Source organism: Sander lucioperca, chromosome 8 (genome assembly GCF_008315115.2).
Source record: "Sander lucioperca isolate FBNREF2018 chromosome 8, SLUC_FBN_1.2, whole genome shotgun sequence".
NCBI classification, from domain to species: domain Eukaryota; kingdom Metazoa; phylum Chordata; class Actinopteri; order Perciformes; family Percidae; genus Sander; species Sander lucioperca.
In genome coordinates, this window is record NC_050180.1 from 40,505,034 (window position 1) to 40,574,276 (window position 69,243).

Genomic DNA, 69,243 nt, shown 5'->3' on the forward strand with positions numbered 1-69,243 from the left:
GTTCCAAATAATTTGTTTAGTACCATGCAATGAAAAAGACCTTTTCACAAAGTTTTTCACAAGTTCAGTGGGTGCATTTTCCAAAAGAATGCTTTAATTCTGAAAAATAAAGTTGTTCCCGCATGAAACTCACTCAATGTCTTTTAATATTATTTCTTAGATATGTAGGCTACATACCAAGAAAATTCATGAATATTAACTGAGATACCCCATTATGTTGTGAGCAGTAGGCCTACGTGTGCTGTTGGCAAAATTGTGTCTAATCTGTCTGTATCTATGTCTGACCTGGGCTGGCACATGTTCAAGTTAAAAAGGATGTGCGTGCACGAGCACTACGGTCACGCGCAAAGTGTCCCGGTTTTAGTTCCGGGAAATCTGGTCACCCTATCCTGGTGGTATTAAAAAATATTAAATGAATACATCAGATAATTTCCTTATCCATTGCTGGGATTACCTTTTGCCATACCTGGAATAGGGAGAAGGCAAAGGAAACAAGGATTGCTTAATAAACTGGATGAACTCGGGACCATGATAGCTTTTCAATGGAACATTAAGAACTGCACTGTTCTGGTTTTTATGGAGATCCGGCCATTGTTCTTCGCCAGGCCCAGACAACCGGGGGAAAAGCAAGGGCGGTGTTGCAATGTCTGCATCTCTAGAAGATGACCTGAACACCCTTAATGCACTCTTTCAGATCAACTCCCTGGCAAAGGGAGTACAAAAGGCCCAAAACCCCTGCCCACTAGTAATAACCAGGGCAACTGGCAAATGTCTTTACAGACATATTCAATATATCAATGCTCCAGTTTGTAGTCCCCACATGTTAGAAGATAGGCAGCATCCCTGTACCCCAAAAGACCAGAGCCTTGTGCCTCAATGACTACCGCACAGAAGCACTCACCTTTATGAAGTACTTTGTGCGGTAATTTAAAATATTTATCACCTTCTCTATGTCTGAATCATTGGGCCCACTTCAATTCGCTTACAGTACAGTCCAAATAGATCTACGGATGCAACCACCATTCTGACCCTTCATACTGCCCTTTCCAGTGAAAATGTTGGACCAGTGAAAATGTTGTTCATAGACTAGAATTTTGCATTCAACACCATTTTACCTCCATGCTCATTGTCAAGCTCAGAGACCTGGAAATTAACACAGCAAAACACTACTCTGCACTTCAGCAGGACGCAGCTGCCATCAATTGAGGACCCCTACCCCCAACGGTGTAGGAAGAAGGCCGTAAACATTATCAGATAAAATGTAAAGAGACCAAACACCCATGTAAAGAAGGTTTAACACCTTTGGGTTCAGGCCTCCAGAGTATGAAGAAGTTGTTTACATGATAACAACTCTTGGTATAACATTTTAATGAGATCCATGGCGGGTCAAGAAATCTGATAAAAACAGTCCACTGAGCCGAACAGTTCACTTTCTGAATTCTGAAGGTCAACACACACTAAGTGCAGGTAACTGTAAATTAAACAATCTAACATGTTGTATTCAATCGTTGTTTAGTTCATGTATGCATGTTACCTAATCTGCCTGGTTTATACACTAACATTGATTTATTTTTAAATTATATTTAATGGATAGTGAATTAAATATAACATATATAACTCTTGGTGGGCATGTTGAAATGGACAAATACAGATATCTTTATTTTTTGGTGATGTTCACAGTATATATTCTAATAATCTGCAGTAATTCTACTATTGTGTACCTTATCTGGGTTCACCAAATCCTTCATGAGCCTATGTACATTTTCATTGCTGCTTTGTTACTGAACTCTCTTCTTATCAGCACTGCTATCTACCCAAAGCTTTTGATTGACTTTTTATCTGAAAAACAGCTCGTATCTTATTCAGCCTGTCTCTTTCAGTGTTTCCTATATTACTCTTTAAATAGTTCAGAATTCTTACTGTTGGCAGCCATGTCTTATGACAGATATGTGTCTATATGTAAACCTCTGCAATATCACACTATCATGAAGAAAACAACTGTCCGTATCTTTCTGGGTTTAGCTTGGTTTGTGCCTGCTTGTCAGGTTGCAGTTCCAGTATCACTTAGTGCAAATACTAAACTCTGTAACTTTACTTTGAAAGGAATCTTTTGCAACAACTCAATTTACAAACTTCACTGTGTAAGCTCAAGAGCACTCACTGTGTACAGTGTGATTGTCTTTTTCAATGTTTCAATTCTCCCTGTGCTTTTCATAATCTTTACATACACAAAGATATTTATAGTAACGTACCAAAGTCATAGAGAAGTCAGAATGAAAGCTGCACAGACCTGTTTACCTCATCTGTTGGTTCTAATCAGCTTTTCTTTGTTGTTTACATATGATGTCATTATAGTTAAACTGGAATTGGAGCTTCCAAAAACTATACATTTTATAATGACTTTACAAGTGATTTTGTATCATCCTCTCTTTAATCCAATCATATACGGACTAAAAATGAAAGAAATTTATAATCACATCAGGAGGTTGTTCTGTCAAAGAGAACTGCACCAACATATCAACAAATGATCTGTTGTCTTCTGTAATAATAATGTAGAGATGAGGTTTCTTTGATTATTAGAAGATGTTTAATCCAGAAGAAATAAAAAAATGTCATAGTTGCTATACAATAAATGGTCATCAGCTTTACCATTGTAATGACATATCATTTTCTGCAGTAATTAAAAAGTCAAACACACTATTTTATTTTTTATGATCAGGTTTAATAAAAAAAAAAAAAACATTAAAAGTTTGTTTTAAATACATGTTGGCAATGGTAGAATCCTATTTCTAGGTACGCCATTTGTTTTAGCTTTACTTTGTCTTTTTGCATTGAGGAAGTGTGTTATTGTGCCTTGAAGATCACTTTTCAACCCCCCCTGGCCAACAGTAAACCATCGATCTGACAGAATCATTGATCATGATAACAAGTACTCTTGACATGCCAATCGCTTTCATGCAAAAGTCCCGGCAGCAAACTACATCGGACATGTAACATTTCCTTAACACGTATGAATTAAATGTTATGACATTAAAGTAAAGGCCTGCAGCACTATGTCATTAATATTGTACTCAGACACTGTTCAAGAGGTTTTCTAGTCAGCTGTTATATTCATGTTTACCTCTTTCCTTTAACAATGACTATTTAACACTTATAAAAGACGTATCATTCAGACACTATATGTGTTATTTACATAGAAATTAGTTTTGGGCCCGGAAGAAAAAGAATGAAATGATTCAAACATCAATTTAGTGGATGTCCACACAGTGTTGCATGAAGAATGAGAAAACTGTTAGAACTTGGAAGTTGAATTAGTGTTCCAGTTCAGAAAAGTGTCAGTGCCCCTTGATCATTATTGAAACTCTCAATATTGAGTTGATGTGTTTTTCTTTGGGCCCTCTGCAGTCTACTCAGTAGTTAGATTGAAGAGGTTTAAACTGAGATGTGTTAGTCAATAGTATGTTCAGCTGATATTCCAGCAGTGCTAACTCTATACTAACCTTTGTTTTTTTCATTGTGAATAGGAGCTTGCTAAAAGTTAATTCCATCTTGTTATAGGTTGCATTTTCTTTTTTTTCTTTTCTTTTTACATATAACTATGTATGTATTTATTTTATTGTTATTGATGATGTACTGTATGTGGTGGAATATGCTGCTCTTTGTGTCATTTAATTGCCCCCTGGGGATGAATAAAGTGATTTGATTTGAATTGAATTGAATTATTGTGCACTTATTGTGACACTGACACAGTAACCTGTTCCTCTTAAATCTGCACACATTGTAATGCTTAGCTTTCAGTTCTTTTTACCAATGACTGCTGATTTCTTTTCTTCTTATTAAACTCTCTCAGAGGGATCTTTGTCTTTTTCTGATCAATCCAATACACATAGGGCTGTCACAACTGGCCAAAAAGGGCATTCAAATGTTCCTTATAAACAACACAGATGGTGCATAATATGTTCTATAAGTCTTTGGGGATTAGACACTGTCAGTGACTGCCCAGGCACTCCTATCTATGGATATGTGAGCAATCAGTTCATCCAGGTGTCAATCATCAGTCCTTATTAGCCAATCCCCAGATGGCATCACAAAAAGAAATCTATTAGATCGTGATACCATCACGATATTGTGAAGATTTACGTGATGGTGTCACTTTTTTAAACTAATATATTTAAATGGGAAGCATCTTTCGTGATCACAGCACAAATCTTTTTGCCAGTCTGGCTGCAGCAGAGAAGCTGGATACAGCTTTGCTATTATTGGTATTTTTAGCCCAATAACAGCTGTTTTAATCAACATTAATTGACCAGATCTTATCATGGTTTATATGTATTTCTTTTAATGTTATTTTGGCCAGGGAAGCTGGATTGCTTTGTTGTTTATTGATATTTTTAGAACTATAACACTACATCTATCAACATTGTATGCATTTCTTTATTTTAATAATATTATTTCGGTCTTATTACATGTGAAATATTACAGTAAATAAGATAGAACAGTAGGCTACGATATGAGCCGAGCTGGGCGCATTCAAAGCCGATATCCCACAATGCAATGCGGGCATTCATTTCAGAGAATCAGACAGCGATCAGTGGGTCTTTAACGCCAGTATCGCTTCAATGTACATATTTAATCAGGGGTTTTGTTACCAGCAACAACATGTTGCTCAGCTTTGTTCCAGTAAGTTATGCACCGTAATAACGTTTAAAAAAATCAGCTGAATACTCCAGAAGTGACGTAGTAATTACTGCTCGGTGGATAGGAAAGATACAAATACATAATATTCGTAATATTGATGTTTTTGTCTAATGTTGTATTTGAGGATGTGAACAATAAAGCTAACAATAATAATAAAATACAGTTTCATGTATTTGTCTCATGTACTGTTTGCTGAGTCAGCTGGCCGGTGGCGGCAATCTGAAATGAAATGAAGCCCATTCACGGCAGACAGCAGAAACACAAGAGTCGAACAAGTCCTCCCACCCAGCCCGGAAGAACTACAAGTAAACTAGCTTTGTAACAGCTTCTGGGCCACGTCTATAGGGGGAGTTTTAGTTTTTAAATATATTGGTATATTTCTCATAAAAAAATAATAAAATTAGGCCCTATGTTAGGGTTAGGGTTACATTCCTTCTGCAGTCCATTGCTACTGGATAATAGGTTGGGTGTAATTGGTTACCAAATTGGAAGAAAGGGGGATAACTGATACAAATTTATGAGAAAGGAAATGTGGGAACATAGGTCCTAATTTTGGGAAAAAATCTTAGAAATGTGGGAACTGTGGGAACATAGGGCCTTTTTTTGAAAAGAATCTTAGAAATGTGGGAACATAGGGCTGTGGGAACATAGGACCTAATTATCAGCGAAAAAAAAAATTCTTCTTGTGAACACAGCGTATCCAAAAACATCCGCATTCCGCAGCGCTGGGAATTGTTGGCTGGTTGGTTTGTGTACAGTAATCATAGCAACGAACATAGCTGACCGTAAACAGGCAAGAGGCCGTAAACTGTCACAAACTGCAGTTTAAACCCAGATTGAGACATATTCTGAATGCGCTGTATACATGTCCAAAGAACGCCTCTAAAACCTGAATAATACACGGGACTAATATAATCACAGGACCTCGGTGTTCGGCGACATTTTTACCATTTGTGAGGAAATTGTTTCTTCAAAAATTGCAGACATGGGCCGATTCGCACGGGATTAAGATCACAGACAACCTCTGTAATTATTACAAATGACCAGAGGTCACCAGGTAATATATAATAATGCGAATAGGCCTATAGTCAGAATAATAGTCGAATATTAGTGTGCATGTAAACATACTCAATGACAAACAGATAATGGAGTTGATTAAGACAGCCTTTCTTAAACTTTTTTGTGCCAAGGCCCAGTAATGGGGCCCACTTATGTATTTTTTTTCCGGGGGAAAGAAAGACTATTTGTTCATTATATGAAACATTTAATCAGTTATTTACAGTGACATTTAAAGAATTCTGTCTCTGTGATGTCTCATGTGTATTTGTCTGTCTGTGTATTGTCTCTGTCACCATCCTCATTTGTCTGTCTCTTTATTGTTGTCATCCTGAGTTGTCTGTCCCTCCGTTTTCATTTTCATCGACTGGTCTGTCTGTCCTGTCATCATGGAACTCCTCTTTCACTGCAGTAAATGACAGAAACTAATCAGCTTCACTTCACACATATTGACATTCCCTCAAATCATCTTGCCCTCATTTGACCTCTGTGTGTGTGGGTGTGTGTGGGTGTGTGTGTGTTAGAGGTGTTGAAATGAATCAAATAATCGATGCAGTGGCCAACCATAATCGATTAATAATCGTTAATTTTCCGGCCGCGGCATAAACATTCAAATGAAAAATAACATTCTCAGAATCCTAACCCGTTTCATCTAGACCTGTGATAGACTCTTGTCTCAACCGGGTCTCATTTACCTGACGTCATTCGTCGTGATTCGCGTACGTGCCAGAACAAAATCCCTGAGCGGAGACAGGAGGAGGAGAGTGGAGAGAATCGCAAATCGAGAAGAGGAAAGAAAACACTGACAAACATCGAGAGACACTAGAATAGTTAGCTTGGAGAAGATCTAAGTGGAGTAACGAAGCTGAAGAGGTGTAGCTACACTACGGCACTTTTCTTGTCTAACAACAGTGGTTTAGAACAAATGTGCTAGTGGAGCTAACGGCGGAGAGTTGCTGATTCGGAGGACACTGATTTTGGACCGGAGAGGACGACGGCGTGTTTCCCTGCTGAAGAGGACTTTGTCGTAGCTGGTGACTGGTTTTCGTTTTCGTGTTTGAGCTGTGTTTCTTGGACTAACAGCTAACTCTAAGTTGGATTTCATGTGTGTTTGTTTAACTGAAGATAGCGTCCTGTCGGCAGCATCACACACAAGCTACCATCAGGCCTGCAACTTTTTTTTCCCACTCTTGGGGTGTGTGTGTGTGTGTGTGTGTGTGTGTGTGTGTGTGTGTGTGTGTGTGTAAAAGAGTGCAGGGGGAGAGAGTATGCTTGTGTATTTGTGTAGTAGAGATGGTGTAATAGACCGAAGACTTTGTTTCCGTGCTGTGTAACAGCCTTTTCACGGTTGTGGCTAGAAGGGACACAGCTACGGCTGGAAGTTACGCAAAATGATGCAACATCTCGCAAAATCTAATCTAATCTAATAATATAATTTTAATACTTTTACCCAGGAAACCTGTGTTGGTTCATCAGAAGTTTTTTTTCAACACAAACTACAATCCTTTTCCTAACCTTAAACTAGTCGTTTTAGTGCGTCGTCGCCGTAGCTGTATCCCTTCTAGCCTTGGCCCCTTTCCACATCTGAAAGTCCGAACCAATGTCCAAGTTTTTGTTACAATGTATAGATTCTGATCCACTTTTAGTTTCATATTGCAGTAATGCGACAGCACTAAAGACCTTTACCTTAATCTAGGCTCCATCTCGTTGTCATCACATAGGGCCTAACTGAGTCACATCTCCCGGTACTTGACATTGATTTGTTTTGTAGGCGGTCTTCCCAGTCCTCTCGTATCCTGTCTCTGGTGTCTAAGTTTTTCTGAGTTTTTTATCCAACTGACTGCAGCTCTCTGCTTTTACACTGAGATGTTGTTACTTTTACTTCAGTAAATAATCATATTCTGATGGATAATGTAAAAATATCAGCAAGAAGTTAGTGAACATATGGCCCACACACACACACACACACACACACACACACACACACACACACACACACTAAACTCTATGGGGTTTATTTCCTAAGTCTGTTACAAATAGAAGAAACATGCAGAAACCACTAGATGGCAGAACAATCAGTTGTTAGAGAATGTAGTTTCTCTGTAAACACACCTCTATCAGAAGAGCTGTAGTGCCGTGTTGAAGTATGAAGTATTGACTGATAATATCTTTATCAATGGATGTATGTAATATTTTATGGGGTGGGGGTTATGTATTATTTGTTAAGTGTTCATTTCTTATCATGTGTCTAAATTGGTATGCTGTGATTGTCTGTTCTGCCAACAACTATATTGTATGGCAATAAATAAATTGAATTAAAGTCCATGTAAGCACACCAAAAAATGTTTTATCGAGTAAACAAAAATCTGCACTTGATAAATAATCACGTCTGTGTTTTGGCAAAATGGAGAATCATCAGAGAGAGCAACCTGATAATAAGGAATTACAATAGTTCAGCTACAACAATAACATGTATGCATGGACTAGTTTATCAGAATACAGCATGGGAAATCTGCTTAGAAAGATAGGAAATATTGGATATAAGATAGAACAACACAATGTTATTCAGCTAAACAAAACCTCACATTCATAATTAGTTTCACTTGATTCCATTTTAAACAAAATGAATATCCAAATACAATACATATTTTCTATAGGCTCAGTCGGCCACTAAAAACATTTGAGTGCTGGTTCCGTGGTCTCAGAATAAGTCATGGAAACATTTATTAAAAACATGTGAGAAGGACTGGGAAGATTGGTAGAACAGGCAGCCGAGTGACAGAATCACAGTTGTCAGATTGACAGCACTCTCGCCAAATGGATTTGGGGGGGTGAGCCAATAATATTTAATCCCTATCCCCGCCCCTGGCCATCAGAGGAGCACGTGAATGCACCGTTAGCCTTGGCGGAGGTCTTTGCTCTCCGTGTGGCGTTCTCATTATGACAGAGTCACATGACTTGAGCAAAACAAAGTCTAACAACATGTGTGAGGTCAGGCCTCCAGAGTTTGGTCAAGTTGTTTACGTGTTAGCAGCTTTTTCCTTTGGAGAGGTTAATGAGATCCGGTGGATTTTGTTGTTGTTGAAACTTCCACATAACTTTAAATCTTTTGACACAGCTGCAGTATTTAAAAGTTCAAATGGCTCACTAGAGTCCAGTTCAGTTTCATATGATCCCTGTGGGCAACTGGAGGCATTCAGATACACAATAAACTAAGTTAAAAACAAAGTTGATATAATATAATAGACAATAACTATTTGTTTCAGAAGAAAACAATCATTAAGCCAAACATGTATTGTTATTAAGCAGCACATCGTATGCTTTATTTCTCATAATGTGTGTGTTATTACATACAGAATATGACTGCTGACAAAAGGAAACAGAGAAGATGATTTATAGAAATAACATTCAAGCTTGGTCACAAAATATAATTCAATATGAGTCCTTAAGATGTATTTTAGTCTCATGATTTGGATCATGCATATAAAACATTAATATATTTAATGTGGTAAGGGGGGAGAGTGATCTATTTTCTTTACCTATATTCTGATTTGTTTAAAATAAATGTGAACAAACACAATATCTCTACAGTTAAAATGGCGGTACTATATTCTAGAAGCCCATTATGTGAATAACAGAATTAAAGCTTCTTTAGTTTCTCTCTGTGCTTGTTGTGTGTAAAATAATGAAGCAGGAATCATTTTCTGTATCTTTTAAAAAAGCTAAAAATTACTCGTCTGATTTGAGGCAGATTCAGGCCGTAAACTAGAGGGTTATTAATGGGGGGGATGATCAAAAACTCCAGGGATAAAACAACAATAACAAATGGATTCATTTCATCAATGTTATATCGACTTAGTAAAAGCTCACAGAACACTGAGATGCAATAGTTTACAAATGTCACGATGTGAGGCAGGCAGGTCTGTAACGCCTTTCCTCTGAATTCAGACGAGCTTCTCCTGCAAACAAGCAGAATACGTAGATAGGTGTACAGGACAAAGAACAGGGGGATGATGATGGTTGTTATCACAAGAGACAGACCTGCTATGTTGTTCAGAGTTGTGTCCACACAGGAGAGCTGAACCACAGGCCAGTTGGAACAGAAAAGCCTGTTCAGTTTGCTGCCACACAACGGTAATCTAACAGTAAGATACAACATGAAACCCACAGCAAATGCAGGGACGAGCATGGCAAAAATCACAAGATGTATTACCATCTTAAATGTCATTTTACTGTAATAGTGTAAAGGCTGGCTAATAGCAACAAATCTATCGTAGGCCATGATGCCGAGGAGAGTCAGCTCATATCCTGCATAGGTGTAAATAACATATATCTGAATGAAACAAAATGGACGTGAGATCAAATGAGTGTTAGACAGAATGTCCATCAGAAACCTGGGGAAGAAGCCAGCTGAGCCGTACAGAGAGTTAAAAGACAGACAGCAGATAAAAATATACATGGGCTGATGCAGAGACTTCTCCAGACAGACTGTCAGAATAATGACAATGTTAGCAGAGACAATAGTCATGTAGAGCAACAGACACAGACTGAAGAACAGATATCTGAGGGGCCCAAAGTCTGCAAACAGAGTGAACTGAAAATACAAAGGATTCAGGCTGTTGTTGCTCTTCATGTCTGACCAACAGCAGAGCTGGAAGAAGAGAAGTGAATGATGGAGGGAAAGGAGGGTTAAACAGATCAATGTACAGTAAATTAGATTAAAATGTTCTCAGCAAAATGTCCTATTTTAACAGTGGACACAACACTTACAATAAGCCTGCATTCATGTAAGTTGCATAAACTGCACATTTCTAACAATTGTGGCTGATAATATTCTGCATAAATAACACATTTCAGATAGTTCAGAAAGACATGTTCAAAAAATAGACATGGAAGGAAAAAGGTCAGTGTCACATGAACTAAATGCACAAGCAACCTCACATTTTTCATTGAACAATATTACAGTTCAATGAATGAGAAAGAGAAGTATCCAGATTAACAAGGCTCATACATGACAGACATTCAAAAGGTTCTTTTCCACAAGTGAAATATTTGCAATTACATTCAACCTTTCTGAAAAGCTTTTAGCGTAGTGAAGTTGTCCACTTTTGTGTCTTATAACAGCTGATATAATCAGCTGAAACATTATACTGTATATAGTGTTCATATGTGTCCTGTGGTCTGTCCAGCAGTCAAAAAGATATTCAGAAAACAGTCTTTGCATCAGTGTATGTAATCTTAGGTTTTAGAATAATACACAGCACCCTCCCCTGACCTACAGCAGACTGAGGCAGCAGCTGAACTTTTATCCTGTTTTTCTGTCACACTGAGAGCAGCAACCTGTACACACAGGGTCCAAAGGGAGCTACGCTGTGTCACACACTGACTACGCTTGTTACTGGAAGATTCCACTAGAGGGCTCACCAGAGAACTCAGACCAGATTTGGGAACCACTTTTCTAGGTTATGATATAAAAGGCACAATATTTATTGACCTTCAATCGGCGTAAAAAAACAGCACATAGTATACTTTCTAACATGTGCTTTAAGATTTATTTTTGAGAAATAGACAAAAGAATATTCTATTAACATTGTAGAAACCCATAATGTGATTTTTAAACATATATTTTAACCTGTTATTGAGCCATGTACTGTATATGCAATGTTAACCGTCTGCGCCAGAGTTGTCGTATACGATAAAAAAACGGCATCTTATTGATCATATTGTATCCAGCCTGGAAGTTCTGAGTTTTTCGGGGTCTTTGAACAATAAATCCAAACTGTTACACCCACGATTGATAGACTTTATGTACATAATTTATGACTTTTTTGCTTGTTTGTCGGCGCTGATCGCCTCTAGCTATGATGCTAACCGTCCATTTTGTTTCCCATGATGCTCTGGGAGACGCTTGTTGATGTCTTGTCCATCAATGGAAGGCTGGTCCATCAACACATTAGGCCCATATAAGGCCGGGAATATGTCATCCGAGAGACCAAGCAAAGATTGTTTATTGTGAAGAGAGATCACACGAGGATATAGAACCGAATAGTTAGATGTGACCAAAGATCGTCTATAACCTTTCTAAACCGTTCTACAGAGAAGAAAATCATCACTGTTTTGAGTTTTGGCATAGGTTTGGGCCTTATTTGAATAAATGTAAATAGTTTGTCCTTTATATGAGTTATAATGTTCATTATGTTTATTATTCTCTCCAAATACATAGGAGATCTGTTTTAGATAACACATGCTGTTTGTGTCTCTGTCCGTGATGTCGACGTGCTTGCCCTGATTCGGTCTGGTTTCCCCATGTGCAGATGCAGCTCCATATACACAACCTAGTGAGACTGTCACATGGAGGACCGTCACACTTGCTCTTGGGGGAATTACTGGAATTGTTGAGTCTTTGTAAATTATACTATATTATATAGTGTGGTCTAGACCTACTCTATCTGTAAAGTGTCTTGAGATAACTCTTGTTATGATTTGATACTATAAATAAAGTTGAATTGAATTTACTTCTAACTTACTAACTAGGACATCGTGATGCCGAACAGGAATGTCACAGATTTTCTGATTTCTTTTAAATCTCAAAACCAAGATAAGGATAATAACCCAAAGTTTCATGTCATGACAATTCACTGTCAGTTTATATTTCCAATTTTATTTTTCAGTTTTAACTTTCTGTCACTGTTCTGGTGTGGGATGGTGGGGTTTGAGGGGAGAGAGAAGGAGAGAGTGATTCATTTCTTTAGACCGAAGCTGCTGCGAAGCACAGACTGTAAAGATAATGGACGGAGCTTCTGGGTCTAACAAACGTGAAGCCAATGCTGAAGCTTCTTAAAGCTGCATTCTCTAATTTCCAGCAGGGGGCGACTTTGCTGGCTCCAAAAAGAAGTCTGTTACTATAGAAGTCTAGATTATGTTTTCCACTGGAATCTCAGAGGACATCCACGCTTGCTTCTTGTAAAATTAGGAATTTTCGTTTTGATCAATGTCTGTTGATTACAGATTATCAGTGTTTACAAGATATAAAAAATGTAAACAATCAAACATCTACCCACCCAACAGCTCTAAATCAAAGCTGGTCCCTTTATATATTTACCTGACAGGAGAAAAGACAAATCAGTTACAACACATTAAAATATAATATTGTGTCTCATACATTCTGTGCTTCTATTTTTCCTACAAATTCAAAGTCAAGAAAGGATGCCAAATAGAATGAAACTTCAAAAAAGACTTTTGGAGAGAGTATCTTATGTTGTCTAGTTTAAGATATTGCATCAATTATTTGAAATTGCTAATGCGCACAATAAATCAAGCTTTAAAGTTACATTGTGTAAGAATTCCTCCCATCTAGCATTGAGATCATATATCGCAATCAACTCTGTCTCGCCACGTAGTATTGCAGCTACGGTAGCCTTCACGCTTCAAAAAGCGAAGGTGTACAAAAGGCCGTCAATCAGCCGTGGTTGTTGTTCATGCGTTCTCTTAATACATCCATGAGTTCATGTCGGAGAGTGGCGTGGACGTGCGCTTCACACCACGAGCGGGCACGCGCGCCACCCGACGGAAAGGAGAGAGAAAGAAACGGAGACTGCAGCGGTCCGGAGGATAATTAACTAGTTGGGATTTGGTGTGTGCCTCCAAAGCAGCTCCAATGTTCACTCTTTTTTCTGATGACGCCGGTCTCTTGCTGGATTTTGAATACGTGTGGTCTTCCATGTTTCCTTCTTTAAACTTGCCGGGGCCGGGAAGCGACGATACCCATAGAAAGCTGAAGTCCCGCCCCTTCCGGTGGACCTCATGTAGAGTTTAGATCGGCCCAAAAAATCAAGCCCGAACCTACCTAGAACAATACAACAAGGACGAAGCCTGTAAACTGCTGTTAGTTTATTCAGAATGGAACGGATCGCAAGTGGATCCGAATGAAGAAACGTAAAAAAAAGAAACAATGATGAACAACATATTGTTGTCACTGCCCACGACTTGTTTAAACTGCTTCCATACCTCCGACTTTCCTCCACACTTGCTCAAAGGTAATTCTCCTGTTTTTCTTTTTTTCTTTACATCTTCAAGCTCCATGTTGCACTTAAGATACACAATACAGCCCAGCAGGCCCGGTGTGATGCTCCACCATAAGGCCCAGCAGGCCCGGTGTGATGCTCCACCATACGGCCCAGCAGGCCCGGTGTGATGCTCCACCATACGGCCCAGCAGGCCCGGTGTGATGCTCCACCATACGGCCCAGCAGGCCCGGTGTGATGCATGCGAGAGGAGGAGACTCCGCGCATGAAGTGCTGCATTTTGTAACTGCAGCCTAAATTTTGTACACATTTGTTACTTTTATATAGCTTATATATACTGTGATGTCACGAGAGGCTGTGTCCTGGAGGGACGTTACATTCCTTTGAAGTGGCTGCAATCACAAGCAGCTATGGCTCCATCTGCTGGTGCAGTCGGGAACTCCTCCACTCAAGACACTACATTCCCACACACAGCTGAGACTGATCAGATCCTGATGAGCTGAAGAGCTTTTTAAGACCTAGAGACACACTCGTGTGGGTGTGGGAGTTTTGGAGAGACAAACTACAAGCTGTGCTTGCTGCAGAGGAATACGAAAGGTGGGGAATCATTACCAGATGTCGGAAGGACTTACAGGCTGGATTGGCCACGGGCTGCAGCTCGGATTGAAGTAAGGCTGAAGAGATTGTTTTTACCTGAGGGAATCAAGATTATGATTTAACAACCAGAAGAGACATTATTTGAAGTTTTGACCCTTGAAGATTAACCGGGTCCCACTTGTGAAGTTGGAGTGTTTTTTTTTTGTTAATTCCCTGGAACTGTAATAAAATCCTTATTTTGTTTGAACATTGTGTCCTCGCACTGCTTGAGCTGTCCCCTGGAGAGCGGTGTAGCCTCTCATGACGTCACAATACATATTTATAATATTTCTGATTATGGCATAGCTTTCTCCCCACCCAATTAGGCTAAATAGGTAATGGATTAAAAAAAAAAAAAAAAAAAAAAAAAAATGCTTGATCAAGGGTCCGGCCCGATGATAGTGGCAGAAAATAACGGCCCGAGCCCGACACGACCTCGGGTCGGGCTTGGGCTGAGAATCTAAACTCTAACCTCATGGGACCCTAACTCGGAAAAAATCTGAACGGTAGTGAACGGGGAGAGGCTAATTATTTTTTGATCCCATTTGAATTGAGCCATGGATTACAAATATGATGTTCATCAATTTAAAAGATCATTTTTCAACCGAAGAAAGTCTCAGTTAGCTGTAGGCTTGTCCTAGTGCCACTTAGTTTTGTGTGAAACCGCTCAGTGAACTACATCTCTCGTCTCACACAATTTACGTCACCTAACTTGATGCTCATCTTGCTCGCTAGCTAGCTAGCTTAGCTCTGTTCCACAACACATGTAACGTTATCTTACCTGATGTGTTTTATCCAGTGAAGTGTTTTCAGCAGAGAAGCAAAAGAACAAGCAAGATCCTCTGCTCATTAGAGTAACGTTACACCCTGGTACGATACACACAGACATCGTAGCTTCAGCGAGACGTCATCCGTGAGACATTGTAGTGTGTAGTCTTTCTAATTACGTATTTTCACAGTGTTATACTTCAACCGTTTAACAAACGGAGACTTTCTTTGGTTGAAAAATAATGTTTTAAATTGACGAACAACATATTTGTAATCCATGGCTGAATTCAAACGGGATCAAAAAATAATAATGAATTAAGGTGCCATGGACTGGAAGTAGAAGAGCGTGACTTCGGCTCTCTATTAGCAGCAGCTGAGTCGAAAACACGAAAGGCGGAGCAGTATGTTCTGTATGTCCCTTACCGCCTAATGTATTTCAAGATGGCGCATCATTATGGAGCGTCTACCCCAGTTCATGCAAGCACAAATGTAAAATTCCAAGCTAATAGGAATACTTGAAATTGATGGTGGTGGTGGTCAATATTCATGAAAAAGGACAAGTTTGTGAAGGACAATACAGATTTTGATAATGAACAACTACAAACGTTACACACTGGGACTTTAAAAAACAAGAAAAGCAACATCTAAGGGCCCTAAGCCTGTAACCATATTTTGTTTACTACTTTTGTACTTTTTATGTATAGGAATATTTATATGTATACAAAGATGTTATATAAGATTTAACTTTTCTACATTCAGTGCGTATGTATTTAGTGTAATATTTATAACAGGATATGAAGAGGAATATGTTATATTTGCAAGAAGGAAAAATGCTAGTTATACTGCTCTTATTTTTTATTATTTTTGTTTTGTGTGGACCCCAGGAAGAGTAGCTGATGTTCTGCATCAGCTAATGGGGATCCTAATAAAATCAAATCACATCAAAATTCACTGAGGATACAAAGGGGCTAGGAGGTCTTTCCATCTGAAGAGAACGAGTCGCCTGGCCATCAGAGTGCAAAAGGTCAGCATGTTACACTTAATATTACTTAGGTTGGTTTCACACCTGCCTCGTTTGGTCCGTTTAAAACCAACCCTGGAGCATTTGGTCTGATAGTCCGGTTGGTTTGGGGCGAGGTGAAACCTCATCCCAACTCTGGAGCGGATCAAACAAAGAACTCTGGTTTGTTTGAAAACAGGGGTCTTGGTTCTCTTCTAAGTGAACTAGAGTTTGGTTCACTTCAGGTGAGAACGTGATCCGACTCAAATACAGAAAGTGAACCAACAACAGAGCATTTACTAGCCTGCAGCTTCAACCTTGCACACAATTTACAGACTTCTATATGATTTAAAGGAACACGCCGACTTATTGGGACTTTAGCTTATTCCCTGTAACCCCCAGAGTTAGATAAGTCCATACATACCCTTCTCGTGTCCGTGCGTGTTGTAACTCTGTCTGACGGCTCCACCGGTAGCTTAGCCTAGCACGGATCCCGAAGGTAATCGGTTCCATCTAGCCTACTGCTCCGAATAAGTGACAAAATAACGCCAACATGTTCGTATTTACATGTTGTGATTTGTATCACAGCGTGTAGAAATAACAAGGTCACATGAGACACAGCCATCTTCTAACCGTATATAAACTGGGAACTATATTCTCAGAAAGGCGAAGCACTGCTACTCTCTGCTCCTCACCACGGTGCTTCTCAGGTGCTGCAAGCATATCACTCCGCCCAAGTAGCAGAAGTAGCACTGCTTCACAGATCCTCGCAAAAATCACATTATAAAATCATTTTAATGTTTTAAGATTTAATATTAGTCAAAGAAAATGAGAATAATGATACAAACATGATCATTCCCTCCAATATCGTGAATCATATCGCAATATCAGTCAAAGTAATCACAATTAGATATTTTCCTCATATCGTGTAGCCCTAATCAGAACAAGAAAACCCAAGACGTTATGACTGTGGTGGTGTTCCATTATTTTCTGAGACTGTTGGCGAGTTACAGATATTCTGTCCAATGAACAAGCGTGACGTGTGTTTACAGTGTTTGGTGCTTTTGACAAACTTCAGTGTGAACGCAAACCGAACAAAATGAAAAATGCAACCGAAATGCACCGAGTCCACCCAACTATAGGTGTGAAAGCGTCCTTAGATGCATATCCTGTGATATAACACCAAACAGAGCAGTGAGAGGGGATGGATCAATTGGCTCCTTTAGTATTTCAGAAAGAGTAATGAAAACTGACTGCCGGGGGGGGGGGCGACCTGTAGCTCACCCAGTAGGAGCGTGCTCACCATGTAGGCTGAGTCCTTGGTTTGAGTTTGACCTGTGGCCCTCTGCTGCATCCTCAGTCTCTCTCCCACCTTTCCTGTCTATCCACTGTCACTACAAATAAAGGGAAAAAGCCCCAAAAATAATCTTAAAAAAAATGACTGCCGAAAATGATGTATTCTTGGACATGTCCAAAACATGTGTAATAGGTTTGCAGGGCTTTGTTTACATCTGTCACATGTGGGATCTAACTCAAAATCTAGAAAGCCTGTAAATGTAGGTCTTTAATCTCGGAAATTCTGGGGGTTTTCTCCAAATTTTAACCCCCTCCACCTTTTTTTATAATTTCTTTTTAATTTAATATGGTCTTAATAAACCTTCGTAATGTTATAGGAGGTCAAAGAGGTTAAAGTATGGTAACAAAGTCCTCAGAAAGTAAATCTTCAAAGTAAAGTTGGGATTGTTTTTTAGTGTGTGTGTATGTGTGTGTGTGTGTGTGTGTGGTATGATGCAATCTATTTTGATAACACCAATATGGCGTCCACAGAAGCCTGCTGCTGATGTAAGGAGACTGTAATGAGTGTCATTAGCGTGGATGAACAACATGTCAGGCCTCGGGGGGGCGGCCTGACTTCAGCCAGATAATTATCACCCAGTGGTCACAGTGTGACGGCCTCAGGGGACAACTGAGAAACAAGTTATCACAAACACACATACTTTTTCTCCTACGAATGAAAAGTTTGATTTATGAGTTATTAAAGTGACATTACTGAGTCATTTTGCTGACTTTAATAATAAACTGTTAAACTACGCCACACAAAAGTAGAGGTGGAAGAAGTACTCAGAACTTTTACTTTAATAGAAAGTACCACAGTGTAGAAATACTCTGTTACAAGGAAAAGTCCTGCATTCAAAATAGGGCTGCTCGATTATGGAAAGAATTATTTTGGTCAATATTGAAATCATTATTATAACCACGGTTACTCGTTGACTTTTGGAAAAGATGTTGCATTTATTGAAACAGTGAAACAAATCAACAGTGAAAACACCTTGAACTGTGAAATATCCCTAAAATAATTTTCCGGTTTGAACTTTTTAACATAAAAGAGTATATGGGTGTCACAATAAAGGCCTAATGCCACAAAAAAAGAAGCGATTTAGCCTTCTGGAGGTCATTCAGACAAAATAAGAGTTTAGTGCAAAACGCAATGTATAAAATAATAGTTTTTCTAGATATCATTGTTTTAGTGATCGTTCGTAGCTGGAATCAAAATCATAATCAAAATTTGATTAATTGCACAGCCCTAATTTAAAATGTTACTCAAGTAAAAGTACAAAAGAATCAGCATCAAAATGCACTTAATGTACGAAAAGTACTTTCTGCAGAATAATAGATATTATATTTTCATATTCTAATTATTGCTGCATTAGTGTGTTGATGACTTCAATGTTGCAGCTGGTAAAGGTAGAGCTGTTTTTAATGACTTTATATACTGCTGGGTAGTTTAATATATGAAAATACATCATATTAACTTTTTTTTTTTAAGTTTATTTTTTCGGCATTTCCACCTTTAATCCCCAGGACAGCTTAGACATGAAAGGGGAGAGAGAGAGGAAAGACGTGCAGGAAACCTGCCGCAGGTCAGATTTGAACCCTGGGCCTCTGTGTCGAGGAATTAACCTCTTCATATGGGCGCCCTCATATTTACTTTTCTGATTATATTTTGTATAAATATAATTTGATTCTGCAAAATACTATACACTGACTACAGATAAGTACCTCATACAACCCCACTTCAAAAAACCAAACTATCTCTTTAACCCCAGCAGTGCCAGAGAAAAAAGGCTCATGTGAGATGCATTTGATGCATCGTTCTGGAGCACAACTACAAACATGGAATGCTAACGGCGGGTGAGTGCTTGTTAGCATCACAATGGCGCCATAGGAGGTATGCGTTGTGGAGAGAGGCTTACCGCCTTGGTTTAAACTAACTGAATGGGGGCGCAAAGGGAGAGACATGAAGCAAAGACACTCTGTGAGGTTTTTGCAGGTAAAGCTGCAGCTATGTTTACATGCACATAGTATTCCAGTTTGTAAAACAGGAATATTTCAGAGTGTTCCAGCGGTGGAGGACTTGTTGGTGCGTGTAAACACAGCGTCCCTCTTTCATTCCTTCAATCAGCTTCTAGAAAAGGTCTCCTCATATCCCAAAACCTTTTGTTTTTACAAGTCTTTGATAATGTTTAAGTAGCTGTGTTTCTCCTTTTTCTCTTTTGGCTGTGCATCTCTATCGCAGCCCTGGAAATTGTCTGCTGGTTGGTTTGTGTACAGTAACCATAGCAACGCACAGAGCTGACCGTTAGCCGTAAAAAGGCAAGAGGCCGTAAAGTGTCACAAACTGCAGTAAAAACCCAGATTGAGACATAATCTGAATGAGCTGTACACATGTCCAAAGAATGCCTCTAAAACCTGAATAATACCAGAATATCCCACACGACCCCCCACATCTGAGTTTATCGTGGTACATTCACACGGATAAGTGAAGCCTGCTTTAACTTGAGAACTGTCGTTGGATATGAAACCAAATCAAATGTATGCAGGATCATAGTTGCGTTCTTTGTTTGTTTTATTCGATTCATGTGTTGATGTGTTGAAGTAAGCGTCCAAGCGTTTTTTGCTTACAGCAGGCCATGTCTAATAGCTGGATTGAATTTTAGCGGGCTAGTGAAAGAGCGGTATCAGATCTTCTCTTGTATTTCTCAGAGTGATTGAGTGACAGCTACAATTTTGAATATTGTTATAGTTTTTTGCAACTGCAACTTGCACAGTCTTCTGGGTATTGTAAAGCAGAGTATGAAGGCGTGCCCTGACAGTACCTAGGTAAGGACTACTAGCCAGTCAGAAGCGGAGTATGAGTACGTAAGTACTAGGGCTGCAGGATATTAGGAAAATATCTAATTGCGATTATTTTGACTGATATTGCGATTGCGATATGATTCACAATATTGGAGGGAATGATCATTTTTGTATCATTATTGTCATTTTCATTGAAAAAAAAAAAATATATATATATATATATATATATATATATATATAAATAAATGATTTAAGTGTGATTTTTTTGCGAGGATCTGTATCAAAGAAAGAGTTTTTCTTTAGTCTGTACTTTATTTTAGAGTGGTTTGACACAAATTTTGCCTTTAACAAATATTAAGCCCCCCTGCGATTTGGATATTGCACTAGTTTATTTTGCGATTTCGATAAAATTGTGATTAATTGTGCAGCCCTGGTAAGGACTACTAGCCAGTCAGAAGCAGAGTATGAGGGCGTGCCCTGACAGTACCTAGGTAAGGACTACTAGCCAGTCAGAAGCAGAGTATGAGGGCGTGCCCTGACAGTACCTAGGTAAGGACTACTAGCCAGTCAGAAGCAGAGTATGAGGGCGTGCCCTGACAGTACCTAGGTAAGGACTACTAGCCAGTCAGAAGTAGAGTATGAGGGCGTGCCCTGACAGTACCTAGGTAAGGACTACTAGCCAGTCAGAAGCAGAGTATGAGGGCGTGCCCTGACAGTACCTAGGTAAGGACTACTAGCCAGTCAGAAGCAGAGTATGAGGGTGTGCCCTGACAGTACCTAGGTAAGGACTACTAGCCAGTCAGAAGCAGAGTATGAGGGCGTGCCCTGACAGTACCTAGGTAAGGACTACTAGCCAGTCAGAAGCAGAGTATGAGGGCATGCCAAGCTAGCAGCTAGGCGAGCATTATAACGTGTGTTACAAAGTAATGCACGTTCGTCACGGAAGTAAAGGCTGGACTACAATAGAGCAGTTTGTGAACAGTGTCTTCTGTTGGAGATGGTAAGTCCCTTTGGGGTGGAGTTTGGGCTTTTTCACTTTGTAAACCTCTAACGTGCACAAAAAAGATACATAACACAATAAAGGAAAGGGAAAAAACCTAAAAGCATAATATCAGCACTTTAAGAAAGGCTGGATTTGGATGCTTTAAAACATTTAGAGAGCGATTGCTGCAGTTTGTGACAGAATTCACACACCTTCACTGAGTCATAACTCAGTGAAATCTGAACACGTGTGGATATCTGGATATCTGAAGCTGGCTGGTCAGAGTGATGACATCTGGGTGGGATGATCCGGTGGCTGAATGAGCAGCCCATCTGCCACGGCTTGTCACGGAGGGGTGAGAGGGGTTAACTAAGATGTCTCTGATTTTGTCCTTTACCCTCCTCTCTGCCTATGACTCCAGACTGTCCAGTTGCAGCCCCCGCCACAGAGCTGGCCTTCCTCCATTCATATGCTTTAAAGAATGGACTACAACAGGAATGAATGGGTTTATTTAGGAACTATTTATTTATGTTTATTTATACCCACCTTTATACACTAGCCTTCGTGTAAAGGGCTACACCCCCTTTATGCTGTATTTTAAATTGAATTTGTATTTTGTTTTGTCTTGTTTATTGTTATTTATTTGTTCATATGTATTGCACATGTCTGTGTTAAGCACGTTGCAACCGTGTGTTTTTAAAAGTACTGTATAAATAAAGTGTTACTATTTCTAGCAGCTGAGATAAGGGCTGCTCACTTGTGGAAAATATCATAATCACAATTGAACGGACAATATTAAAATCCCAATTATTTAATACAATTACTCATTGACTTTTGGAAAAATGTTGCATTTATTGAACTTAAAATAACAGTGAAACAGTTAAACAAATCAACAGTGAAAACACCTTAATTTCCCTTCATACTTTCATCTGCTTGGTTTCCTTGCTGTGTGTCTTAGAATACCCATAAATATATGGGACTATGTAGGGTAAAGAGAAAGTCTCGACCCAATAGAGAATGGACAGTTACATGTGTAACCCAGGCTCTCTGAGTGGAGAAACACGTTCCAATTAAGGTTAACATGATTTTCCAATCAGTGTGTTGGCACCACAGGTGATGTGCCTTAACCCCTAGGTATACAACATCAAAATATACTTATTATATCATATTCAGTACCTCCAGATCAATACAGTGTAGAAACTTTGTTTATAAGTGATTGAGGGAAACAATAATCTTTGAAATTGGTCCAGTATTAGCAAGACCTCTGCAGTCGGCAGCAGCGAAACAAGCTGCAATGTAATGTTAAAGGAGAAATCCGGCCAATTTTTACGTTAATCTTGATCGCTATAGCTATGCGAGTACTTTCGATAGAAAAAAACCCGAGCTGGATCAGTCCTAGCAAACTAGAGTTGCTGCAGCTATGTGTACAAGCTTCCACTGAGCTAGGGTTTTGTGGCAAGTTTTGTGCCTTTGTGCCTCTTAACAGACAGAAAATGCAATTAATATGTCTGTGCCACATGAACAGGGCCCTAACGTGACAAAAAGATGCGTTTTCAACTCAGACATTGTTTAAATTCACCTACCCTGTCTTGATCCTGCCGGTGGGTAGCTTGGCCTGATAGCTGCTAGCTGCTAGCTGTTAGCTGCTATCTGCCGTCCGTGATAATTGTGTTTAGCCAGGCTTTTGTGAAAATCATCACGCAGCAGTTCCGTGTGTATTTGTAGCTCATCCATTTTGTGTGTGATCGATCTGGTGTTGGTGAGTAGGAGGCTTGTCAGTGTCGATCTGTGTGGTAGTAGTGTCGTCCCCCTCCCGCAGCCGACAAAAATCCCCCAAGCGCCCGGTGGTCTGGTGGATGTCCTCCAGAGGACAGATCATGCCTTTGCGGCGAAATTCTTTTATTTGTTTCCCCCTCAAAAATAGGTAATTGAGCACTGTAGTGGTTATGACCATATCAGTGACTATGTAACTACATTGAAACGGGATAAATGATGTCTGTGGCTTGCACGGTAATAACGTTACTGAAGGCTAGCTTTAGCTTGCGCTTGGAGCAGCTGCTTCATCTGCCTGTTGCCCCTCTGCCTGTCTCGTTCTTCCCAATTCTTGTAAGGCTAGTTCTTCTTCTGTATACTCGGGTTAGAATAAATAAGGACAACCATCAAACTCAAAAGGCTCTTCCGTGTTTTGTATATCTGCTATATTCTCGATAGTTACGTTACTCCAAGCTTCTTCCCTTGTAAACAACTCCGCTCTTCAAACACTACACTCCGATCTGCACACTACTGTTTACCTTTTCCTGCTACAACTGAATTCCCAGGAGACAGCGCAAGGCTACAGCTAAGCTTCAGTAACGCTATTACTGTGCAAGCCACAGACATCGTTTATCCCATTCCCATGTAGTTACATAGTCACTGATATGGTCATAACCACTACAGTGCTCAATAATAATATGTATAATAATAAGGAAACTACTGATTACTCTTTTGGGCATTTTTAGGCCTTTATTGACACGACAGCTGAAGAAATGAAAGAGAGAGGGGGAATGACATGCAGCAAAGGGCCACAGGTTGGAGTCGAACCCAGGCCCACTATGTCAAGGAGTAAACCTATAAATGGGCGCCCAGTCTACCAGGTGAGCTATCAGGGCGCCCGAGCTTATGTCCACTTGATTGAATAAAATTAGGGCTGTCAGCATTAACGCGTTAGTAGTATATACTGCATAGGTTTGCGCGTGCACGTGCGTTTTGTGTTACGCGCATGTCTTTCTAGCGTTGTGATTGGTCGAACCTCCGTGTGCATCTCACATGCGCGATGACGTCATCGCGTCCTCACGTCCTCATGTTCGCACTGCGGTCGTGTCTGTAGCGGCCGATTCAGGGAGCGCATCTTGCGGATGTAATGACGTCTTCGCGTCCTCATGGTCGCACTGCTGCCCTGTCTCTAGCGGCCGAATCTGGGAGCGCATCTCACGGACGTAATGACGTCTTCGCGTCCTCACGGTCGCTCTGCGGCCGTGTCTCTAGCGGCCGAAGCTGGGAGTGCATCTCGCGGACGTAATGACGGAGGCCAGCACCCGCGATCGCCTCTCGGGGCCAAACATGGAAGTGTTTCTCTCACGGACAAACCTTGAGCTACTTTTTCGCGGTCGAGACTGTGCGCACATCTCGCGGGACTGATGTGTGTGGACCTCTAGTGTCCGACGGATCTGTTGCATCTAGCAGACGGATCGACTGAGGCCACCCTGTCGTACTGTTTGGGATAGTTTGTCTGCTAGCTAACTTTTTACATTGTTTTCTCAGACTTCCTCATTTTCCACTTTTTACCACTTTCGAAAAGAGCTGCTCAACTATTGTGTTAACGATGTGACGGTTTTGCTTAAAGCATGCAAAATATACAGAGAGGCCTTCCATGAGTGCACTGGCCTAGATCCGTTTGCATATGCGACACTGGCCTCCTCCTGTATGGGTGTATTTAAAACATTGTTCATACCCAAAGACGCTGTTGCTCTGACATACGAGGGTGCTTACATTAGGCAAAACAAGACGTGTTCTGACATTTCAATACAGTGGCTAGAGTATGTTGTGCGCAGAGGGGGCCTTGACATACAGCACGCTCTGAACAGAGGTGAAAAGTAATTTGGCCCGTTCTTTGTAGATGGCTATTGTGGAGCCACAAACACATGTTATGAATTTAATGGGTGCTTCTTTCACGGCTGTGATAAGTGCTATGCGCAAGCTGAAATCACCAAAAAAAAAAAAAAAACACAGGGTGAACTGCGCATAGAGTTCCATAACAGGGTGACTGCTCTAAAAAATGTGTATGGGCTAACGGTTGTTGTGATGTGGGAATGTGATTGGCGGAAGGCTGTGGGCGATAACCCAGACGTTAAGGAGTTCATGTTAACATATGAAAAGCCGCTGCGTCTCAATCCTCGAGAAGCCCTCTTTGGAGGCCGAACAAATGCTATGAAGTTGTATCACAAGGTAGAAAATTATCAAAAAATCTGATACTATGATTGTACAAGTCTGTACCCAACTGTTCAGGCCAAAAGAGATTATCCAATAGGGCACCCCCAAATAATACACAAGGATTTTGATGACATAAACACATACTTTGGTATTGTGAAATGTACGGTTGTGCCCCCCAGAGGACTGTATCACCCCGTACTGCCCTATCACTGTAATGGTAAACTGATGTTCCCATTATGTGCTGTGTGTGCCGTTCAGATGAATCAGAAAACAAATTGTGTGCATAGTGACCCAGAGCGACAGCTATCTGGCGTGTGGGTGTCGTTTGAATTACAAAAAGCCATAGAGAAAGGATACAGGATTGTTTCCATCGTTGAGATTTGGCATTTCCCAAAAAAAAACGGACCAGCTTTTTAAAGCCTATGTTAAGACATTTCTTAAATGCAAGCAAGAGGCTTCGGGATATCCCGGTCATATCAAAACGGAAGACGAAAAGTGTCAACAAAGCAGTCAGAAACACGAATAAATTGCTTCTGAATAGTCTTTGGGGATAATTTGCTATGCGTAACAACATGACGACTGCTGAACTCATAACAGACCCCTCCCGATTCACACAGCTCATGTTCAGCGACACTTTTGATGTTCGCCAGTTCTCATTTATCTCACCCGATGTAACGATTGTCCAGTGGCGCTACACAGATGGTCAAGTATCCAGAGTAAAAGATGTGAATGTTTTTATAGGAGCTATGACCACGGCCTATGCACGCATGGAGCTATATGATTTGTTGGATAAGCTGCAGGATTGTATTTTATACTGTGACACTGACAGAATTGTCTTCACAAGCAGAGCCGGTGAGTGGATCCCCCCTCTAGGCCCTTACCTTGGAGAATTTACGGATGAGCTAAACAGTGCAGAACTCTGTGGGGCTCCTACAGAGGACTATATAACAGAGTTTGTTTCGGGGGTCCTAAATGCTACGCTTATAGGACAGCACAAGGCCATACACAGGTTAAATGCAAGGGTGTAACCCTTAATGCCGCAAATGCCAAAGTGGTTACACATGAATCTTTAATTGGTCTTGTTCAATCATTTGTGACCAATCAGCAGCCTCCTAACCATCTGACCACGAATGCATTCACAATAAAATGCAACAAAAAACAGTTTCATCTCAAAAACAACACACTGACACGGAAAGTACAAGTTGTTTACAACAAACGACGTGTGCTCCACGACTATACAACAGTCCCTTATGGCTACTAGTAATAACAATAGGCATGTTGCAGGATTTGATGGTAGGCTACAACACCCTTTCAGCGTCGTTATTAGCGGACCCTCTAATTGCGGAAAAACATATTTTGTCAAAGACATTATTGAAAACATGTCCTCTGTTATTTCACAAAAAATAGATAACATTCATGCTGGCAGCCCATATATGATAAATTGCTTAAAACAGTGAATATAAATTTCGTGGAAGGTCTCCCTGAATCGTTCTGTGACGAAACACTCCTGCCTACTGCTAAGAATAATTTGCTCATTATAGATGATTTAATGAATCAAGCCAGTGATAATTTGGAAGTACAAAACATTTTCACGCAGTATGTCCATCACAGAAATATCAGCTGTATATACTTAGTGCAGAATCTGTTTATTCAAGGTAAAGCGAGTCGTACAATCAGTTTGAACACAAACTATATGATTCTTTTCAAAAATGCTAGAGATCAGCATCAGATAAGCTTACTGGCACGACAAATGTTTCCCGGAAATACTAAATATTTTTTAGAAGCTTTTAACGATGCCACTAGTTCAGCGTACGGCTATCTGTTGATGGATTATAAATCCACAACCCCCGATATTTTAAGACTCAGAACCGCTCTGATATCCCCGCAGCAGGTTGTATACATTCCTAGAAAAAAGGTGTAATAATGTCAAACCGAATGGAGCGAAATTTTAAAATGTTAGACATGCTACATAAGGCATCGCCCAGAGCCAGAGGTGTCATTGTGAGCAACGCTAGTCCAGACTTTATTAATGCACTGTGTGAAATAGCTTTGAATGTGTTAAGAGGTAACATAACACTGTCTAATATTCAGTACAAGCTGTTAAAGAAGAAGAAGAAAGTTATTAGACTAATAGCTGATAAAAAAATCAAACATTTTAAAAAAGAAAACATAGCAAGTCTTATCAACAGGAATTGAAATGGAACACACTGAGAAAATGTTTCTGGTTCCTCAAAATCAATGTGTCCTTACAAAATATCCCTGTGCTAAATTATGTGTCCTTTCCATAGTTAAGCAAACATTCTATAATTCCGCGGTAGGGGTACATATTTGAAGAAAAAAAGACTGCATCCAGGATAGTTTATAAAACCTACATCAGCTGCATTAGCCAATAATGTGCCATCAGGGTTTGTAATCCTTACACACGTGTACAAGTATGAATCGTTAAGGTCTAGATAATCCTCTCCGCTAGCCGAAATGAAAAATTCAATTGGACCATGGTCTGTTAGAGCTGACATTGGGGGGATTTCTACAAATGTTGATTTTTCGATAGATGTTTGTTTATAAGGCACCGTGAACAAGTCCAGTTCTGTCTTCACACACTCTTTGGACTGATTATGAATGTATGCCATGATTAATTCCTTAAAATGAATCTAAAATATGTCTTTTGTCAGGAACAAAGAGCGTCGGTTCGGAGCTCTGCGCCTTCGGTCAGATGTCTTCTTTTTGATGACCCTTCGTTTTTTGCTTATGTTTTTATTCTTTTTGTTCACAGGCTGGCTACGCCCACATCCTGAGGGGGTTCTTTTTAATGCTTTGCGTCTGTACACCATGAGACCTTTTCCCTGCTGTCTGGATGCTACGGCATTCCTGACATTAGCCACTACATCTCCTATAATACTACTGGCTGCTGTTTTCAGATGAGGTTTGGCTATATTAAAACCCTTTTTTAAAAGAGGGACAGCCATTCGAAATAGATTTCTGAATACACCCCCTAAGCCCTGACCATACTGTGTACTGGAGCCTATGAAACCCTGTAACTCTCCACCGGCTTGATTCATATAATAAGCCATATACCTTCCATCATCCGCCATGTACGCTTTCCGCATCATTTTAATGTTGTTTCACAGGTCTAAAATGTAGTTTGACAATTACTTTTCCGTATGGGAAAGGGATGTGCTGGTTCTGGTCATCTCGTACTAGATCTATTTGAATGTCAGTAATAACGGAGCGTGACAACGATGTGTAGTGAGGGTTGTCGTAACTCAGAGTGGGCATACGTTTGGTCTCATCAGAGATATTTATACAGCATAGTAGGGGTACATGACTATCTCCGACTAGCTGGTAGTCCACAATGTCACTATAAATAAATATATTATAACGGCCCCCATGAATGTCGGCAGGGTGTGGTGCTATACATTTTAAATGGGGACCGATGTGAATTTCGAACACAGTGTCTGGAATGAACCCAAGAATTTCGGCCAGACGTCCCTTAAACACAATATGCCATCCATCACCTCCCATGAAAAATATCTTATTAGTGATATTGTTGTGGCTCATAGTTATGTGGGCGAGGATTGGGTTGGACGCACATTTCATATTATATTCTTTAACAATGCTGCCGACCGTATTATAAGAGCCAACTGTTAGCCTTAGCTTGTTGATCAGTTTCGTTTTTGTGTCGAAGAATTCAACCTTGGCATCGTTCTCAGTGAAACTATTCCAGACCCTGGGATATTGTATTTCGATAAGACCCACTTCATACGGCTGATGTAATATGACCGGTTTTGCCAGTTTTGTTCTGAATTGCCAAATCTTATTATTTGGATAAACTATTGGTGAGGCATTACTAGGTAGCGTAACAAAAAATCTGTTCTTATTCATAGCTCCGGTCCCCTTTCACTAACAAGTCACAATGACTAGTTTAAGAGACTGACCCCTCTCTTTTATCGTACATCAACTATGTCTTTTTCAGAGATCCATGAATTGAATTTCTCGGGCCATCCTAACCATTTCACAAGTACTAGATTTTTACGACCTGTTTTCTTTCTAGCCAGTACTTTCTCAATTTTAAACTTTGTTTTTGTCTACAATTACAGCCTGTAACTCTGCTTTGTAAAAGGTACCTGTCAATGTCTCCCCGCTATTGTCTTTTAGTATATAAACAGGAGGAGTCCTACCTATACGTTTTGATATTGTAAAAAACTTGTCTGTAAAAGATTGTTCGTAACCTTTACGAAACAAGCCTCTGTGCTTTGATATCCTAACGGTGTTCCCCGTCTAAAATTTAAACATCACCATTCCCTGGGGTTTCAGTTTGTACAGTGTTAAAGACTGTTTTCTCATTGTCTTTACACACAGAGGACGGTGCCATTTTTATTGAACTATGGTATGCAGAGTTGTAAGTGGTAACCATATCTTGTAGCACATCAATATATCGACGTGAGTTAACAGCCGTTAAATATCTCCACATTCTGGTTTTGAAAGTCCGATTGAAACGCAACTCAACTCAACACTTGCTTTTGTTTCGTTCGATGTGGAAAATGGTGAATTTTATGTAGAGTCATCAATTTTTGAAAAACCTTATTATAAAATTCTTTTCCAGCCTCTGTTTTAAGTTTCAGAGGCGTGCGTCCTTGTTCCATTATTTCTTTATAGGCACTTGTGACAATGGGACCTGTTTTGTTTTTAAGACCTATTACCCAGGCATATTTAGAAAACACATCAATGCATGTCAATAAATATTGCACATTATCGTTTTCCATAGAATATTCCGACATATCGACCAAATCAGCCTGAAATTGTTTATCAATACCATTAACAATCACCCGATTTCTGGGGAAATGTTTCAAGACAGGGGCGTGTAGAGTGTAGGGGTCTTGCCTCAACAGAAACTTTTTAACCGTGGGGATCGATGGAGACAAGCCCGTACATGCTTTGACGGAATTAAGAAGCTTGTGTACACCTCCTAACCCCCCTGGGTGGGCCGGATCATAGTATATTTTTTGCATAACCTTCTCCATGATTCATTTAAAACACATGTGACCACAATAGTGTTATGTCATCCTTTTTATTTTACAAAACACACAACCGCATTCATACATACGACAGTCATGAAGACAGTGAAACCGCTTCTATCACAGATAGCATCTTGACTAATTCGGGTACATTGCTTTTACTGATTATGAATATATGTAGTTTTTGCAAATCCTGTAAGACGTCGTTATAGTGTTTTTCTTTCACATACAAACTCACTGTATCTACAAGCATTGTATACATAGTAAGTAGGTGATAAACTTTCAACATCTTAAAATCGTGTGTAATGTTAGCTATTACATCACAAAATGTTTCCACTATACTCTCTTGTGTCATTAACATGGATAATAACATCTGCAACAGATCCTCCCAAGGAGGGGTGCTATGTTGTCTTCTTACAAGCACCATCAATTTTTCTAACCTACACACATCTGTGTGATCTACATCAACACTCTTACATTGGTATTTTGTAACATCATTCACGTTATTAGCAATGGCTTGATCTAAAATACCAGATACATGCGATATGTGATATCGCTCACTGATATGGTTATACATCAGGCATAAACAATTCCCCATATTTTCACACTGTTAGTTTTTTTCTAGCATATAAATCTCTCCAATAGTCCCCAATCTCTCTAATTTTGGATATTTTAACCACATCATCACCTACCAAAGCGTCATACATAGCACTGATTTTAGTCTGACATCTTTCGACATCATCTGACGTCTGACCGTTTTCAACTCGTACAAAATGGTTTATGTTACTCCAAGGATTCTACCCTTGTCAGCCGTGAGATGTTTAAAGGACAGAAAACGCTGTACAACACCGATGAATTTATCAGTCAATAGTCTTTTCATGAGCTGATCAAAGTGGACCACGTAGAAGTGTTCTGGTAGCCCCTCTAAACAGTCATGCTGTTTCCGGCTTGGATGATTGATCTGACAGTCATAACATAGCTCCTCCAAATACTTGTAAAGAACAACGTTAAGAAGATGTAGATATCATCAGTCTATAAACAAAGATGACACCGCCCCGTCCGTCTGATCAGGCGCCACTGTGTCCGAACAATCATCAACAGCATCTTGTTGTAATACAGCATATGTTGAGGGGGTAGACGGATATGCATATGTTTGAGGGGGAGGGGAGCAGATCAACAGAGAGGGAGGCAGAGGAGGTGACATAGGTGGGGGTGATAGGAAGTGTTCCGGATTTAGAGTGGGGGATGATGATGATGATGTTGAAAGGGATTGGGGAGAGCCGGTTGCCGTCAGGGGGGCAAATAACCCTGGGTAGTTAGGTGGTGTTCCGGGGGACGGTTTACACCACTCCACAAAAAAAAAAAATCACACATTACAATCACAGTAGCAAAAAAAAAAAAGCATTTTAACTATTTTGGCAAATAATTAGCACATACAAATTAGACCCACCGTTTTGTTAGTCTTTGTGTCTGACGATTTTAGGTCTATAGAGGGTCCGGGGGAGGGTCAGAGACTGTTGGGCATCGTCCTCAAATATCAATCTTTTTCTTATGTTCTCATAAGAATTCCTTATTTTGTCTCTTCTGATGACATAGTCAATGGTATCAAACTGTGTCTTCAATATCTCCCAGTCACACCATTGTATAAAGAAACCGTTTTAAACCATTTCTCGTATTCCGCGTTAGATACAGGATATGGCTTTAACTTCCATTCTTCACAACCTCTGGCTGCAACTAACTTCCCCCTTTCGGTGCATACACTAAGGAAAATAAAATCCTCTGCTGGTTTGGTGAAACAGTCTGCTTCCACACGATAGATACCGTTCCCATTGCTGTTGTCCCATTGAGACACATACACTAGCTCAGGAAAGCCAGGATTGTCAAGATCCGGGCAGACAATCTCACGAAAAAGACTCCAGTCTTTCACAGACATTGTACAGGCTGTTTTAGCATTGCTAGATAAATCGACGACAACACTAGTATACACAGCTAATGTCACATACCCGGAACTGTAGCTAATTGAATAACAGTAACCATTGACACCAGCATATTCTAGAGCAGCTGTACACGGGTCAGTCATGCTTGTAGAAAAGATATCGGGTTGGAATCTCTTTTTTCTGGGGGCCTGGCTCAAACCGAATGTTACTCCAGTATTAGTCTCTCCGCCTCTCCATGACTCTTTTCTGGGGGCCTGGCTCAAACCGAATGTTGCTCCAGTATTAGTCTCTCCGCCTCCCCATGACTCTTTTTGCGGGGCAAGGCTCAAACCAAATGTAGCGGGACCTATTTTAGCTGTCTCACCTTCTTCAACACCAGATGATCCAGATTGTTGTCCAAATGTGTGGAAAGACATGGCTGAAAAAGCGAATCCTCTTTGCTTTCACCAAAAAGAATAAAAAAAAATGAAAACTACAGAGGGCTTTGTTGAGGAAGTCTGAGAAAACAATGTAAAAAGTTAGCTAGCATACTAGCTAAAAACGGCGGATAAAAAAGTGATCAGCCAGCCTTGAAACAAGGGGTTTTAAACACCACAAACCACACCCCTGTAGGGCGTTTTTTACAAGACACCAATAGCAAACCCCCTCTTAGCGCGTGCACGTACGTGTTGTGTGTTGGGCACGCACAAACCTATGCAGTATATACTACTCGCGTTAATCGCAATGCGATTAAGGGCCGAGCATAACACATTCATTTTTTTTAATCGCATTAATTGCATGCCGCCATTTATTAATTTATTTTACACTTCACTCAGCTTCGCCTCATGCCTAACAACGCCCCTTAGCTGTTCTAAAATCACTAGAATCTAGCTAGGCTACTATTTTGACCCTTCAAGGTTCAACAGATTCAGTAACGCTATTACTGTGCAAGCCACAGACATCGTTTATCCCGTTCCCATGTAGTTACATAGTCACTGATATGGTCATAACCACTACAGTGCTAAATAATAATATATATAATAATAATGAAACTTATGATTACTTTTTGAAAATTATTTGTTTGGCATCATTTTTAGGCTTTTATTGACAGGACAGCTGAAGAAATGAAAGGGGAGAGAGAGGGGGAATGACATGCAGCAAAGGGCTGCAGGTTGGAGTTGAACCCGGGCCCACTGCATCGAGGAGTAAACCTATAAATGGGCGCCCGTTCTACCAGGTGAGATATCCGGGCGCCCAAACTTATGATCACTTGATTGAATAAAATTAAGGCTGTCAGCATTAATGCGTTAATCGCGATGCGATTAAGGGCCGAGCATAACACGTTAATTTTTTTTAATCGCATTAATTGCATGCCACCATTTATTAATTTATTTTACACTTCACTCAGCTTTGCGTCATGCGTAACAACGCCCCTTAGCTGTTCTAAAATTACTAGAATCTAGCTAGGCTACTATTTTGACCATTTGCCACACCTTTACTTATCATCACGCTGCCATACTTCCTCGTAACACATCTTGCTGCTGCAGGCTGCAGGATAGATGGAGAAAGACAGCAGCAACACAATTCTTAATGGCGCTGTTTATTTTCCAAAACTCTCGGACGGCTCAGTAGACAAGTCGAAAGCTATATGCACATTGTGTAAAGCCGAATTAAAATATCACCGAAGCACGTCAAGCTTGAGCTGAAACCAAATCCAAAACAATTACTACAGCTCTTGCAAAACGGGTGGCAACTAACTGTAGACCTGTCAGCATCGTAGACGACTCGGGTCTTAAAGACATACTAAGGTTGGCATTTTCTGAATTGTGCAATAATCACAGATTCACACAGTTTTCTTTTGTTTACAGTAAATAAATAATAAACAAATACAAATCTTAAAGTCAAGTTCATAAAGCAACTTTCTTTGCATTCATTTGATTCCCAATCAAGATACACTGGTAAGAATGGCTTTCCATTGTTATGTACTTAAAAACAGTTCTGAAATGCAAAATAATAGAATTTTAATCATGTGATAAAAGATGCGATTAATCACGATTAACTATAGAAATTCAGCGATTAATCGCAATTAAGAAAAAATGAATCGTTCGACAGCCCTAAATAAAATACATAACATTGGTGAAGCTGATGATAATCTTTACTCTGTTCAAAACAAATCCTTAAAATACTTTTCAAAGACCTGACAAATCATTTCAACACATGTTGAAAAGGTGTTTATACAACAGATCATTTTACTGACAACAACCTCTTCAGGTGTTTAAAGATTTCTTTCATTTTTAGTCCGTATATGATCGGATTAAAGAGAGGATGATACAAAACCAGCTGCAAAGTCATTATAAACCGTGCAATTTTTGGAAATTCAGATTCCAGTCTAAGTATCATAATATCATATGTACACAACAACGAAAAACTGATTAAAACCAACAGGTGGGGTAAACAGGTCTGTGCAGCTTTTGTCCTGACTTCTCTACTACTTCGATAGGTTATTATAAGTATCCTGGTGTATGTAAAAACTATGAAAAGCATAGGAAAAAACACAATATTAAGCAAAATAATCACACCATACACAGACAGTCCTCTTGAAACCACACAGTGAAGTTTCTGAACTGAATTGTTACAAAAGATTCCATTTAAAGTAAAGTTACAGAGTTTGTTCTTAGCACTCAATACAGCTGACCCTGCAACCTGACAAGCAGGCACAAGCCAAGCCAACACCAAGAAAATACTAATAGTCATTTTTGTCATGATAGTTGGATATTGAAAAGGTTTACATATAGACACATATCTGTCATAAGCCATGGCTGACAACAGTAAGAATTCTGAACTCCCTAAAGTGTAAAATAAGAAATATTGAAAGTGACACATTGAATGTGATATGATTTGTTTCTCAGATAAAAAATCAATCAAAAGCTTTGGATAGATAGCAGTGCTGAAAAGAACAGAATTAACTAACAAAGCTGCAATAAAAATGTACATGGGCTCATGGAGGTTTTGGTAATTTACGATGATGCACACAATAGTGGAATTACTTAAGATTATTAGAATATATACTGCAAACATGATCCCAAAATAAAGGAATCTATATTTGTGAACTTCCACATGCCCACCAAGAGTTATATATGTTAAATTGAACTCATCATCCATTAAGAAAGTCAAATATTAAATATGTATTAATGAAACAATCAGATAATATAACAAGAATATGTTTGTAAAAAAAAGGATTTTTCTCACATCTCACAAGATTGCAATAAAATGTCTTCTGTATTGGATTCCCTTTTTGATTTCCAGTTACCTGGGCTTGAAATGCACTCAATATGTGCACATCTCCAACATTCGGAAAGTGAACAGTTTGACCCTGTGAAATGTGTTTATCAGCCTGCGTCCCCCTCCATGGATCTAATTAAACTTTCCACCAAGAGTGACTAAGAAGTAAACAACTTTACCAACTCTGGGCTGTTAATCCTTAGGCACTGTTAAGTGCTGTCCACATGATAACTATAAGGATGAGTTTGGAAAATCGTTCTAACTCAAATGACTGGCAGAGTCACACCACAACTATAATGACAACAACAGTGGCGAAACGATATTGTTAAGATCACTTTCAAAACGAAACACTGACAGCCAATCAAAATACATCCTTATATGCCACGGCAGACGACTGACCCCTAGATTCCACCGCCAGCAACCGTGGCCACTCTAGACAACGCTTGTGAGTCCACCAGTCGCGACGCAGCGTGTCGTAAAAGATTTCCAAAAGCGGGTCCCCCCTCCCTAAAAATATGTAACAAGTCTATTTTTGACGGAACCGCGTGGTGGCTCAACAGGCCGGGCAGGAAGTGGAAGGGATAGAGCATCCAAATGATGAAAGAAAACCACGGCACAGCCAGAACACTGTGCATCTCTGCCTGGTGGAATTTCGGTTTGAGAGTCAATCTTGAGTTTTGAAAGTTAAATCATACGGTCAGTGACGTTTGGCTGCTCTAATCCTTGGCTTTCTGAAGCTCTGAGCGTGGCGGTGTCAGCAGCACAGAGGTCCCCAGTAAATATAACTTTATTTTTAGATTCATAAAATGAACCCAAATTCACAATTACAAACGTATGTAGGATATTACTACGGACACTCCAGCAACCTTACATCACATCTGAATTTTTAGTGTATTATGTATTCTATAGTGTGTAGTGCGTGCTTGGTGACACCGTTTACAGTATATTATTGTTTATCCGTGTGGATGCTCAAAACGTTAATATCTCTAGCTCTTTCTGTAAAATGTGGGATGGATCCGCATGGATCGGGGCACAAAACGGCAGACCATAGCTGGGTTGATGGCGAAGAGACACACGAAGGGGAAGCCCATTTGCTGGACCCTCAGAGGGTAGGGAGCATTGGAAGGTAGACAATCCTGTGGAAGAGCTGACAAGGGTGTTGTGTGCATACTCAACTAAACATAGTTGTTTAGACCAGAGAACGGGTCGTGCATTTAATGGATTGGGTGACAGCATTGAAAACAGCATAACAAATGATACACTTGTGGTCAGACAAGAAAAAGTCATCAACAAAGAGCATTAAGGTTCAACCCCAAAGTAAAAACCAAGTCCAGGGTATGACCATGATTGTGGGTTGGCCCTGATACATGTTGTATTAAATTCAATGACTGAGTTGTGCTTAAAAACTCAGCAACAAATTTATCAGATGCCTCATCTACATGTATATTAAAATCACCAACAATCAAGATTTTATCAAGTTTAACAACCACAGAAGATTACAACTTGGCAAATTTGGTTAGAAAGCCTTTAGTTGGACCAGGTGGGCAATAAATCAACACACAGTAAAAATGATTAACCAGTCCAATTCTGAGCATAAGTGCCTCAAAGATGTTAAACTCACCAATGTCCACTGAGCAGCAGATAAACTCTTTGGTAAAAACAGCAGCTAGGCCTCCTTGATCGGACATCCTTGGCACACTGACAAAGTTACAGTCTGTGGGACACAGTTTAATCAGGGCCACGTTGTTGTCTCTGTAATAAACTAAAAGTCCAGATCATGAGACGCAAAGAAGTTTCTTAGGATAAAATTCTTATTAGACACTGACCTTGCATGAATTAATGCCATCTAAATCGGATTGGATTGCAATGGCTGATTATGGTTGCAGGTAATCTGGAACAGATTGCTACCATTTACTGTGGATTTATGAAAGGAGACACATTTCTCAACACATTCTCACTCCCAACTTGACAATTACTAATGTCTGGTCAGGATCCCCTTACTACTCCCTATCAATGTCGCTCTTCATTCAGCATCTTCCAGCACCGCGGTCGAGTTGCTGCTCTGCCTGATGGGTCAAAGGGTGCCTTTTGCATCACGATCTAAAGTCCCTAACAATGGCAGGAAATACGACCAACAGGAGTGTTTTCCATCCTCATATCTAAATGTAACGGTCGCTGTTTTATTAGGTTTAGGCAGCAAAATTACTTGGTTCGGTTTAGGCAGAACACTCTCCTTTAAAATCTGGGTACAGGGTATCTGTACATTTGTTACGTTACTTCACTTCGTTATGCATGTGTAAAGTAAAAAAATAAATGTTATTATATTATTTTCAAACAAGATACAAACCCCGGTCTCCTTGGTGAAAGTCTTGACAGGACTACAACAGCCAATATTTTGAATTGGAAAGATTACGTAATGGAGTACATGGTCAGGAAATTAGGTCAAACAATGCTGTGACTTCAGGCCTCAAGAGATTAATGACGTTCTTCATATATTAGTAACTATTTTGGTGGAAAGGTTAATGAGATCCTTGGAGGGTGAAGCAATCTTATAAAAACGTTCCACAGCGTCAAACAGTTCACTTTCTGAATTTTGGAGATGAACACACACCAGGTGACTATCAAGGTCAGATACCTTTTGAAAGAGTAAGACACTTCAGTACAGGTTGGATGTTAGTATAATCATGAATGAAGATTTTATGGAAGCTAGCTATAAAATCTGCCTGTTTTATTACTGAACATTTAGTTTTAGACTACATTAATGGATGAGTTAAATGTAACATGTATAACTCTGGGTGGGCATGTGGAAGTTGACAGATTCAGATATGTTTATTTTTTTATTATGTTCATAGCATATATTCTAATATTATGCAGTAATTCTATTATTGTGTACCTTATCTGGGTTCACCAACACCTCCATGTGTTATGGTTGGGGTCGGCTGGCTGTGAGTCTGTTTTATTTTCTGTTTCCCAGTGCTCATTTTATTCCCACTGTCAGTTTCTGTTTGTTTTGCCTCTTTCTGTTTCTCCTGTGTTGTTCCCCTCCTCCTGCCTGCTCCTGCCAGCTGATTACACGCACCTGTTCGTCATTCCACCATCAGCCTTCCCGCTGCACACACCTGCCAGCCATCTACTATCAAGCCAGTATATGAACCCCGGATCCACTCATCATCTTCGCTTGATCGTTGCTTCAGTCATTCTGGTGACACGCTAACACAAGCTCTCTAAGAAAACATTATACTTACCTGTCCTTGTCTGTCGCTAACTTTTTGTCTCCTCCCTGCAGTCATTCTCTCCACTCGCTTCCCGTACCTTCAGTCAGCTGGCTTCACCATTCGGTCCCCCTCTCACGGCTCTCCGCTCCATCCTGTTCTGCTCCTGCACTGCCCTGCCTTCGTTCCAGCTTCCAGCCACCCTCCACCTCAACTCCCATCTTCCCCGGACTCCAGTGCTCCCTCTTCGGCCCCCTTGGTCCTGGTTCCCCCGCGCATTCCCAGCTCCCTCGCAATCCTATTCCCCGCTAGCTCCCTCACCATCCTAGCCCTACAGTCTCCCTCAGCATTCCCTCACTATCCTAACCCTACAGTCTCCCTCAGCATTCCCTCACCATCCTACCCTACAGCCTCCCTCAGCATCCTAGCTCTACAGCCTCCCTCAGCATCCTAGCTCTACAGTCTCCCTCAGCATTCCCTCACCATCCTACTCCAGCCCCAGAGCCCCTTCTCCTGTCCCCGGCGTCCGCCTCCCCACTCCTTCCTCTTCCCTCTCCTTTAATAAAACTTGTTTGTCTGCTGAGCCTAGCGTTTGGGTCCGTTCTGTCTTCAACCTCACACCATGAGCCTATGTATATTTTCATTGCAGCTTTGACACTAAACTGTATTCTTTACAGCACTGCTATCTATCCAAAGCTTTTGATTGACTTTTTATCTGAAAAACAGATCATATCTTATTCAGCCTGTCTCTTTCAATTTCAAATATTTTACTCTTTAGGCAGTTCAGAATTCTTATTATTGTCAACTATGGCCTATGACAGATATGTGTCTATATGTAAACCTCTGCAATATCACACTATCATGAGGAAAACCACAGTGAGTGTTTTCCTGTTGTTTGCTTGGCTTGTGCCTGCGTGTCATCTTGCAGTCCAAACAATATTAAGTTCTGAAGCAAAACTGTGTGACTTAAATCTAAAAGGAATATTTTGTAACAATTCAATTTACAAACTTCAATATGTGACATCAAGAGTAATTACTATATTTGGTATTGTTATTTTATTAGATCTCTCAATTCTGCCTATGCTTTTCATAGTTTTTACATACACAAAGATTTTTATAGTAACCTATCGAAGCTGCAGAAAAGTCAGGAAAAAAAGTTGCAGATACCTGTTTACCCCACCTGATGGTTTTAATCAGTTTCTCCTGTTTGTTTGCATATGATGTCATTATAGCTCGAGTGCAATCAAATTTTCCTAAAACTGTACGCTTAATAATGATGTTACAAATAATTCTGTATCATCCTTTGTTTAACTCACTCATATACGGGCTCAAAATGAAAGAAATTTCTAAACACCTCAAAAGATTGTTCTGTCCAGCCAAATTTCTTTGACGTAATAACACTGATTACTAATGTACAGACACTTCTTCTGAAATAATCATGCTGAGATGTGAATTGTTGAAAGGTATTAAATGTACGTATTTATTTCCCTACCGCTTAAAGAGACTCTTTACTGTTTGTTATTGGAACAGCAAGGTTTCTTGATTTAGAACAATGTAATAGCTAATATCTGTAGTTATACAAAAAACATTTTTATTCTACATTATCAACTCATCACAACTGATATGTAGACTTGTTTCTGTATTTTCCTTTGTCATGAATGTAATTAGCAAGCTAAGTTGTTTTGAGCAACAATGATATTTGGTGTTCACCACTGTTTTTTTGTCTTTCACTGTAACACATTCTGACTCAGGAGTAAATCCTTATTTTTCACTTCAAGCTATGACTTTAATATTGATACTCCATCTTAACCAGTTCAAATTTAGTTATTAGAATAAACCCTTTGAGATGTATCATCTAATTTTCAAGGGGGTCCCAATATATAGAACAAAAAAATCAATGCAACATACATAAAACAGGAAAAAAATTAACAAAAAAAACACATACATTAGGTTGATCAAAACATTACAACCACAGTACATATAAATAAACATTAGAGTGTGAGTGGATCACCAAATACAGTCAGGTATAAACATAAAAACAGTGACAGCTTCCTTAATAACAAAGTGCTTATGAAACAGATTCAAACAGCTTCTTAAAATCATCGACTGGCTCTACATTTTTATAATTAGGGGAAGATAGTTCCAGAGGGTGGGAGCAGCCACTGCAAAGGTTATGCCTAGATTTCACTGACCTTGTGTTGATTAATACCATCTTAATTGGGCTGGATTATAATAGTTGATAATGGTTGTAGGTAATCAGGACCAGGTTGCTACCATTTATTGTGGATTTATGAACCAGAGCACATTTCTTAGGCCTGAAGTTTGTGATGATGCAACAACTTATCCCTCCCAACTTATAAAATTCTGACGCTTGGTCAGGACCCCTTGATGTCACTTTTTAACTCTCTAGGTACCTCTGTGGAGTCATTTAAACACACTTGCTCGGGACCCCTTGGCGTCATTTTTATCGTGCAGGGTAAAACCACTTGGGGTTAGGGAAAGACTGTAGGTGGGGCTAAAATCTTTACATTTGTTGCGTTACCTCCCTTCTGTTATTTTCAAACAAGACACGGACCCCGGTCTCCTGGGTGAAAGTCTTGACAGGACTACCACAGACAATATTTTAAGTTGGAAAGATTATGTAATGGAGCAAATGGTCAAGAAAAAAAGGTCAAACAATGACTTCAGGCCTCCAGAGGTTAATGAAGTACTCTATATATTAGTAACTATTGGTGGAAAGTTTAATGAGATCCTTGGAGGGCAAAGCAATTTCATAAAAACTTTCCACAGACTCAAACAGTTCACTTTCTAAATTTTGGAAATGAACACACACCAGGTGACTTTCAAGGTCAGGTATCTATGAATGGGTAAGAGACTACAGTACAAGTTGGATGTTGGTATTATCATGAACGTGAGAGCTCTTTTTAGGAATTCAGCTACGTTTGTTATAAAATTTCTTTTTTTTTTAAATCACTGAACATCTAAACATTTTCAAAACATTTAGTTTAAGGCAGAATTAATGGATGATGATGCAAATGTAACTTATATAACTCTGGGTGGGCATGTGGAACTCAACAAATACAGATATGTTTATTTTTTTATTATGTTCATAGTATATATTCTAATAATCTGCAGTAATTCTATTATTGTGTACCTTATCTGGGTTCACCAAAACCTCCATGAGCCTATGTACATTTTCATTGCTGCTTTGTTACTGAACTCTGTTGTTTACAGCACTAATATCTACCCAAAGCTTTTGATTGACTTTTTATCTGAAAAACAGGTCATATCTTATTCAGCCTGTCTCTTTCAATTTTATATATTTTATAGTTTTGGCAGTTCAGAATTCTTCCTGTTGTCAGCTATGGCCTATGACAGATATGTGTCTATATGTAAACCTCTGCAATATCACAATATCATGAGGAAAACCACAGTTGGTATTTTCCTGTTGTTTGCTTGGCTTGTGCCTGCGTGTCATGTTGCAGTCCTAACAATACTGAGTGCTGAAACAAAACTGTGTGACTCTACTTTAAAAGGAATATTTTGTAACAATTCAATTTACAAACTGCAATGTGTAACACCAATAGTAATTACTATTCATGGTGTAGTCTCTTTAATAGATCTCTCAATTCTGCCTATGCTTTTCATAATCTTTACATACACAAAGATATTTATAATAACCTATCGAAGTTGTAAAGAAGTCAGGAAAAAAGCAGCAGAGACCTGTTTACCCCACCTGTTGGTTTTAATCAGTTTCTCCATTTTGAGTGCATATGATACCAGTATAGCACGAGTAGAATCCAATTTTCCTAAAACTGCACGCTTAATAATGATGTTACAAATAATTTTGTATCATCCTTTGTTTAACCCACTCATATACGGGCTCAAAATGAAAGAAATTTCTAAACACCTCAAAAGGTTGTTGTGTCCAGCTAAATGTATTTGATGTAATAACACTGATTACTAATGTACAGACACTTCTGAAATAATCATGCTGAGATGTGAATTGTTGAAAGGTATTTAATGTACGTATTTATTTCCATCCGTTTGTAAATAAACTTTACTGTATATTTACTGTTAAAGATACTCTTTACTGTTTGTTATGGGAACAGCAATGTGTCTTCATTTTGAACAATGTAATAGCTAATATCTGTATTTATACAAAACAAAACATTTTTATTCTACATTATCAAGTCATCACAACTGATATGTAGATTTTTTTCTGTATTTTACATTGTCATAAATGTACATATCAAACTAAGTTGTTTTCAGTAACAATGATATTTGGTGTTCACCACTGTTTTTTTTCTCTTTCACTGTAACACATTCTGACTCAGGAGTAAATCCTTATTTTTCACTTCAAGTTATGACTTTAATATTGATACTCAACTTATGAGGGTGTCCGGTGGCCATCTGACCATTTTCTTATTCACAGTGAAAATAAATAGATTCACACTGGGAATTTGGTTGTATTTGGAATGTAAATCAGGTACCAGAGTGCATAAAAAAGCCACAAAATGGAGCTTGTTTATAAAAAAAAAAAACATTTGATTGGGTAGGATCCCACAACAGAGGTTGGGGCAAAGCCCCAAATGTCCTCAGGATGCTAATATCAGGCGCCGTCACGAGTCAAAACATGCTAGTGTCATTACTAACCCTAACGTAAAAAAGAGAATGTTATGACTTTGAAGTCGTCATATAATGCCACATTATGATCCTGTCAGCTGTAAAATTAAGCAAGGAGGTCAACTTTATTTATAAAACACCTTTCAACTCAAGGGTGACAAGGTGCTGTACAGCAACATTGAATAAATAATAGAAAGTAAAAAGTAAACAGAAGATGACACTGAAAAAACAAACAAAATAATAATACAAAATAAAAGGAATTTAGTTCAAATTTAGTTATTAGGATAAACCCCTTGAGATGTATCATCTCATTTTCAAGGGGGTCCCAACATATAGAACAAAAATATCAATGCAACATACATAAAACAGGAAAAAACTAAAGAAAAACATCAACACATACATTAGGTTGATCAAAATAGTACAACCACAGTATAAATAAATAAACATTAGAGTGTGAGTGGATCACCAAATACAGTCAGGTATAAACATTATAAAAACAGTGACAGCTTCCTTAATAACAATAGCAGTCCATCTTCAAGTGAAAAGACGGCATGCTTAAACATCCCAAGTATAGTAATGGATCTTATACCAACAGGCACATACATTTAAATACACGTTGAAGCAATTTCGAAATCAATGTAAATTATTAATTCCAAAGGTCATTTACTGTAAAGGACCGGATACACAGAGCCGATAATCAGCTGTCGGACAGTCTGGCGAGGTCAGTGACTCGAGTCTGTTTGGTGTGTTCCGTGCCGTCGTCCGTCTGAGGGGCCGTTGTTACCTGACAGTCTGTCTTTGAATTTCCAGACCCACATGACGCGTTCGTCCAATCAGCTGCTGGTTTTCATTTTTGGGCGACAATACAGATTAGCGCAACCAATTTGGGGAGACTGATCAGCCCAACTGCCTTTTCTGCTGACGTTTGGCCGTCGGCTGTGTGTGTCTGGGCCTTAACACATGTTCAATGTGTGATTTGAATGATAGTTTGGAATCAAGACATTCACAAAGATATTTAATCCTATCAACTTAATGCAGAGGATTGACAATATTATAGGTTATAACACAGGCCCAAGTTCGGATTTGAGTTGTCTAATACCAAAGGTCATAATGTTAGACTTTTTTTTGTTGAGCCATAGTGTATTATGTAAAAGCCAAACTTTAATATGTTGAAATCAGATTGAAGAGAAACTTGAATTTGTGGTAGATCAAATTATATATATATATATATATATATATATATATATATATATTAGGGCTGTCAATCGATTAAAAAATCTAATCCAATTAATTACATACTCTGTGATTAATTAATCGAAATTAATTGCATACATAATTAATGGTGCCTGAACTGATACTTTTTAAGAAAGTAAAAATAGAAAAAAAAAAAAAAGGGTACTAAACAACAGTCGGTGACATTAAAGAACGGCTTGTTTATTGCTAAGGCCATATGGTCAATATTAAATGATTTAATAATAATGTATAACAATAACAATAATTTATTTCACTAGTAAATTGCTGTTGAATGACAAAAACAACCACCAGATGGGAAAAGGACATTTACAATAACTTCAAATGCACCACGAGGCTGTAGTTTACCAGTTTCATTGAACGCACCGTCTGTGTTGTTTTTCCGACGGCAGCTGCAGATTGTTACATACCGGTGTTGAATCCTCTACAGTAAAACACAGTCAAACTTTACACCGTTTAGCGTTAGCTGTCAGCATTTTAACCGTGTTTAATCCAGCTACTAGCTATAGCGGTAGGCTAACGTTAGCTGCTGTCGAGTATAGTGTTAACTAGCTAGCAGTAGGCTAACGTTAGCTGCTTTCGAGTATAATGTTAACTAGCATCACGTGTAGCGGTGTTTGTGTTGCCTGTATTGTCTGTTTCAGAGCACCAGAGAGAAGTGCAGACATATCAGTGGCACCAGATTTCGGTAGCCAGGGTTGGCAGGAAGAAGATCTTTACAAGTCAATGTTCCAATTAATGATCCAGGCAGCACATTCTCGTCTCCTTCCTTCATTTTACAGTCAAATGGTGGCTAGAACGGCTCTGGGTCAAACGACAATATGGAATGGATTAATCTGAGTTATTTTTTTTAACGCGTTAATTTTTCTCAGATTAATTAATTGAAATTAACGCATTATTTTGACAGCCCTAATATATATATATATATATATATATATATATAATATAAAAAGTGTCATCGGCATAACGTTGTACAAAACAGGTATTGACAATTGATTATAAATTAAATTATTCACATGAAAAGAGAACAGGGGTGGTCCCAATGTTGAGCCCTGGGGCACACCTCCTGGTTGAATTAACAGATGAGATTTTCTTACGTTTAGGAAGACACATTGTTTCTGTTGTGCAAATATTAATTGAACTACAGAACTGCATTTTCAGATAGGCCAATAGTATGAAGCTTATCTAAATGAGATAGTAATCAACAAAATCAAATGCTTTAGTTAAATTAATAAAGATGGCACCTGCGGGTTTACCATTATCTGCAGCACAGAACAAATCATGGGTAAATTTAAGTAGGGCGTTAGTTGTGGAGTGGTGATAGGATATTGTTGACAATGAGATAATATGAAAGTTGATTATAAATTGATTGTTGAACACTTACGCAGTAAAACATATATATATAGCTATACATATGCCTATAATTGTTCGACACATGTACATCACCTCATACATGAAGTGGAGTGATGGATAAACATTCACATATCGCTAGTAATGCACATGAAACAATGATGTTGATTACATCAGCAGTGGATACATCATATATGGGAAGATAGTTTACCTTTTTCTATCCATCAAGCCCCTCAAGTACCACTGTTTACATTTAATTCATTAACAGCATTCTGCACTTCAGTTGGTAAAATGTTCCTACTAATTTAGAAAGACAGAAGAAGTAGTTAAACACTCAAACAATAGAAACTACAAAGGAGGCACAACATACTTTACAGGACAAAGTGCTAATGAAATAGATTTGTTTTTGACAGCTTCTTAAAACCATTGACTGTGTGCATTTTTATAACTAGCAGCCAATGCAAAGGTTAAGCCTAGATTTCACTGACCTGTGTGTTGATTAATGCCATCTTAATTGGGCTGGATCACAATAGCTGATAATGGTTGTAGGTAATCAGGACCAGAAGCCTGTACTACAAAGCGAGATCAACATGTCCTGGATTTCTTTCAGTTACCCGGCTTCACCTAACCTAACAACCGCGGTCCCGCATAAGCTGTATCACGACGCTGGTTAACAACTAGTTCAATCAACCCAGGGTTTCCCAATCTAGCAGTGCGGGCGTTCACATAAAAGAGGCGGTGTTTGCGCAGCATGACCAATCGCAAACATCTACCAGAGCTACATATTTTAAACAAGAGCAAACTATAATTCTACATAAGTATGAAGAACACAGACACGGTTTTACAGGCAAAACGCAGGAAGGAAAGCTGGCAAAAAAAACGACGCTGTTATGCGTAAATCACAACGCTTAGCTTATCAATATCCAGTGGTGTAGTCTACGTGATAGTAAGCTCCAAGATTTCCACATACCCACTTAAAAATGCCCAATGACACGTAACAACATACTTTCCATTATATGTTTGATATATTTTGAATTGTCATCTGTGCTTTTTTCTTCACATAGGCTCAATGGAGGTATTTCACCATAAATTGGTGCATAAAAGTATCGGAATGCAGGAAATGAAGTCGTAAATGCTTAAAACTTTCCTGGGGGAGGACACCCAGACCCCCCACTATGATATGCCCCCCTCCTCCCCCAACGGCAGATTCTGGCCAATATACAGTACAGTACACCCACTACAATACATTAGACTAAACTGGTCACTTCCCCATCAGTCAGGCACAAGATATATAATTACACTTTTGCTTTCCATCAACTGTTGTTGCTTTAGGCTTTTATTTCAATTGCAACCCTGGCAGTGGTACACGATCGTGAGAGAAAATAAAAAAAAGAAAACATAAAAACATAATTTAAACCGATGTGTGCATTGGCAACACACGGCTCAAGAAGCCAACAAATAGCCTATACGTAAATCCCTCCGCTGAAAATCTATATCTTTCATAAAAATACCCATCAGGGAATGTTAACGTGGTTGTCGGTCTCTAAATGTTTTAACTTTTCTGAGTGCACCTCTCTCTCTCCGCCCACCGAGCTCCAGCTGATCTTCTAAGAACAGTGAAGCCGTTATCAGTCGAGTATTGATTGGTCAGTGGGCGGTGCTTTTACACCGCTTGATCTCTAATCTTCAACATAACCTGCTCCCGACCAGGTTAGGTGTTCAGCATAAGTTACCACGGCGATTGAACCCGATCACAAGTGATCCACCTTTGTAGTACAGAAAACCCTGGGTTGAGCTTGAAGTTAGCTCGTTGACGCCCAATTTCGCTTCGTAGTACAGGCCTCAGGTTGCTACCATTTATTGTGGATTTATGAACCAGAGCACATTTCTTAGGCCTGAAGTTTGTGATGACGCAATAACTTATCCCTCCCAACTTGTGAAATTCTGACGCTTAGTCAGGACCCCTTGATGTCACTTTTTAACTCTCTATGTACCTCTTTGGCGTCATCTGAACATGCTTGCTCGGGACTCCTTGGCGTGATTTTTATTGTGCAGGGTAAAACCACTTGGGGTTAGGGAGAGACTGTACGTGGGGCTAAAATCTTTACATTTGTTGCGTTACCTCCCTTCTGTTATTTTCAAACAAGACACGGACCCCGGTCTCCTGGGTGAAAGTCTTGACAGGACTACCACAGACAATATTTTAAGTTGGAAAGATTATGTAATGGAGCAAATGGTCAAGAAAAAAAGGTCAAACAATGACTTCAGGCCTCCAGAGGTTAATGAAGTACTCTATATATTAGTAACTATTGGTGGAAAGTTTAATGAGATCCTTGGAGGGCAAAGCAATTTCATAAAAACTTTCCACAGACTCAAACAGTTCACTTTCTAAATTTTGGAAATGAACACACACCAGGTGACTTTCAAGGTCAGGTATCTATGAATGGGTAAGAGACTACAGTACAAGTTGGATGTTGGTATTATCATGAACGTGAGAGCTCTTTTTAGGAATTCAGCTACGTTTGTTATAAAATTGCTTTTTTTTTTAAATCACTGAACATCTAAACATTTTCAAAACATTTAGTTTAAGGCAGAATTAATGGATGATGATGCAAATGTAACTTATATAACTCTGGGTGGGCATGTGGAACTCAACAAATACAGATATGTTTATTTTTTTATTATGTTCATAGTATATATTCTAATAATCTGCAGTAATTCTATTATTGTGTACCTTATCTGGGTTCACCAAAACCTCCATGAGCCTATGTACATTTTCATTGCTGCTTTGTTACTGAACTCTGTTGTTTACAGCACTAATATCTACCCAAAGCTTTTGATTGACTTTTTATCTGAAAAACAGGTCATATCTTATTCAGCCTGTCTCTTTCAATTTTATATATTTTATAGTTTTGGCAGTTCAGAATTCTTCCTGTTGTCAGCTATGGCCTATGACAGATATGTGTCTATATGTAAACCTCTGCAATATCACAATATCATGAGGAAAACCACAGTTGGTATTTTCCTGTTGTTTGCTTGGCTTGTGCCTGCGTGTCATGTTGCAGTCCTAACAATACTGAGTGCTGAAACAAAACTGTGTGACTCTACTTTAAAAGGAATATTTTGTAACAATTCAATTTACAAACTGCAATGTGTAACACCAATAGTAATTACTATTCATGGTGTAGTCTCTTTAATAGATCTCTCAATTCTGCCTATGCTTTTCATAATCTTTACATACACAAAGATATTTATAATAACCTATCGAAGTTGTAAAGAAGTCAGGAAAAAAGCAGCAGAGACCTGTTTACCCCACCTGTTGGTTTTAATCAGTTTCTCCATTTTGAGTGCATATGATACCAGTATAGCACGAGTAGAATCCAATTTTCCTAAAACTGCACGCTTAATAATGATGTTACAAATAATTTTGTATCATCCTTTGTTTAACCCACTCATATACGGGCTCAAAATGAAAGAAATTTCTAAACACCTCAAAAGGTTGTTGTGTCCAGCTAAATGTATTTGATGTAATAACACTGATTACTAATGTACAGACACTTCTGAAATAATCATGCTGAGATGTGAATTGTTGAAAGGTATTTAATGTACGTATTTATTTCCATCCGTTTGTAAATAAACTTTACTGTATATTTACTGTTAAAGATACTCTTTACTGTTTGTTATGGGAACAGCAATGTGTCTTCATTTTGAACAATGTAATAGCTAATATCTGTATTTATACAAAACAAAACATTTTTATTCTACATTATCAAGTCATCACAACTGATATGTAGATTTTTTTCTGTATTTTACATTGTCATAAATGTACATATCAAACTAAGTTGTTTTCAGTAACAATGATATTTGGTGTTCACCACTGTTTTTTTTCTCTTTCACTGTAACACATTCTGACTCAGGAGTAAATCCTTATTTTTCACTTCAAGTTATGACTTTAATATTGATACTCAACTTATGAGGGTGTCCGGTGGCCATCTGACCATTTTCTTATTCACAGTGAAAATAAATAGATTCACACTGGGAATTTGGTTGTATTTGGAATGTAAATCAGGTACCAGAGTGCATAAAAAAGCCACAAAATGGAGCTTGTTTATAAAAAAAAACATTTGATTGGGTAGGATCCCGCAACAGAGGTTGGGGCAAAGCCCCAAATGTCCTCAGGATGCTAATATCAGGCGCCGTCACGAGTCAAAACATGCTAGTGTCATTACTAACCCTAACGTAAAAAAGAGAATGTTATGACTTTGAAGTCGTCATATAATGCCACATTATGATCCTGTCAGCTGTAAAATTAAGCAAGGAGGTCAACTTTATTTATAAAACACCTTTCAACTCAAGGGTGACAAGGTGCTGTACAGCAACATTGAATAAATAATAGAAAGTAAAAAGTAAACAGAAGATGACACTGAAAAAACAAACAAAATAATAATACAAAATAAAAGGAATTTAGTTCAAATTTAGTTATTAGGATAAACCCCTTGAGATGTATCATCTCATTTTCAAGGGGGTCCCAACATATAGAACAAAAATATCAATGCAACATACATAAAACAGGAAAAAACTAAAGAAAAACATCAACACATACATTAGGTTGATCAAAATAGTACAACCACAGTATAAATAAATAAACATTAGAGTGTGAGTGGATCACCAAATACAGTCAGGTATAAACATTATAAAAACAGTGACAGCTTCCTTAATAACAATAGCAGTCCATCTTCAAGTGAAAAGACGGCATGCTTAAACATCCCAAGTATAGTAATGGATCTTATACCAACAGGCACATACATTTAAATACACGTTGAAGCAATTTCGAAATCAATGTAAATTATTAATTCCAAAGGTCATTTACTGTAAAGGACCGGATACACAGAGCCGATAATCAGCTGTCGGACAGTCTGGCGAGGTCAGTGACTCGAGTCTGTTTGGTGTGTTCCGTGCCGTCGTCCGTCTGAGGGGCCGTTGTTACCTGACAGTCTGTCTTTGAATTTCCAGACCCACATGACGCGTTCGTCCAATCAGCTGCTGGTTTTCATTTTTGGGCGACAATACAGATTAGCGCAACCAATTTGGGGAGACTGATCAGCCCAACTGCCTTTTCTGCTGACGTTTGGCCGTCGGCTGTGTGTGTCTGGGCCTTAACACATGTTCAATGTGTGATTTGAATGATAGTTTGGAATCAAGACATTCACAAAGATATTTAATCCTATCAACTTAATGCAGAGGATTGACAATATTATAGGTTATAACACAGGCCCAAGTTCGGATTTGAGTTGTCTAATACCAAAGGTCATAATGTTAGACTTTTTTTTGTTGAGCCATAGTGTATTATGTAAAAGCCAAACTTTAATATGTTGAAATCAGATTGAAGAGAAACTTGAATTTGTGGTAGATCAAATTATATATATATATTTATATATATATATATATATATATATATATATATATATATTAGGGCTGTCAATCGATTAAAAAATCTAATCCAATTAATTACATACTCTGTGATTAATTAATCGAAATTAATTGCATACATAATTAATGGTGCCTGAACTGATACTTTTTAAGAAAGTAAAAATAGAGGGTACTAAACAACAGTCGGTGACATTAAAGAACGGCTTGTTTATTGCTAAGGCCATATGGTCAATATTAAATGATTTAATAATAATGTATAACAATAACAATAATTTATTTCACTAGTAAATTGCTGTTGAATGACAAAAACAACCACCAGATGGGAAAAGGACATTTACAATAACTTCAAATGCACCACGAGGCTGTAGTTTACCAGTTTCATTGAACGCACCGTCTGTGTTGTTTTTCCGACGGCAGCTGCAGATTGTTACATACCGGTGTTGAATCCTCTACAGTAAAACACAGTCAAACTTTACACCGTTTAGCGTTAGCTGTCAGCATTTTAACCGTGTTTAATCCAGCTACTAGCTATAGCGGTAGGCTAACGTTAGCTGCTGTCGAGTATAGTGTTAACTAGCTAGCAGTAGGCTAACGTTAGCTGCTTTCGAGTATAATGTTAACTAGCATCACGTGTAGCGGTGTTTGTGTTGCCTGTATTGTCTGTTTCAGAGCACCAGAGAGAAGTGCAGACATATCAGTGGCACCAGATTTCGGTAGCCAGGGTTGGCAGGAAGAAGATCTTTACAAGTCAATGTTCCAATTAATGATCCAGGCAGCACATTCTCGTCTCCTTCCTTCATTTTACAGTCAAATGGTGGCTAGAACGGCTCTGGGTCAAACGACAATATGGAATGGATTAATCTGAGTTATTTTTTTTAACGCGTTAATTTTTCTCAGATTAATTAATTGAAATTAACGCATTATTTTGACAGCCCTAATATATATATATATATATATATATATATATATATATAATATAAAAAGTGTCATCGGCATAACGTTGTACAAAACAGGTATTGACAATTGATTATAAATTAAATTATTCACATGAAAAGAGAACAGGGGTGGTCCCAATGTTGAGCCCTGGGGCACACCTCCTGGTTGAATTAACAGATGAGATTTTCTTACGTTTAGGAAGACACATTGTTTCTGTTGTGCAAATATTAATTGAACTACAGAACTGCATTTTCAGATAGGCCAATAGTATGAAGCTTATCTAAATGAGATAGTAATCAACAAAATCAAATGCTTTAGTTAAATTAATAAAGATGGCACCTGCGGGTTTACCATTATCTGCAGCACAGAACAAATCATGGGTAAATTTAAGTAGGGCGTTAGTTGTGGAGTGGTGATAGGATATTGTTGACAATGAGATAATATGAAAGTTGATTATAAATTGATTGTTGAACACTTACGCAGTAAAACATATATATATAGCTATACATATGCCTATAATTGTTCGACACATGTACATCACCTCATACATGAAGTGGAGTGATGGATAAACATTCACATATCGCTAGTAATGCACATGAAACAATGATGTTGATTACATCAGCAGTGGATACATCATATATGGGAAGATAGTTTACCTTTTTCTATCCATCAAGCCCCTCAAGTACCACTGTTTACATTTAATTCATTAACGGCATTCTGCACTTCAGTTGGTAAAATGTTCCTACTAATTTAGAAAGACAGAAGAAGTAGTTAAACACTCAAACAATAGAAACTACAAAGGAGGCACAACATACTTTACAGGACAAAGTGCTAATGAAATAGATTTGTTTTTGACAGCTTCTTAAAACCATTGACTGTGTGCATTTTTATAACTAGCAGCCAATGCAAAGGTTAAGCCTAGATTTCACTGACCTGTGTGTTGATTAATGCCATCTTAATTGGGCTGGATCACAATAGCTGATAATGGTTGTAGGTAATCAGGACCAGAAGCCTGTACTACAAAGCGAGATCAACATGTCCTGGATTTCTTTCAGTTACCCGGCTTCACCTAACCTAACAACCGCGGTCCCGCATAAGCTGTATCACGACGCTGGTTAACAACTAGTTCAATCAACCCAGGGTTTCCCAATCTAGCAGTGCGGGCGTTCACATAAAAGAGGCGGTGTTTGCGCAGCATGACCAATCGCAAACATCTACCAGAGCTACATATTTTAAACAAGAGCAAACTATAATTCTACATAAGTATGAAGAACACAGACACGGTTTTACAGGCAAAACGCAGGAAGGAAAGCTGGCAAAAAAAACGACGCTGTTATGCGTAAATCACAACGCTTAGCTTATCAATATCCAGTGGTGTAGTCTACGTGATAGTAAGCTCCAAGATTTCCACATACCCACTTAAAAATGCCCAATGACACGTAACAACATACTTTCCATTATATGTTTGATATATTTTGAATTGTCATCTGTGCTTTTTTCTTCACATAGGCTCAATGGAGGTATTTCACCATAAATTGGTGCATAAAAGTATCGGAATGCAGGAAATGAAGTCGTAAATGCTTAAAACTTTCCTGGGGGAGGACACCCAGACCCCCCACTATGATATGCCCCCCTCCTCCCCCAACGGCAGATTCTGGCCAATATACAGTACAGTACACCCACTACAATACATTAGACTAAACTGGTCACTTCCCCATCAGTCAGGCACAAGATATATAATTACACTTTTGCTTTCCATCAACTGTTGTTGCTTTAGGCTTTTATTTCAATTGCAACCCTGGCAGTGGTACACGATCGTGAGAGAAAATAAAAAAAAGAAAACATAAAAACATAATTTAAACCGATGTGTGCATTGGCAACACACGGCTCAAGAAGCCAACAAATAGCCTATACGTAAATCCCTCCGCTGAAAATCTATATCTTTCATAAAAATACCCATCAGGGAATGTTAACGTGGTTGTCGGTCTCTAAATGTTTTAACTTTTCTGAGTGCACCTCTCTCTCTCCGCCCACCGAGCTCCAGCTGATCTTCTAAGAACAGTGAAGCCGTTATCAGTCGAGTATTGATTGGTCAGTGGGCGGTGCTTTTACACCGCTTGATCTCTAATCTTCAACATAACCTGCTCCCGACCAGGTTAGGTGTTCAGCATAAGTTACCACGGCGATTGAACCCGATCACAAGTGATCCACCTTTGTAGTACAGAAAACCCTGGGTTGAGCTTGAAGTTAGCTCGTTGACGCCCAATTTCGCTTCGTAGTACAGGCCTCAGGTTGCTACCATTTATTGTGGATTTATGAACCAGAGCACATTTCTTAGGCCTGAAGTTTGTGATGACGCAATAACTTATCCCTCCCAACTTGTGAAATTCTGACGCTTAGTCAGGACCCCTTGATGTCACTTTTTAACTCTCTATGTACCTCTTTGGCGTCATCTGAACATGCTTGCTCGGGACTCCTTGGCGTGATTTTTATTGTGCAGGGTAAAACCACTTGGGGTTAGGGAGAGACTGTACGTGGGGCTAAAATCTTTACATTTGTTGCGTTACCTCCCTTCTGTTATTTTCAAACAAGACACGGACCCCGGTCTCCTGGGTGAAAGTCTTGACAGGACTACCACAGACAATATTTTAAGTTGGAAAGATTATGTAATGGAGCAAATGGTCAAGAAAAAAAGGTCAAACAATGACTTCAGGCCTCCAGAGGTTAATGAAGTACTCTATATATTAGTAACTATTGGTGGAAAGTTTAATGAGATCCTTGGAGGGCAAAGCAATTTCATAAAAACTTTCCACAGACTCAAACAGTTCACTTTCTAAATTTTGGAAATGAACACACACCAGGTGACTTTCAAGGTCAGGTATCTATGAATGGGTAAGAGACTACAGTACAAGTTGGATGTTGGTATTATCATGAACGTGAGAGCTCTTTTTAGGAATTCAGCTACGTTTGTTATAAAATTGCTTTTTTTTTTTAGATCACTGAACATCTAAACATTTTCAAAACATTTAGTTTAAGGCAGAATTAATGGATGATGATGCAAATGTAACTTATATAACTCTGGGTGGGCATGTGGAACTCAACAAATACAGATATGTTTATTTTTTTATTATGTTCATAGTATATATTCTAATAATCTGCAGTAATTCTATTATTGTGTACCTTATCTGGGTTCACCAAAACCTCCATGAGCCTATGTACATTTTCATTGCTGCTTTGTTACTGAACTCTGTTGTTTACAGCACTAATATCTACCCAAAGCTTTTGATTGACTTTTTATCTGAAAAACAGGTCATATCTTATTCAGCCTGTCTCTTTCAATTTTATATATTTTATAGTTTTGGCAGTTCAGAATTCTTCCTGTTGTCAGCTATGGCCTATGACAGATATGTGTCTATATGTAAACCTCTGCAATATCACAATATCATGAGGAAAACCACAGTTGGTATTTTCCTGTTGTTTGCTTGGCTTGTGCCTGCGTGTCATGTTGCAGTCCTAACAATACTGAGTGCTGAAACAAAACTGTGTGACTCTACTTTAAAAGGAATATTTTGTAACAATTCAATTTACAAACTGCAATGTGTAACACCAATAGTAATTACTATTCATGGTGTAGTCTCTTTAATAGATCTCTCAATTCTGCCTATGCTTTTCATAATCTTTACATACACAAAGATATTTATAATAACCTATCGAAGTTGTAAAGAAGTCAGGAAAAAAGCAGCAGAGACCTGTTTACCCCACCTGTTGGTTTTAATCAGTTTCTCCATTTTGAGTGCATATGATACCAGTATAGCACGAGTAGAATCCAATTTTCCTAAAACTGCACGCTTAATAATGATGTTACAAATAATTTTGTATCATCCTTTGTTTAACCCACTCATATACGGGCTCAAAATGAAAGAAATTTCTAAACACCTCAAAAGGTTGTTGTGTCCAGCTAAATGTATTTGATGTAATAACACTGATTACTAATGTACAGACACTTCTGAAATAATCATGCTGAGATGTGAATTGTTGAAAGGTATTTAATGTACGTATTTATTTCCATCCGTTTGTAAATAAACTTTACTGTATATTTACTGTTAAAGATACTCTTTACTGTTTGTTATGGGAACAGCAATGTGTCTTCATTTTGAACAATGTAATAGCTAATATCTGTATTTATACAAAACAAAACATTTTTATTCTACATTATCAAGTCATCACAACTGATATGTAGATTTTTTTCTGTATTTTACATTGTCATAAATGTACATATCAAACTAAGTTGTTTTCAGTAACAATGATATTTGGTGTTCACCACTGTTTTTTTTCTCTTTCACTGTAACACATTCTGACTCAGGAGTAAATCCTTATTTTTCACTTCAAGTTATGACTTTAATATTGATACTCAACTTATGAGGGTGTCCGGTGGCCATCTGACCATTTTCTTATTCACAGTGAAAATAAATAGATTCACACTGGGAATTTGGTTGTATTTGGAATGTAAATCAGGTACCAGAGTGCATAAAAAAGCCACAAAATGGAGCTTGTTTATAAAAAAAAACATTTGATTGGGTAGGATCCCGCAACAGAGGTTGGGGCAAAGCCCCAAATGTCCTCAGGATGCTAATATCAGGCGCCGTCACGAGTCAAAACATGCTAGTGTCATTACTAACCCTAACGTAAAAAAGAGAATGTTATGACTTTGAAGTCGTCATATAATGCCACATTATGATCCTGTCAGCTGTAAAATTAAGCAAGGAGGTCAACTTTATTTATAAAACACCTTTCAACTCAAGGGTGACAAGGTGCTGTACAGCAACATTGAATAAATAATAGAAAGTAAAAAGTAAACAGAAGATGACACTGAAAAAACAAACAAAATAATAATACAAAATAAAAGGAATTTAGTTCAAATTTAGTTATTAGGATAAACCCCTTGAGATGTATCATCTCATTTTCAAGGGGGTCCCAACATATAGAACAAAAATATCAATGCAACATACATAAAACAGGAAAAAACTAAAGAAAAACATCAACACATACATTAGGTTGATCAAAATAGTACAACCACAGTATAAATAAATAAACATTAGAGTGTGAGTGGATCACCAAATACAGTCAGGTATAAACATTATAAAAACAGTGACAGCTTCCTTAATAACAATAGCAGTCCATCTTCAAGTGAAAAGACGGCATGCTTAAACATCCCAAGTATAGTAATGGATCTTATACCAACAGGCACATACATTTAAATACACGTTGAAGCAATTTCGAAATCAATGTAAATTATTAATTCCAAAGGTCATTTACTGTAAAGGACCGGATACACAGAGCCGATAATCAGCTGTCGGACAGTCTGGCGAGGTCAGTGACTCGAGTCTGTTTGGTGTGTTCCGTGCCGTCGTCCGTCTGAGGGGCCGTTGTTACCTGACAGTCTGTCTTTGAATTTCCAGACCCACATGACGCGTTCGTCCAATCAGCTGCTGGTTTTCATTTTTGGGCGACAATACAGATTAGCGCAACCAATTTGGGGAGACTGATCAGCCCAACTGCCTTTTCTGCTGACGTTTGGCCGTCGGCTGTGTGTGTCTGGGCCTTAACACATGTTCAATGTGTGATTTGAATGATAGTTTGGAATCAAGACATTCACAAAGATATTTAATCCTATCAACTTAATGCAGAGGATTGACAATATTATAGGTTATAACACAGGCCCAAGTTCGGATTTGAGTTGTCTAATACCAAAGGTCATAATGTTAGACTTTTTTTTGTTGAGCCATAGTGTATTATGTAAAAGCCAAACTTTAATATGTTGAAATCAGATTGAAGAGAAACTTGAATTTGTGGTAGATCAAATTATATATATATATTTATATATATATATATATATATATATATATATATATATATATATATATATATATATATATATTAGGGCTGTCAATCGATTAAAAAATCTAATCCAATTAATTACATACTCTGTGATTAATTAATCGAAATTAATTGCATACATAATTAATGGTGCCTGAACTGATACTTTTTAAGAAAGTAAAAATAGAAAAAAAAAAAAAAGGGTACTAAACAACAGTCGGTGACATTAAAGAACGGCTTGTTTATTGCTAAGGCCATATGGTCAATATTAAATGATTTAATAATAATGTATAACAATAACAATAATTTATTTCACTAGTAAATTGCTGTTGAATGACAAAAACAACCACCAGATGGGAAAAGGACATTTACAATAACTTCAAATGCACCACGAGGCTGTAGTTTACCAGTTTCATTGAACGCACCGTCTGTGTTGTTTTTCCGACGGCAGCTGCAGATTGTTACATACCGGTGTTGAATCCTCTACAGTAAAACACAGTCAAACTTTACACCGTTTAGCGTTAGCTGTCAGCATTTTAACCGTGTTTAATCCAGCTACTAGCTATAGCGGTAGGCTAACGTTAGCTGCTGTCGAGTATAGTGTTAACTAGCTAGCAGTAGGCTAACGTTAGCTGCTTTCGAGTATAATGTTAACTAGCATCACGTGTAGCGGTGTTTGTGTTGCCTGTATTGTCTGTTTCAGAGCACCAGAGAGAAGTGCAGACATATCAGTGGCACCAGATTTCGGTAGCCAGGGTTGGCAGGAAGAAGATCTTTACAAGTCAATGTTCCAATTAATGATCCAGGCAGCACATTCTCGTCTCCTTCCTTCATTTTACAGTCAAATGGTGGCTAGAACGGCTCTGGGTCAAACGACAATATGGAATGGATTAATCTGAGTTATTTTTTTTAACGCGTTAATTTTTCTCAGATTAATTAATTGAAATTAACGCATTATTTTGACAGCCCTAATATATATATATATATATATATATAATATAAAAAGTGTCATCGGCATAACGTTGTACAAAACAGGTATTGACAATTGATTATAAATTAAATTATTCACATGAAAAGAGAACAGGGGTGGTCCCAATGTTGAGCCCTGGGGCACACCTCCTGGTTGAATTAACAGATGAGATTTTCTTACGTTTAGGAAGACACATTGTTTCTGTTGTGCAAATATTAATTGAACTACAGAACTGCATTTTCAGATAGGCCAATAGTATGAAGCTTATCTAAATGAGATAGTAATCAACAAAATCAAATGCTTTAGTTAAATTAATAAAGATGGCACCTGCGGGTTTACCATTATCTGCAGCACAGAACAAATCATGGGTAAATTTAAGTAGGGCGTTAGTTGTGGAGTGGTGATAGGATATTGTTGACAATGAGATAATATGAAAGTTGATTATAAATTGATTGTTGAACACTTACGCAGTAAAACATATATATATAGCTATACATATGCCTATAATTGTTCGACACATGTACATCACCTCATACATGAAGTGGAGTGATGGATAAACATTCACATATCGCTAGTAATGCACATGAAACAATGATGTTGATTACATCAGCAGTGGATACATCATATATGGGAAGATAGTTTACCTTTTTCTATCCATCAAGCCCCTCAAGTACCACTGTTTACATTTAATTCATTAACGGCATTCTGCACTTCAGTTGGTAAAATGTTCCTACTAATTTAGAAAGACAGAAGAAGTAGTTAAACACTCAAACAATAGAAACTACAAAGGAGGCACAACATACTTTACAGGACAAAGTGCTAATGAAATAGATTTGTTTTTGACAGCTTCTTAAAACCATTGACTGTGTGCATTTTTATAACTAGCAGCCAATGCAAAGGTTAAGCCTAGATTTCACTGACCTGTGTGTTGATTAATGCCATCTTAATTGGGCTGGATCACAATAGCTGATAATGGTTGTAGGTAATCAGGACCAGAAGCCTGTACTACAAAGCGAGATCAACATGTCCTGGATTTCTTTCAGTTACCCGGCTTCACCTAACCTAACAACCGCGGTCCCGCATAAGCTGTATCACGACGCTGGTTAACAACTAGTTCAATCAACCCAGGGTTTCCCAATCTAGCAGTGCGGGCGTTCACATAAAAGAGGCGGTGTTTGCGCAGCATGACCAATCGCAAACATCTACCAGAGCTACATATTTTAAACAAGAGCAAACTATAATTCTACATAAGTATGAAGAACACAGACACGGTTTTACAGGCAAAACGCAGGAAGGAAAGCTGGCAAAAAAAACGACGCTGTTATGCGTAAATCACAACGCTTAGCTTATCAATATCCAGTGGTGTAGTCTACGTGATAGTAAGCTCCAAGATTTCCACATACCCACTTAAAAATGCCCAATGACACGTAACAACATACTTTCCATTATATGTTTGATATATTTTGAATTGTCATCTGTGCTTTTTTCTTCACATAGGCTCAATGGAGGTATTTCACCATAAATTGGTGCATAAAAGTATCGGAATGCAGGAAATGAAGTCGTAAATGCTTAAAACTTTCCTGGGGGAGGACACCCAGACCCCCCACTATGATATGCCCCCCTCCTCCCCCAACGGCAGATTCTGGCCAATATACAGTACAGTACACCCACTACAATACATTAGACTAAACTGGTCACTTCCCCATCAGTCAGGCACAAGATATATAATTACACTTTTGCTTTCCATCAACTGTTGTTGCTTTAGGCTTTTATTTCAATTGCAACCCTGGCAGTGGTACACGATCGTGAGAGAAAATAAAAAAAAGAAAACATAAAAACATAATTTAAACCGATGTGTGCATTGGCAACACACGGCTCAAGAAGCCAACAAATAGCCTATACGTAAATCCCTCCGCTGAAAATCTATATCTTTCATAAAAATACCCATCAGGGAATGTTAACGTGGTTGTCGGTCTCTAAATGTTTTAACTTTTCTGAGTGCACCTCTCTCTCTCCGCCCACCGAGCTCCAGCTGATCTTCTAAGAACAGTGAAGCCGTTATCAGTCGAGTATTGATTGGTCAGTGGGCGGTGCTTTTACACCGCTTGATCTCTAATCTTCAACATAACCTGCTCCCGACCAGGTTAGGTGTTCAGCATAAGTTACCACGGCGATTGAACCCGATCACAAGTGATCCACCTTTGTAGTACAGAAAACCCTGGGTTGAGCTTGAAGTTAGCTCGTTGACGCCCAATTTCGCTTCGTAGTACAGGCCTCAGGTTGCTACCATTTATTGTGGATTTATGAACCAGAGCACATTTCTTAGGCCTGAAGTTTGTGATGACGCAATAACTTATCCCTCCCAACTTGTGAAATTCTGACGCTTAGTCAGGACCCCTTGATGTCACTTTTTAACTCTCTATGTACCTCTTTGGCGTCATCTGAACATGCTTGCTCGGGACTCCTTGGCGTGATTTTTATTGTGCAGGGTAAAACCACTTGGGGTTAGGGAGAGACTGTACGTGGGGCTAAAATCTTTACATTTCTGACGTTACCTCACATCTGTTTTATGCAAGTGATGCAGAAAGTGACGTAGTTCATTTTGTTTCGTGAAGTCAAAAATATGTCGCTGTTTACTTTTATTCTTAAACAAGACACGGACCCCGGTCTCCTGGGTGAAAGTCTTGACAGGACTACCAAAGACAAAATTTTAAGTTGGAAAGATTATGTAATGGAGCAAATGGTCAAGAAAAATAAAAAAAAGAAAACATTAAATTAAATTAAATCTGCAGTAATTCTATTATTGTGTACCTTATCTGGGTTCACCAAAACCTCCATGAGCCTATGTACATTTTCATTGCTGCTTTGTTACTGAACTCTGTTGTTTACAGCACTAATATCTACCCAAAGCTTTTGATTGACTTTTTATCTGAAAAACAGATCATATCTTATTCAGCCTGTCTATTTCAATTTTATATATTTTATACTTTCGGCAGTTCTGAATTCTTATTGTTGTCAGCCATGGCCTTCGACAGGTATGTGTCTATATGTAAACCTCTGCAATATCACACTATCATGACAAAAACCACAGTGAGTGTTTCCCTGTTGTTTGCTTGGCTTGTGCCTGCGTGTCATATTGCAGTCCCAACAATATTGAGTTCTAAAGCAAAACTGAGTGACTTAACTCTAAAAGGAATATTTTGTAACAATTCAATTTACAAACTTCAATGTGAGACATCAAGAGTAATAACAATATATGGTGTTGTTGGTTTAGTAGATCTCGCAATTCTGCCTATGCTTTTCATATTTTTTACATACATCAAGATATTTATAGTAACTTTTCGAAGTTGTAGAGAAGTCAGGAAAAAAGCTGCAGAGACCTGTTTACCCCACCTGTTGGTTTTAATCAGTGTCGCCATTTTGAGTGCATATGATATCAGTATAGCTCGAGTAGAATCCAATTTTTCTAAAACTGCACACTTTATAATGATGTTACAAACAATTTTGTATAATTCTTTGTTTAATCCACTCATATACGGGCTAAAAATGAAAGAAATTTCTAAACACCTCAAAAGGTTGTTCTGTCCAGCCAAATGTATTTGATGTAATAACACTGATTACTAACGTACAGACACTTCTTCTGAAATAATCATGTTGAGATGTGAATTGTTGAAAGGTATTTAATTTACGTATTTATTTCCATAACTTTGTAAATACACTTTACTGTGTATTTACTGTTAAAGAGATTCTTTACTGTTTTTTTATGGGAACAGCAAGGTGTCTTCATTTTGAACAATGTAATAGCTAATATCTGTATTTATACAAAAAAATGTATTCTACATTATCAAATCATCACAACTGATATGTAGACTTGTTTTTGTATTTTACATTGTCACAAATGTAATTAGCAAACAAAGTTGTTTTGAGCAATAATGATATTTGGTGTTCACCGCTGTTTTTTTTGTCTTTCACTGTAACACATTCTGACTCAGGAGTAAATCCTTATTTTTCACTTCAAGTTATGACTTTAATATTGATACTCAACTTATGAGGTTATATGGCCATCTGACCATTTTGTTATTTACAGTGAAAATGAATTGATTCACAGTGGGAATTTGGTTGTACTTGGAATGTAAATCAGGTACCAGAGTGCATAAAAAAGCCTCAAAATGGAGCTTGTTTATAAAAAAAAAAACATTTGATTGGGCAGGATCCCACAACAGAGGTTGGGGCAAAGCCCCAAATGTCCTCAGGATGCTAATATCAGGCGCCGTCACGAGTCAAAACATGCTAGTGTCATTACTAACCCTAACGTAAAAAAGAGAATGTTACGACTTTGAAGTCGTCATATAATGCCACAATACGATCCTGTCAGCTGTAAAAAGTAAGCAAGGAGGTCAGTTTTATTTATAAAACACCTTTCAAATCAAGGGTGACAAGGTGCTGTACAGCAACATTGAATAAAAAATAGAAAGTAAAAAGTAAATAGAAGATGACACTGAAAAAACAAACAAAATATAAGACAAACTAAAAAAGGTCAACACAGAAGTTGGCTCAAATTTAGTTATTGGGATAAACCCCTTGAGATGTATCATCTCATTTTCAACATATAGCACAAAAAAATCAATGCAACATACATAAAACAGGAAAAAACTAAACAAAAACATCAACCCATTCATTAGGTTGATCAAAACATTACAATCACAGTATAAATAAATAAACAGAGTGTGAGTGGATCACCAAATACAGTCAGGTATAAACATTTTAAAAACAGTGACAGCTTCCTTAATAACAATAGCAGTCCATCTTCAAGTGAAAAGATGATCATAATGATTATGATTATGATAATGTTAAGTGGAACAAGGATTGACTTAAATTAATTTTTATATACAACATCACAATAGTCAAGAATCAAAACTATAAGCTGAAAGGCAAGTTTGTTACGAACACTCCGTATGAAGCAATTTCGAAATCGATGTAAATTATTAATTCCAAAGTTAATTTACTGTAAAGGCCCGGAGACACAGCCGATAATCGGCTGTCGGACAGTCTGGCGAGGTCAGTGACTCGAGTCTGATCGGTGTGTTCCGTGCCGTCGTCCGTCCGAGGAGCCGTCGTCACCTGACAGTCAGTCTTTGAATTTCCAGAACCACGTGACGCGTTCATCCAATCAGCTGCCGGTTTTCATTTTTGGGCGACAATACAGATTAGCGCGACCAATTTGGGGAGACTGACCAGCCCAACTGCCTTTTCTGCTGACGTTTGGCCGTCGGCTGTGTGTGTCTGGGCCTTAACACATGTTCAATGTGTGATTTGAATGATAGTTCAGAATCAAGACATTCACAAAGATATTTAATCCTATCAACTTAATGCAGAGGATTGACAATATTATAGGTTATAACACAGGCCCAAGTTCGGATTTGAGTTGTCTGGTACCAAAGGTCATAATGTTAGGCTTTGTTTTTTTGAGCAATAGTATATTATGTAAAAGCCAAACTTGTAAGATGTTGAAATCAGATTGAAGAGAAGCTTGAATTTGTGGTAGATCAAATATTGTGTATATATATATATATATAAATAAGTCAGTGTCATCAGCATGATGTTGTACAAAACAGGTATTGAAAATTGATGATAAATTGTTCACATGAAAAGAGAACAGAGGTGGTCCCAATGTTGAGCCCTGGGGCACACCTCCTGGTTGAATTAACAGATGAGATTTACTTACGTTTAGGAAGATACATTGTTTCTGTTATGCAAATATTAATTGAACTACAGAACTGCATTTTCAGATAGGCCAATAGTATGAAGCTTATCTAAATGAGATAGTAATCAACAAAATCAAATGCTTTAGTTCAATTAATAAAGATGGCACCTGTGGGTTTACCATTATCTGCAGCACAGAACAAATCATTGGTAAATTTAAGTAGGGCGTTAGTTGTGGAGTAGTGATAGGATATTGTTGACAATGAGATAATATGAAAGTTGATTATAAATTGATTGTTGAAGACTTATGCAGTAAACATATATATATATATATATATATATATATATATATATATATATATATATATATATATATATATATATATATATACACACACAGCTATACATATGCCTATAATTGTTCGAAACAAGTACATCAGCTCATTCATGAAGTGGAGTGATGAATGCACATTTCCAGATAGCTAGTAACGCACATGAAACAAAGACGTTGATTACATCAGCAGTGGATACATCATATATGGGAAGATTGTTTACCTTTTTCTATCCATCAAGCCCCTCAAGTACCACTGTTTACATTTAATTAATTAACGGCATTCTGCACTTCAGTTGGTAAAATGTTCATACTAATTTAGAAAGAAAGACAGAAGAAGTAGTTAAACACTCAAACAATAGAAACTACAAAGGAGGCACAACATACTTTACAGGACAAAGTGCTAATGAAATAGATTTGTTTTTGACAGCTTCTTAAAACCATTGACTGTGTGCATTTTTATAACTAGCAGCCACTGCAAAGGTTAAGCCTAGATTTCACTGACCTGTGTGTTGATTAATACCATCTTAATTCGGCTGGATTACAATAGTTGATAATGGTTGTAGGTAATCAGGACGAGGTTGCTACCATTTATTGTGGATTTATGGCCCAGAGCACATTTCTTAGGCCTGAAGTTTGTGATGACACAACAACTTATCCCTCCCAACTTGTGAAATTCTGACGCTTGGTCAGGACCCCTTGATGTCACTTTTTAACTCTCTATGTACCTCTTTGGCGTCATCTAAACACACTTGCTCTGGACTCCTTGGCGTGATTTTTATTGTGCAGGGTAAAACTACTTGGGGTTAGGGAAAGACTGTAGGTGGGGCTAAAATCTTTAAATTTCTGATGTTACCTCACGTCTGTTTTATGCAAGTGATGCAGAATGTGACGTAGTTCATTTTGTTTTGTGAAGTTAAAAATATATCGCCGTTTACTTTTATTCTTAAACAAGACACGGACCCCGGTCTCCACGGTGAAAGTCTTGACAGGACTACCAAAGACAAAATTTTAAGTTGCAAATGGTCAAGAAAAAGAGGTCAAACAATGCTGTGACTTCAGGCCTCCAGAGGTTAATGAAGTACGTTATATATTAGTTACTATTGGTGGAAAGTTTAATGAGATCCTTGGAGGGCAAAGCAATTTCATAAAAACTTTCCACAGACTCAAACAGTTCACTTTCTTAATTTTGGAAATGAACACACACCAGGTGACTTTCAAGGTCAGGTATCTATGAATGGGTAAGAGACTACAGTACAAGTTGGATGTTGGTATTATCATGAACGTGAGAGCTCTTTTTAGGAATTCATTCACGCTTGTTATAAAATTGCTTTTTTTCTTACTGAACATCTAAACATTTTCAAAACATTTAGTTTAAGACAGAATTAATGGATGATGAGGCAAATGTAACTTATATAACTCTGGGTGGGCATGTGGAAGTTAACAAATACAGATATGTTTATTTTTTTATTATGTTCATAGTATATACTCTAATAATCTGCAGTAATTCTATTATTGTGTACCTTATCTGGGTTCACCAAAACCTCCATGAGCCTATGTACATTTTCATTGCTGCTTTGTTACTGAACTCTGTTGTTTACAGCACTAATATATACCCAAAGCTTTTGATTGACTTTTTATCTGAAAAACAGATCATATCTTATTCAGCCTGTCTCTTTCAATTTTATATATTTTATACTTTTGCCAGTTCTGAATTCTTATTGTTGTCAGCTATGGCCTATGACAGATATGTGTCCATTTGTAAACCTCTGCAATATCACAATATCATGAGGAAAACTGCAGTGAGTGTTTTCCTGTTGTTTGCTTGGCTTCTGCCTGCGTGTCATATTGCAGTCCCAACAATATTGAGTTCTAAAGCGAAACTGTGTGACTTAACTCTAAAAGGAATATTTTGTAACAATTCAATTTACAAACTTCAATGTGTGACATCAAGAGTAATAACAATATATGGTGTTGTTAGTTTAGTAGATCTCTCAATTCTGCCTATGCTTTTCATAATTTTTACATACATCAAGATATTTATAGTAACTTATCGTAGTTGTAGAGAAGTCAGGAAAAAAGCAGCAGAGACCTGTTTACCCCATTTGTTGGTTTTAATCAGTTTCTCCATCTTGTGTGCATATGATATCAGTATAGCTCGAGTAGAATCCAATTTTTCGAAAACTGCACATTTAATAATGATGTTACAAACAATTTTGTATCATTCTTTGTTTAATCCACTCATATACGGGCTCAAAATGAAAGAAATTTCTAAACACCTCAAAAGATTGTTCTGTCCAGCCAAATTTATTTGATCTATTAACATCATTACTAATTTATTTACTTTTGATTATTAATGTACAGGCATTTTTTCTGAAGGAATCATGCAGGGATGTGAATTGTTGAAAAGGTATTAATTGTGTACACTTATTTCCATAACAAACAGAAAAATGTCTCTTTACTGTTAAAGAGATTCACTGTTTGATATGGGAACAACAAAGCTTGAACAATGTAATGGCTAATTTCTGTATTTATACAAAATAAACATTTTTATTTTACATTATCAATTCATCACAACTGGCATGTAGACTTCTCTCAATATTTTACTTTACTGTCAACTCTTTATTTACAAAACTGAACCCTGAACCCAAGTGATGACATTCGTATTTGTATCATTGGCTCTTGTTATATTGCTCATGTTAAATATTAGAATTCAGCAATATTAATTGTATTTGTCATTGAGTATTATATGAAAATGCTTTATAATTTAATACTAATTTATTATAAATGCAGTTGGCAGGTTTGTTGTACTTTGAATGAAAGTAAGGTGCCAGAATGCATAGAAAGCATCAAAATAGACATTGTTTATCAAATGAAAAGTGCCAGGAAAGGATCACCCGGAGCCCCCGACAGAGGTACTGGTTAGTAAGTTTTGAATGTCCTTGAATCTGAAAAATGCCCCTGCTTACAAGCAGTCTGTAGTGGGGACCACTCTGGAGCCCGGAGGTCTGCAACGAGGCATCGTCGATTAGGATGACAGACTGGTTGTCTGCCTAGGTGCTAGCTGGGAGGGCCGACTGGGGGTGTTGCAGGATGTCAGACTGTTAAGTCTCTGTGGTGCTTGACAGCTGAGTGGGCCATGTCCTTGCTACTAGGCATCAGGGCGACTTATGAAATTGTCCATAGATCGGTCATAGAATAAATGGGAGAGAGGCAGGTAGCCGGCTTGCTACATCAGGACAGGCTGGCGTCAAACTAGCAGGCCAGGGCAAAAGTTGGAGGCTTAAGCCTTAACCCTTCACCCCAAAAAAGTTAGTTTGAAGTACTTTTTACTTAACAGGAGTAAAATGATAATCATTGACAAACTACAGCAGTCGTCAACACAATATGGTGCAACTGTAGACAGTTATAAATCATCATCAGCATCCATTGCAGTTGAGTTTAGCTGACAAAAGGTGACTGTGAGCTGAGTAAAGGGCACTGTGAGGGTTGTAGTTAAGTTTAGCTGACAAAAGGTGACTGTCCTCCATCGATGACAGTTAAGTTTAGACACCAAAACAACTACTTGTGATTAAAAAAAAGATTGTGGTTTGGGTTAAACACCAGCCCCGTTAAGTATTACTCCCGAGACACAAACACCCGTTTTCTGGACGGAAGTCTAGTGTTTTTCCCTTAACTTCTTCAGGGACACAAACTCAGCTCACCCTCTGGGAAGCCCCTGCCTATGTCACATAAAGCCCTCATACATCCATGCTGAAAAGGTATATATTAAGAGAAACATTTGGGGATTTTATTAAACGATATCAGATCTCTCAAACAAAGACCGATTTTAATTGGAGAACCAATTATTTTTAACCTAAACACATGGCAACTAAGATGAACCAGCAAAGGAACAAACAAGAAAATATGTTTTGTCTGGCTGGTAATATTACATCAGAACCCTCTAACATTTTAGTTGAAGAATATCATGTTTTGAACATCAACCCCACACTACCAAAACCAAAAGAATTGGAAATGCTACAACCCAAAGGGGACCTAACAGGGAAAACTCCACAAACACTGCGCCCCAAGGTT

The 69,243-nt window shown here is 38.4% G+C and overlaps 7 protein-coding genes and 1 pseudogene across 7 annotated transcripts; 6 read left to right on the forward strand and 2 right to left on the reverse strand.

Moving 5' to 3' along the window:
- Positions 1-1,586: 1,586 nt before the first annotated feature.
- Positions 1,587-2,528, forward strand: LOC116046645 (olfactory receptor 52A5-like). Its single transcript, XM_031295043.1, has one exon. It carries the CDS (start codon positions 1,587-1,589, stop codon positions 2,526-2,528), a length of 942 nt encoding a protein of 313 aa, XP_031150903.1.
- A 6,923-nt stretch (positions 2,529-9,451) lies between these two features.
- LOC116046647 (olfactory receptor 10A3-like) lies at positions 9,452-10,387 on the reverse strand. The gene has a single exon (XM_031295044.1). The coding sequence runs from the start codon at positions 10,385-10,387 to the stop codon at positions 9,452-9,454; it is 936 nt and encodes a 311-aa protein (XP_031150904.1).
- Positions 10,388-34,445: 24,058 nt separating this feature from the next.
- On the reverse strand, positions 34,446-35,363 carry LOC116046648 (olfactory receptor 13C2-like). Its single transcript, XM_031295045.1, has one exon. It carries the CDS (start codon positions 35,361-35,363, stop codon positions 34,446-34,448), a length of 918 nt encoding a protein of 305 aa, XP_031150905.1.
- A 2,881-nt stretch (positions 35,364-38,244) lies between these two features.
- Positions 38,245-40,085, forward strand: LOC116046584 (annotated as a pseudogene).
- Positions 40,086-41,714: 1,629 nt separating this feature from the next.
- On the forward strand, positions 41,715-42,641 carry LOC116046702 (olfactory receptor 142-like). Its single transcript, XM_031295100.1, has one exon. It carries the CDS (start codon positions 41,715-41,717, stop codon positions 42,639-42,641), a length of 927 nt encoding a protein of 308 aa, XP_031150960.1.
- A 5,880-nt stretch (positions 42,642-48,521) lies between these two features.
- LOC116046703 (olfactory receptor 142-like) lies at positions 48,522-49,448 on the forward strand. The gene has a single exon (XM_031295101.1). It carries the CDS (start codon positions 48,522-48,524, stop codon positions 49,446-49,448), a length of 927 nt encoding a protein of 308 aa, XP_031150961.1.
- A 5,885-nt stretch (positions 49,449-55,333) lies between these two features.
- On the forward strand, positions 55,334-56,260 carry LOC116046704 (olfactory receptor 142-like). Its single transcript, XM_031295102.1, has one exon. It carries the CDS (start codon positions 55,334-55,336, stop codon positions 56,258-56,260), a length of 927 nt encoding a protein of 308 aa, XP_031150962.1.
- Positions 56,261-66,557: 10,297 nt separating this feature from the next.
- Positions 66,558-67,484, forward strand: LOC116046649 (olfactory receptor 5F1-like). The gene has a single exon (XM_031295046.2). The coding sequence runs from the start codon at positions 66,558-66,560 to the stop codon at positions 67,482-67,484; it is 927 nt and encodes a 308-aa protein (XP_031150906.2).
- Positions 67,485-69,243: the final 1,759 nt, after the last annotated feature.

What these genes read in the sequence shown, in the direction of transcription:
- LOC116046702 (XM_031295100.1), top strand. Translation starts at nt 41,715, where the DNA reads ATGGATGATGATGCAAATGTAACTTATATAACTCTGGGTGGGCATGTG.
- LOC116046703 (XM_031295101.1), top strand. Translation starts at nt 48,522, where the DNA reads ATGGATGATGATGCAAATGTAACTTATATAACTCTGGGTGGGCATGTG.
- LOC116046648 (XM_031295045.1), bottom strand. Translation starts at nt 35,363, where the DNA reads ATGGATGATGAGTTCAATTTAACATATATAACTCTTGGTGGGCATGTG.
- LOC116046645 (XM_031295043.1), top strand. Translation starts at nt 1,587, where the DNA reads ATGGATAGTGAATTAAATATAACATATATAACTCTTGGTGGGCATGTT.
- LOC116046704 (XM_031295102.1), top strand. Translation starts at nt 55,334, where the DNA reads ATGGATGATGATGCAAATGTAACTTATATAACTCTGGGTGGGCATGTG.
- LOC116046647 (XM_031295044.1), bottom strand. Translation starts at nt 10,387, where the DNA reads ATGAAGAGCAACAACAGCCTGAATCCTTTGTATTTTCAGTTCACTCTG.
- LOC116046649 (XM_031295046.2), top strand. Translation starts at nt 66,558, where the DNA reads ATGGATGATGAGGCAAATGTAACTTATATAACTCTGGGTGGGCATGTG.